A 72,089-nucleotide genomic window follows, 5' to 3' on the forward strand; every position below is an offset into this window, starting at 1 on the left:
AGGAATGAGTCAAAGACTCCCAAATAACGCCAACAGAAGAACCAATGAGTCAAAGACTTCCTAGTAATACAACAAAAGAACGAATGAGTCAAAGACTCTCTAAAAGAAATGGAAACATGAGTCAAAGACTCCAATAACACCAACTAAAGGATAGATGAGTCAAAGACTCTCTAAAAGAAAAGGAAACACGAATTTGCACATTTGGCAGAGGTAAAACACCAAGCCGGGCCGGACAGCTACCTAGCCCTAGGGTGCAACAAATGTGCAACCCAATACCCATAAGGGTAGGGGTATGAAGCCAAGCCGAGTAGGGTGTTCTCCCAAAACCAAACGGCGCACAAAGAGGACTAACGAGAGAATGAGACCTGGCGGGTCTCCCAAACACACACAAAGATGGGCTCCAAGTAACCTTATCATTGCCCTTGCAAGGGGGAAGCAAGGCTAAGACAACTAATTGACCAAATTGGTCTCTAATTAACAGAGGCACAAATTGAGGTGCAACCTCAGAGAGGATTCTACAAATGAGGCAAAGCAGACCTTCTTAAGGAATTAAGATGTGACAGAATTTAAGGTCCTTTAAAGATTTTAAGATGATTTTCAATTAATTTCGGATTTTAAATGAATTTTATCAATTTTAATCATATGAGTGATTTTACAAGTGACGTTGTTGCAAACGAACTCGAAATGAGTTGAAACTTCTCCAGAAACAAGATATGATGAGATGTAACTTACTGGAATATTTTTACAGATTATTACATTAAACTCATATTTAATTTGGATTTAAAAATTAATTGACCAGATTGCAAAAATAACACAGAAACTACTAGATATAGAAATCTAAATTCCATGAAATTTCTACAGTAGTAAGATATAAGTGAAAATAGCATTCTGTGAGATTTCCATGAATTTAGAAAACTATTTACTATCATTTTTGGATTTTTCAAATTTCAAACCAGATTATGAATTAACACCACAGCTCATATGAAATAAGATCAAAATCACTTGAAAATTTTACAGTAGCAAGAAGTATAGAATCTAAGACTACTGTAAAAATTTGGAGAATTGTATCTGTGATTTGACATCAGTAACAATTCTCCCAAAATCTGATAATTTTCAAAGAATGCATAAACTAATATACCAAACAAAATCCAAAAATTCTCACAAATTCATGGTAGAATGTATCATTATCATATTATTTTCCCACGAAATTTCATTATTTTTGGAATCTGTTTAGTATATCTTTTAGTTTTCTTCGTTAAAAATCATGCAAAAATCCGAAAATATACCAAATAATTCTAAAAAATTCTGAAAACAGTGTACCTACCTGTGATGAGTTCCTCGCCGAATCCAAAAGCCGAAAAAAGACTCAAAAATCCCGCTATGTGCGATCGATTCCGCTTTCTTCCTTGTTTTTTTCTTTTTTTCTCTCTCTCTCTCTTATTTTCACTCCCTCTCTTATTTTCTTTCTCCCCTTCTCTTTTTTTTTTCTCCTTCTCTCCTCCTTATTTTCTTTCTCCCCTTCTCTCCTTTTTTTTTCCCTCTTTCTTTTTTTCTTCTCATCACCTCTCTTTATATAGTGAAAAACTTAGTGGAGAGGTGGAAATAAATAATGAGAATGGTGGGTGTGGTGGAGAATAATGGAATATATAATGGTAATGGTGGGAATGGTGGTGGGAATAATGGAATATATAATGGTAATGGTGGGAATGGTGGTGGGGATAATGGAATATATAATGGTAATGGTGGGAATGGTGGTGGGGATAATGGAATATATAATGGTAATGGTGGGAATGGTGGTGGGGATAATGGAATATATAATGGTAATGGTGGGAATGGTGGTGGGGATAATGGAATATATAATGGTAATGGTGGGAATGGTGGTGGGAATAATGGAATATATAATGCTAATGGAGATAATGGTGTTATTTTAAAGGGAAAAATGAAGTTAGTGGAAATGGTAGAGAAAGTTAAGTCATGCTAGTGGTGAGTCCCACTTTGTGGGTTCCGCACAAGCGGGTCCCACATCAGCGGGTCCCACACAAGCGGGTCCCACATCAGCGGGTCCCACACAAACGGGTCCCACACCAGCGGGTCCCATATCAGCGGGTCCCACACAAACGGGTCCCACACTAGCGGGTCCCACACCAGCGGGTCCCACATTCTCTTTTGCTCGGATTCTCATGAATAACCCTTCTCAATATTCAACAGAAAAATACGAAACATGGCGGAAACGACCAAAAATATTTAGAAATGTAACAAACGGACGCGGAAAGGAAAGACATTGGAAAACCGATGGAAAAACCCTAATTTCTTAAGGCAGAGCAAAAATGGGGTGTCTACACGTCCAAGCATAGCGAACTTGGGTCCGGTCAAAATGGGGTGTCTACACCGCTAAGCTGAAAACCCGAAAGGGCGGCTTAGGCAAAAATAAAGGTGCAGAGCCTGCTGGATGAAAAATCTGTAAGGGCAGACAGTCTAGGCAAAATATAATGCAAACGGTCCACCAAATCGAAAACCTAGAAAGGCGATTTGGTCATGACAGTGACTTCATGACGAGATGACAGAACTTCAAAGAGCCAGCTAAACTTTCGTTTTTTCTTTGGCATCACTCCAATGTTTGAGTAAGCTCCATCAAGGCCTCCTTTGGTACTCTTTGAATTAGGGAGGTTGAGGCTAAGCAATCCAAAGGGATAATAACTATGACTGAAATACCGAAAAAGGAATGAAACACCTTTAAACACGGTATTCAAAAGAATCTAAGAGTGGTAGACTTTTACCATCTTAAAATATTTTATCAGGTTAAGAAACAGATTTAGTCTCTCTTAGTGTTCATGTCATGTGTTTTGTCAATGTCCTCGTTCGTCGCTTGTCAAAGTCTTTCTTTTGTTGAGTCAAGGTCAAGTTTTCGAGGTCTTGTTTAGTCAATGTCCTCTCAAAGCCGGGTGATAAGTAAAAAAAAAGGGGAGAAAGAAGAGAATATATGCCTCCTGTGGGCAGTGCAATACAGAGCAAAGTTCAGAATGTGGCAGGCACTTAAACCCATCTGAAGCATCAGTGGTTGGCAGAGATGAAGAGAGGTTCTGAGAAAAACCAGTTTTCTGTACATGAGAAAATTTTGTAAACCCAAGTGTTCATGAGAAAAGTTTTGTAACCCCAAGAGTTCATTAATGAAAGCTTTCTGCTTATCCTTTTGATCCATTTTGTGTTGCTTTCCAATGAATTTTGTCATAGAAGTAATCATACTAGGGGCATCGTTTATGACTTGCGTCATAAAAGATGTAAGCCCAACAGTTCCCACCTTAGCATTCCCATCTTCTTTTGATGATTCCTATACACAAGTGATTTTATATCACTAATGTGTTTGATTGTCTAAGTTGTAGATCATGAGTGTGTAAAGACAAGATTGCTTGGATTGAAGTCAAGAAGCTCTCTTTGGACCGCATTCGGAAGGCCAAAGACATCGGAGATCCAAGACGCATGAAGACTTGAAGCATCACAATTGAAGATCAAAGTCGTTTTAGAATGTAAAGATCCAATCCTAGTTTAGGTGTTTAGAGGCATAAATAAAGTAATCTCACACACCCTAAATGTTTAAAGAGATTGTCCTTGTGGTGTTCCAACACTTTGGAACCCTCATAACAATCCCAACTTGGTGTAGAGTTGGAAGCCCAAAAATAGAATTGAAAATCTGCTGGAAATAGGCTTCTCGGAACTTCGAGAGATTCCTCGGAGCTCCGAGAAATGGTCCAGTAACATTTTTCTAACTTCTATTTCAATTCCCGGAACTCAAACGGTCATATTTGGTTTTTCTATATATATGGGTATTCTAATCTTCCAAACCATCAATCCTAACACTCTAAAAACCTATTGGAATATCCTAAAAGTGTATCAAGCTTGTTTATGCCTCTCATCCTCTAGAATTAGGATTTGGATCATTAGGCTCAAATTTGTACATCTTCTACAAATCTTGTAAACCCTTGTGAGGAATGTTTTGTGCTTTCTTTCTTGTTCAAAAGATTGTATTCAGGCGAGTGTTCGGAGAAGCGGAGCCCACTCTCCATGGTGAGGATTGCCACCAAGGTTAAAGGCAATTGGAATTGTAATCGGCACCGATCTTCGCCGAAGTTAAGAAGATCAAATAGTGAAGCCATCAACGGGTTTGGTTGGTGGAGTGGAGTAGGCCTCGCGTTTTGAGGACCGAACCACTTTAAATCTCGGGTGCACTCTCTCTTATCTCTTGCTTTATATTTGCATTGTACTTAGGATTTAACTTGTTGTGCTTAATTGCCTTTTTGATCTCTTAAAACTTTAAAATTGGGTTAGAGTTTTGAAAAGCTTAAAACTTGTTAGGAACCTAATTTTACTTCCTCATAAGTTGCCATTAGAATAAGTACTCGGGCCTACCCTTGGAATTTAACTTGGTATCAAAGCTTTATGCTTATCCTTTTGATCCCTTTTGTGTTGCTCTCCAATGAATTTTGTCATGGACGTAATCATACTGGGGGCATCGTTTATGACTTGCGTCATAAAAGATGTCAATCAAACAATGATATTTGAGATGGCTATTCTCATCAAATAGACATAAGAGAAACTTGAACACACTCTTTTGGTTCAAGCTCCTCAACCAAATTGTTTTCTTTCAGAGTCATGTTTTCAGAAAATCTTTTCCCCATCGGAGTCTAGAATTCACTCTTGCAAGTTTCAAGCATCAGTAGAATGCTTTTCAATCATTTTAAAAGGACAATACCTGAAAACTTCTTCCAGATTGCTTGAAGCTTGTCTTCCTGAAAGATCATGTTTTTCCAGTTATTCTCGACAAGAGATAACTTATCCACATTTTTTAAATCTATCAAAGTCGGTAGATTTTTCAACCATTCAGCATGTTTTCTTTAATAAGGTAGGAAATTGCCAATCGGTCCGTGATTTAGAGTTTGGCATTTTCTTTTATCATTTTATAAATTTCTGTCAGTGGCTCCGTATTTTAGAGTTTGGTATTTTCTTTCATCATTTTGTAAATATTTTCGCCAATGGCTCCGTGATTTGGAGATTGGTCTTTTCTTTCACCATTTGAAAGGTTTAAAAATATTTTCGCCAATGGCTCCGTGATTTGGAGTTTGGTCATTTTCTCTCACCATTTGAGAGGGTTTCAAAAGGAAATCGTTAATGGCTCTGTGATTTAGAGTTTGGCAGTTTCTCTCATCATTTGAAAAGTTTTAAGAAGAAATTGTTAGTCGCTCCGTGTGTTTGGATTCTGATTATTTCTTCATCCATTTGAAAGATTTTAAAAGAGGTTTTAAGAGGAGATTGTTAGTCGCTCCGTGTGTTTGGGGTCTAATTATTTCTTCATCCATTTGAAAGATTTTAAAAGAGGTTTTAAGTGGAGATTTGTAGTCGCTCCGTGTGTTTGGGGTCCGATTATTTCTTCATCCATTTGAAAGATTTTAAAATAGGTTTTAAGAGGAAATTGTCAGTCGCTCCATGTGTTTGGAGTCTAGTTATTTCTTCATTCATTTGAAAGGTTTTTAAAATAAGGGAATTTCCGGTGAAACAGCTCTTTAAATTTGGAGTCCGGGCATTTATCAACTCATTTGAAAAGGATTTCTTCTTAAAGAAATTTTCGGTGAAACAGCTCCGCATGTTTGGAGTCTGGGCTTTTCTTTAATCATGAAGAGTTTTTAGAAGTAAGAAACTACCAGTGAAGAAGCTCCGAGTTTTGGAGTCTGGTCTTTTCTTCTTCACTCGTGACAATTAACAGTGAAATGCCAAGTAGTGGCCTGTTTAATCATCACTCCATAATATACCGCTACCTAATGAGTTAGGAGTCAGGTATATCTGTGTGGATTTATATGGAACCATTTCCACAGGACCATACAAATCTAAGGTGATTCGCTACCTTGAAAGAGAGGAGTCAGAGTTACCCGAATGACTAAACAGATGGATTTTCAGCAATGGTCTGTATAGTTATCGCCCCTTTTATTTTGATGCATGTTTTGACAATTAACCAAGTGATTTTTGGTCTGATTGTCGAGACTTACTCATCCATATAAATGAAATCTGTTTTCACAATTGACCAAGCAATTTTGGTTTGACTGTCAGCAAAAACTCTTATTAATCGATACAGATAAATGTTTGAAGTATGATTTTATTTTTTTGAGTGTTTTGTCCTGTGTTTTACTTTGATAAAGTTTTGGTTTACCAGTAAAAGAAAATGTGTGTTTTTTGTTCGTTAGTTTTCATTAAGGTCCTTGTTGACTAATATGGTTTGTCGAGTTCAGGTATTAGGGAGAGGCTACCTCATTTTAGATGTTGAGAGTCGGTGAGAGGCCATCCCCCAACATTTGTGATGTTTGAGTTCTGTTACAAAATCCTTTGTTGTTTTATCTTTGTGAATACCATTTCAGAACCCAAAGACCCAAAAATCTGTTTTACTCTATTTTCGGGTCGGCCAAAATGTGTTGTCTGTTTAGCTTTGGCATTCGCGCGATGAACACGCTCTGCCAAAGAGGGGCATCCGTAGACACCCCATTTTGACCGAACCCTAAATGGCTTGATTTGATTAAAAACCCTCGAAATTAATGATCTAGTGTCCCAAATTTCATCCTAGGGTAGGTTAGGGTCCCAATTAGGTCCCAAAAAACTTTCGTGGAAATTCGTCACGGTTTGCCTTGCAAAGGAGCATAGTTCATGAGATAGTGTATACATAGTGTAGCAGAAAGGGAGTGGTTTATCCGGTCGGAGCGGTGATCCGGTCGGCGTATTTTACAGTAGATAGGTGTTCATGGGTAACTAAAGGGGCGTGAATTTATCTTTTAATTTCCCTAAAGTTTTTTTATGGACCTCCCTATTTGAAACCAAATCAAGTCAAACATATACATAAGGGTCGTCTGGGTAACTTAAGGGGATAATTAATTAATCCAAATCACTATAAATAAGAGATCCAAGCCTCATTTTTGCTAGATCTAGGTTTCTTCTAACCCTAGCAGAGAAAAAGCATTTTTCTTTTCAAATTTTTTTCCTTTTCTTCTTCCAGCGAAACCCAAACCCAAGCTTGTTATTCATCTTCTCTGGTCAAATACAGGTTAATTTTCCGGCCGGATCTTAAGCTCCGATCGGTCCTTGGCTAAGATCTTTCTCTAATCTTTGTTGCCATTACTCCATTCTTTTACACTTTCAAACCCTAGCAGAGAACATTTGGAAAAAAAAAACTTATATCCTTTTTCTTTTCTCAACGAAACCCTAACTCAAGCTTTACATTTTCTGATTAAACATCATCTTCTCCGGCCATTCTCCTGCCCAAACTCCGGCGAACCTTTATCCTTCTGTGATTGAGCCTGTTTCATACAGATCCAACTTTGTGGGCTATGGATCCAAACTAGAACTCTAAAACCTGAACCAAAAATTAAAGCCTTAAATCCTAAATTTAGGCTTCTAGCTTTTAGATCTAAGTGGAAAAAACTTTAGATCTGTTCTCTCTTTTGAAGATCTTGAATAGTGTTTTTTCTATTTGATTCGGAAAGGAAATCAGAAGTTTAGAATCTGTTTGTTAGGGTTGCAATATTAACACTTTCGAAGGAAAAGCATCAAGTAATTTGGTTTATTGAGGCTGAAGTCAGAGGTTGATCATACAACAAGATCAGCGCAAGTCAAGAAAAATTCAGCTTAATTTTAATCCGATGGAATTATTTCAGATCCGGTAGACTTTCATCAAATCCAGTAAGTTCTTTTGAATTGGATGTAGATTTGGCAATTTTTGAAGGTATCTGTTTATAAGTTTTGCTGATTTTTCTCATGTTGTTGGTTTAATCGGTTTAAATTTAAAACCTTTGATTTTAAGCTAATAACCCTAAGAATTTTTGATCTGCCATTTCTAAAACTTAGACTAGGTTTAAAAGCTCGAGGATTGCTTTCTTTTGCTAAGATTCAGAGTTATCATCTTAGATCCTTGAATTATTTCATCTTAGATCAAGTTTCTTGAGGAAATTCACTGTTCTTATCTATTCTGAAGAATTAACATATATTTCTTTATTTTATTGAGTCTTTAGTCATTTGTCTTCTTCATTCTGAATATTATATATCTAAACATGTATATAAAAGATTTGAGTAGCGTAATGATCCTCATGTTATGTTATATTTCATTTTTCTTTTGTTTGAATGTTGAGCTGTAGTTTGATATTTGTATGAGATGATTGTTTTAAGATCGAGTGTTTACATTAGAAGATAAAGACTAGTAATTTTTTTTTTTAATTTTCGTTTTGATATGAATATCTGTGTTGAAACCTGTTCCCATTTTTTTTAGCCTTGATATGTGTTGTGACATAAGGCCTACATTATGTATTTAGATGTGTTTTAAATGAACCTGTTGGAATCATCAAGACCTGATTATGATTATATATATATATATATATATATATATATATATATATATATATATATATATATATATATATATCGAAGAGGTTACACTGTCATTATCTATGTAGGTTTTATTTGGATAGTTTACCTTCATGTAACTTAGTTAATCTTTGACAGTCCTTGAATGCATTTTTTTTTAGTTTGCTTGGGTTTTAAGATGAATAGTAAATAGACATGAAAGAAGGAAATAGCCAAAGGAATTGGCGTGTTATCTTTGAATGATTGTTTTGAAATACAATTGGAAAATTCTAATTTTGATTGACTGATTACAACCCTTGGATCATTTTCATGTATTTCCTTCACTATTAATGTCAGCACATTCATTTTTTTTAACCATCACCTTGATAAGGACAACCCTTTCATGGCTTCGTTGTTGTAGTCATCTCTTTGATAATGATAGCCTTTTTATGATCTTGTTTTGGCAGACATCATACCATTTGAATATGTGCAGTCCTCTCCTCACTCCCCTTTAGTATTTGGAGCACTCTTTCACTTTGAATATGTACATTCCACATTTTACTTTGGCATTTGGAGCACTCTTTCACCTTGAATATGATGATAGATAATTGAACTTTCATTATATAGCAACTCTACTCTCACTTTTTTAATCACCCGAACCCTCATCATTATTAGTTCAAGTAATGTTTTATCCCTTTTCTGGTGTCTTATATGGGTGTTAATATGCTTTGAAAATGATATGAAATTGGATGTTGCATTTCAAATATATATATATATATATATATATATATATATATATATATATATATATATATATAAAGTAATGTTCGGCAAGTAGTGTTTGGAATGGTTAGGGAGAAAAGGTCTCAAAAGACTCTTTTGTTCATATGATAATTTTTGAATGTCTGTACACATAGTGTTTGTTGGATGAACCCAATTTTGGATGTGTCTTCGAGTACAATAAGGGAATGAACTGATTTTATCTTTCTATTTGTTAAAGGCTATCATGATTTCAAGCAGGTTGCCGAAAATCAATAGTTTTTTTTAATATTTGTTTGCATTATACTCTGCATGTTTAGTTTTTTTTCCGATGGGAATGTTTTGGGGACTTAATATTTAGCCTGGAGTTAAAGGAATATATTTGGAAGGTAAAGAGTTACAATTTACATACTTGTTTCGGTTTTGCCCCAATCAGGAGTTTGGTCAATAATACGCTTCTTCTAGTTCTTCAACATATGCATAGCCTTGTCAACTAGTAGGAAGTCACTTTAAGTACTTATATTTTAACGAATGCATAAGGTAGTAGATTGATGACCTGATCTTTTGATGTCTATTTCACATAAAAGAAAAAATAATAATTTGTGTTTTGTTTCTTGAATGAAATCAGAACTAATGTTTTGGTGGGGGGTAATGATTAAAATGATAGAGATGAATCTTTGTTTCCAATTTTTCTTGTCAATGGGCTGCATTTTCTTGAGATTTGTACTACATGACTATATTCTCCATCTGTCATCTACACTTTTTAAGGTTTCAACAGAGATAGTATCTATCATATGACTAAATTTCCACGTAGTCATTTGATGACATCTTGTTATATTTCAATCCCTGGGACTAATTTTGATTTTTGACATATCAGCTCGTTTCTGTATTTAGTCTAGTGTTTCAATGGGGAATGTGATATGGTACTGAAATATAAATTTTGGTCTAATCTCCACGATGTGGGAAGTTTAAGTCCAGTTACATAGTATTGCCATTGCTGGTTTAAGTTAGATGTTGTTCTTCTATGTAGATGAATGTTCCCAAACCATTGAAGAGGCAAATTTGCCTCCCTGATTTTTATTTCTTCTTCAGTGTTGATTTCCTCCTCGTCATTACAATTTGAGATTGAATTTAGAACTTTGTATAGGCTTCCCTCTTGTCTCATATTTGTGTACATATGAAATGGCAATATACATGTTTTGGTTCACATGAATTTGAAGCCATGCACATCTCTCTTAGTAATATGTTTATGTGCATGCAAACTTTTGGTATAGAACTATTGATTTTCTAAGTAGTTGCTACTTGAGAAAAACAATTTTAATACTTCAATTGCTCATTTGGACCTAGTTCATCATCATGGTGTTATCTAATGATATGGATCGAGATAGGTTTGTAGTAATTATTGAGGTAGGGTAGTGAATACAACAATACACTGATATACCAACATTAGCAAACTATCATTGCAAGGGCGATGAAGGCGTTAGCCCAAGCCCATCATTTAGGGGACTTGCTAAGTCCAAATAGCATTTTCCCCTTTATTTAGGTGATTGTCTTAATCTTTTAGATATATGTTTACCTTAGATAGTAGTTACTTCCATCGCAAGGGCAATGAAGGCGTTAGCCCAAGCCCATCTTTGGGTGACTTGCTTGGTCATAGTAGCACTCCCCTCTGTTATTTAGTAGGCTAGCCCAGCTTTTTAGATACTTTTAGACATTAGTTTTTCCGTCATTGCAAGGGCGATGAATGAGTCATCCCAAGCTCATCCATAGGGGATTACCCAAGTCTTACATGTAGTTGCACCCCCTCTTTGGTGTTACTTGTTAGGAATTTGTCTTTTAGTTAGAGAGTTTATCTATTCATTTAGTTGTTTTCTCTTTTTCTTTAGAGACTAACTCAGTCTTGTTAGAGCCTGCCTATTTGGGATCTAGCTTTCATAGTGGAGAGACTAGTTTACTTGTTTGTGTGCCCTTGCCATTTTTGAGACACATGTTTGCTTTTTTTTTAGGTTTTTCCTTTTAGCCCTAAGGATTTTACCTTACGGTGTTTGCACTCTTCAGTGATTTGGATTGCAGAGTGTGTTTTCTTATTTGTTTCCTTTGGCTAAAATGGTGTACCATTTAAAATTCAAAACATCAGAAATTTGAAATCCAAAAAAATTTGAAACATCAAAACATTTGAAAAAGTTTAAAAGATTTTAAGAGCGTACTAGGAAGTTTGTTTCCGAACTACGTTGGCTTGATCTTCTTTTACGAGGTGCGTAGTGCAGCTAGGGATCTTTGTCCCAAGTCCAACCAAACTTTTAAAAATAACATTTTAAATCTTTTTGAATAAATAACTTTAAAACCTTATTTTTGAAAAGCTCTTCCTCTAGAGTTAGGAGTTTGTCCTAGATAAAGAGTTCTAGAGTTAGGGGTTTCTCCTTGATTTGTTGTGTATTTGTGTTAGAGTTAGGAGTTTGTCCTAACTAGGAACTCCTCCGTCCGGTCAGATGGCGATTCACATCGCAGACTGATGACTAGGTCTAGGATGCGTTAATGATCCCATTGTTTTCCTTAGGACACATAGCCTAGTTACACATAGGCTGTAGGAACTACCTGCATTAGCTTAGGGCTAACCTGCATTTAGTTAGGGCATATAGGGTGTCCTAAAATCCACAATCCACTAGAATTTGAATAATCGCACAAGAAGCTTTTATAACTAGTCCAATCTTTTAGGTCGTGTCTAGGACATAGGTCTAAATGTCTTAGGCATCATAGTTTAGAACAGGTGCGAAGAACTACGTTGCTTTGATTCTCGTGGAGGCGATGATACGTAGGCAGCTTTGGATTAATACCCGACCATGCAAAGAATCAGGCGAAATCGTTTAGAGTTTAGGATTTGTGGTTTTGTGTCATGTGTGGTATCAAGTTATATTGCATGTTTTGTTGTGTTTTCTTACTTTCATGTACAGACCTTATACTTTTAGTTCTAGCATGCATTTGTTTGCCCACCGGAACTTAGACACCCATTAGGCATGTCACTCATAACCTAGCTATAATTAGGTGACACTTCTTCCATTATTTTGTACATGCTGATTATTTCATCCTCGAGTCATGCATGATTAGGTAGACATCTTCTTGGGGATATTTCATTCTCATTTCGCATGATTTTGCCCAAAATTCTTTGGAGTTATTGAAAATGGCATAAGAGATCAAGTGCTTGCACTCGGACGAATTGGGGGTGCTATTCGGACCTTCTCCATTCGTAATCAGGCCCGAGCCCATATATATTTCTGTTTTCCATGGTATACAGATCATATTTATTTTTTGGGTTCCAGGGCGACTCTGAGTTTGTTTTATATACGTTTTGGTTTGGGGATTTATCATTGGATCAAGAGGTATCTCTATCTCATTTATCGCCACTCGTGTTATGCTATGAGGGTGGCATCTGTTTCGAGAGTTCCTTGGTAGAGCTCTCCTTCATACGTGGATGATCCAGAGGCTGGTTGGGGCTCGTCCCCCACTTCTCTCTCGAATCGGGGTCCACAGTTACCACTGTTGTTTTCTTCTATTACAACCATAAAACCTTGTTTTCTACCTCATTCCTCTACAAACCTTAGATCTAGATTAGATCAACCATCTTCTTCTTTGAGAAGCCCAAGTTCAAACTCTTAAACTGTAGATCCAGGCCATCTATTATCTCTAACTCAGATTTAAACCACAATCTTCTCTATAATTACCTTGTATTGTTTCTTCATCAACATTTCATCTGTTCTACAATTTCTCCTTAATGCTGATTGCTAATCATCAGTCAAATCCTCATTTCCTTTTGACAATATTTTAGATCTGAGATTAAGTGGAGATAATTAGAGAAGATCAATAGAGAGCTTAGATTTGAAGTTGAGATCTTTAATTTCCAGTGATCTAGTTAAAATTAGCAAAGAGAGGGCTCCGAGCTTGAATTTTAAGCTCATTGACTACAAAGTTGTTGGATCGCATTGCTTAAGTGGTTGAATTTTCCAGGTTTGACAAAGATAAAGTGATCAAAGGTAACATTTCTCTTTTTATGGTTATTTTTAATAAGAAATACTTGTATCTTGGTTTGGTTGCATTAATTAGTTTGATTAATGATGAGATTCCTTTATTGATTTGAAATGAATTAGATCTATTATATGTTGTCTTGCATTCGTGTGATTACTTATAAGATTAAAGATATAATGATGAAATTTAAGGTTGTTTATTGAACAAAATTTTAGTTGAATAGCACAACTGTAAGTTCAATTGCATCTTTAAAACGAGTAATTCCGAATTTTAAATTCTCTATCCACTAATATGAATGTTGTTAATGTTTATTCATTTCTTTTATGTACGTTTTCAACTTTGCATAATGTAAGGAGGCTACTGTTTTGATTGATTCACGAGTAACTTTGTGTAGGTAAAATGATCTAATTGGAAATTAAGGATCTGAATTTTTGTGAAAGGTTTTCTTTAGAATTCTTAGTAAATAACTACACATTCAAATTCAATTTGTTTTGGAAGATTTTGAATGAAATATGTTTAAAGCTACTGATGATGTGATCTTTCTTTATTTGTGTCTAGTGTAAGTGAGATTTGTGGAAAATAAATTTTGTGTTTTCAATGTATCTGATGAAAATTTCAGAATTATTTCCTTGAGTAACCTGCTTGATTGATGATGCTAAATTTTTTAACCTTGTAAAGTCTTTACAAAAAGTTTATGGTTAAAGGTAGTTTGTAGAGACATTCTGTCATATGTCAGGTACCTCACATGGACTATTTCGCATGTTATATAGTGTCATTTTCATGGCTCTCTTGCTCACATGATGGTCTAGTGATATTAAAAGAAACAGAGTATGAGAGTTTGAATGGACTCTAAAATAAAGCACTTCTATAGACACCCCATTTTGACCGGGCCCTAAAGTCCCCAAGGTTGGGTTGAAGTTTCGAAGTTGAGTGAAATTCTCGAAGAAGTGGTCTCCAAGTGAGGAGAGAGCCCAAATGTTTACTAGCTTTTTGTGTACATAAATATAGGCGCAAATTCTCTGAGAAGTTGTTAATGTTTCTAAGAGTACCCCTGCAAAATCTCGCGGGAATCGGATAAGAAATGGCAACTGATACTAGTTAAGTTTGAGTGATAATCAAAACTGGGTTGTGTTAGTATCATTCGTCCAAATGAAAGAGTAAAGGGGGCATGAATTATACAAATTTGGATGTGCAGATATCCCCCTCCTTTTACTATAAAAGACAGTGCTCAATGAGAAAGTATTCCCTTTTTTACAAGGGTAATTTTGTAATTTTGGTATGGCAATTGGTGTAAGCAATTTTTAATGACCATTAGATCAAATCAGAGGGTTAGGAATCATGTCTTACAACTTTAATAAATCCTTGTATAAACTTGTTGATCCATTTTGGGTCAAGATCTTTCTCCAATCCTCACTTATGCATTTATCTTGAGTAAACCCTTTTGAGATTGGATTAAGCTTTACTTGTAATCTTCTTTTAGAGAATTTTTGTGTGAACAACAACTTATAATAAAGCCTACAAAGAGGCTAAATCTTCCTCCTCTGGTAATAGAAGGAAATGAAGGGGGCTTTTGATGTGGGTTTGGACTGGAATTTGAAGAAGATGGGTTTGCAAAGAGCAGCGACAGAGTTGGGTTTTGAATTCAAAGGAAGAGGTTCAGGGATGTGTAAACGAGGTGGGGGTGGCGATTGAGGCCATGGAATGACAGGAGATTATGGCTGAAAATGAAGAAGCCCTCCAAAATCTAAAAATGAAGAAGCCCCCCAAAATCTGATTTTCTAAAAATGAAGAAGCCCCCCAAAATCTGATTTTCTGAAAATGAAGAAGCACCCCAAAATCTGATATGAAAAAAGAGATGATGACTATAGGTTTGGGTGACTGAATTTTGGATCGGAGGGAGTTGAGATGAATCTTGGGGTTTGAGTAGTGGAGGTAGTAAAGGGTATGGCTGAAATAGGGTTTGATAGTAGAAATGAAGATGGTGGATGTGAGGGTGAAAAGATAATAGTGGAAGAGATGACGGTAGTTAGGTTTTAAGGAAATGGTGGTGGTAGTTTGGGGAAGAAGAGAGGGTTCTAATGGAGGGAGGTGAAAGTTCTATAAGGGAAATTATAAATTCAGCCCCTTTCCTATTTACTTAGACAACCCCTCTTAGTGTATTTGACTACCCTTTTTACATTAACAGGGGGTGGCTTAGGGTAGAGAATAGGGCAGAAATTCACTCCTCTCATCTCTACGCTTCCCCCATTAGCCATCGCCACCCCATCTTCTATCCCCATCTCTTTTGCCTTTCTACCATCTAGATCCGGCACCACCAATCTCAGCTATGCAGTCAAAAGTGCAAGATCTGAAAGCTATTGGAGCGGAACTTGGTCATTTTCTTCATCGATCTTATCAGTACGAAGATCGGCTCTCCAGTCATCTTCTCCTTAGTAATTTCGCTACTCAGGTAACATCTCTAACCTCTCTTATATTGCTGAAAATTTGCATAGTTATTTACCTTGTTTACTGGCATTAGGGTATTAATTTATGAATTTGATGTTAACTTGGCTCTTGAATGTAATCTGGTGTTAATTTTTGTTGAGGATGGATTATGAAGGTGTGTTTTCTCAATTGATGAAGGAAATCAGATGATTATTCTGCTCCATGTCGAGGGTATGAGTATCATCTGATTTCACAGGTGGATTGTGAAGTTATGTATGCTTAATTGATGTAGGAAATCAGATGATTACTCTGCTCCATGTCGTGGCTATGAGTATCATCTGATTTCACAAGAGGCCCCATATCGAGGGTTCAAGTGTGTGAATCATCGGATGGCATAATCTCTTCTGTTTGGGATGGTTTGGTTATCTAAATGAATTGTCGTGGTTGATGCTCCTTGAATTTTACTTGTAGTCTTTGATTCTTGGTGAGAAAATGGAGCAAACTGCTAGATTTGGGGCTTCAAATGTTAAGTATTTTCTGAATTTCTTTCTGATTATAATATGAATAATATGATGGATTTTCTTCTTCTAGGTCTAATGGGATTTCAAATTCCAATAATTTTATGACCACCATAAGCGATGGAAATTTGATTTTCTCTATGCATTTTCTTTGGCTGAAACTATCTTTCTAATGAATCAAGAAATTGTTATAAGGTTAGTAAGAATCTTTTATGAGACACTGTAGACACCCCATTTTGCTCTGCTTTAATCAACAAAGAAGTTAGTGTTCTTGTTATCAGTCTTTTTCAGTGTTTTCCATTCCCGTGTCCGCTCCTCTTGTTTTCTCAATCTTTCCGATCATTTCCGTAATGTTCTGCATCCTTCCTTTCGCCAAGTGTTGAGAAGGGTTATTCAGAAAAATCCAAACAAGGGAGAACTTGGACCCGTCGGTAGGCCCGCATTGAACATTTGTTTAGATTTGGATCAAATAGGGGGCCCGCATATAGTCTTAATGAAAAATGAGTTTCAAGCCTACTTTGATCCAGTACATGAAAGTGCCCATCAGGGGAATAATCAGGATTTCAGGGAGGTTATTTTAACAACCAAATTCTGTTGCGATCATCAAGTTGAAATTGTTCGGATAGCTCTCGGAAATAACTTTGAGGCATAACTTTATAAATTAATGGCTCGGATTATCCCATGAAAACTAATTTGTGGGCCCAACCCATGTGTATTGCGGCCCGTTAATTGGGTGGATTGGCCCATCCAATGGATGATTTGTGGGGTATGACCATCTATGTTGTGACCTATTAATTAGGTAGTTCGGATCATCTTATGGAGATAATTTCGAGGGTGCAACTCATGTATGTTGCGGCCAAATTAAATGGATGGTTTGGATCATCTAATGAAGAAGATCTGGAGGGCATGGTTAATCAACTGGATGGCTTGGATCAGCCCATAGGATTAACTAGGGGAGCACGATTAATTCGCATTTGAGGCCCACAATTTGGATGATGTGGATCAGCCCAATGAATTGGATGGTTTGGATCATCTTCCATGAGTTGCTCGTTCCCACATATGGACCTTGCATGTTGGAATTTCTTAAAAATTTTGGATGAGGGAATGTCATGTGAGTATAGCGCAATTACTAATTTAATAACCTGCTTTTCTCACCTAAAGAAAAACTTATTCATTGCTAAAATACATGGGAATTCGTATGAGGTGTCCTTTGAATATTTAGAAGGCAGCTGGTATGGGGCGTTTTTCTACCTCTGTAATTATGGGAAGAAGCAGATGTTTCTAAGAACACTTGCTAGGCTAATTAGAAAGGAAGGAATATAGATAGAAGGAGGAATCGATATAGGGTAAGGGGCGGCAGACAGATAAAAGGGTTTTCCTCTCTGATGAAGAAAAAAAGAAAGAAAAGCGAGAACAGAAAGGAAGAGAGAGATATAGCAAGAGAAAGCCTCGGTTTTTTGGAGGCAGACAAAAGATGATTCCCTCCATCTTCGCTCTCTCAGGCAGACTCTGTTTTTCGGCAACTCGGTGAAAAAAAGGAGGAGAAGCGATACAAAAACTCACCCTCTGTTTTTCGTGGGAGGAGAGAACAGCAGCTCTCTCGATCACTCTCTCCCTCTCCACCCTTTGTTTTCCCTCACTCCCTCCATCTCCCCTACTCCTCCATAACCTCTCTCTATCTCTCCCTCTAACTTAACCCTCAACAGCCCAAAGAAAAAAAGAAGAAAAAAACGAACATGAAAAGAAAAGAAAAAAACAGAGTATTCATATACTCTGTTTTTTTTTTCTCTCTATCCCTCTCTCTCTCTCTCTCTCTCTCTCTCTCTCTCTCTCCCCCTCATTCTTTCCTCTCCCTCTACTTCTTCCTCCGTTTGTTCTTTTTTAGTTTTTTAGTTTTTTTTGTTTTTCCTCTCTCATGACTCTGTTTCTCGGTTACTCTCTCAACCTTTCAATCCCTCCCTCTATCAACAGCCAACTCATTCCTCTCCATCTCTCTCAAGCTTCTACCTCTTGTCTCTCATCCCTCTAACGAGAAAATTCTACCTATTATCTCTCTCTCTGTTTCCATCTCCCCTCTCTTTGTTTTCTTATTCTCATTCGAACCATCTGTTTTTCACTCACTATCACTCCTTACCTCTCTATCCCTCTATACTTCTCACTCTCTATCCCTCCCTCTCTTACTCCCACCCTCTCTCTCTCTCTCTCCCTCTCTCTCTCTCTCATTCACTGTGAGAAAACAAAAAAAAAGAAGAAAGAGAAAGAAAGGAAGACGGATCGCAGCGTCGGCGGGATTTTCAGATTTTTCGACTTTGGGATTCGGCGTGGAACTCTATCACAGGTAGGTGCACTGTTCTCGGATTTTTTCAGAATTATTTGGTATTTTTTTATATTTTTGCATGATTTTTAAGCAATTAAATGAATTTAATTGAATATTATATGTGTGTGCTCAAAATCATGATCTGCATGGGTGTTTCAATTCCGTTTCATCTCGAAATTTAATATAATGATCTACTTAAATAGACTAAAATAACTATCGGATCGGATCGAACATTGGATCAAAGGTTTTTTAGAATTTGAGTGAAGAGTGGAATTTTATTTAAAATAATGGCTGAGAAATTACGAAATTCGAAAAAATAGCCGTCTCAGGATGATCTATTTTTTGGAATTTTAAGTTTTTCTTGAGTTCATCATATCAGAACAAGATTAAAGGACGTTTTTCGGAGTCATAATTTTTTCAAAAATCATGTTTTAAAAATAGAAAACTCTTCAAAAACATCTTTTTGACGAAGAAAAATAAAATATATACTAAACAGATTCTAAAATTAATGAAATTTTGTGGGAAAATAATATGGTACTAATACATTCTACCATGAATTTTTGACAATTTTTGGATTTTTTTTGGTATATTATTTTATGCTTTCTTTGAAATATATCAGATTTTGTGAGACTTTTTACAGAAATTAGATCTCAATTAAAATTCACAAAATTTTTACAATAGTCTTATATTTGATAGTTCTTGCTGCTGTAAAAATTTTAATTCATTTGGATCTTGTTTCATATGGGATGTAGTGTAAATTTATAATCTAGTCTGAAAATTGGAAAATCCGAAATTGGTAGTAAATAGTCTTTAAAATTCATGAAAATCTCGCAGCATGCTTGTTTACTCTTATCATACTACTGTAGAAATTTCAATGAATTTAGATTTCTATTTCTAGTAGTTTCTGTGTTATTTTTGCAATCTGATCTTATCATTGTTAAATCAAAATTAACTATGAGCTTGATGTAAAAATCTGCAAAACTCTTCCAATAAGTTACATCCTATCATATCTTGTTGCTGTAGAAGTTTCAACTCATTTCGAATTCGTTTGCAACAATTTCACGTGTAAAATCCCTCATGCAGTTTAAAATTGATAAAATCCACTCGAAAAATTGAAATTAATTGAAAATCATTATCAAACTTTCTAAAGAACCTTAAATTTCTATCACATGTTCACCCCTTAATCCATTAAAATAGAAATCTTAGGATCTTTAGATTTTCCTGGAAAAATGGTCAGTGCATCCATAATCGTATCACAATTGCAACTGATCTTTGACAATTTGAATATTTAAGCTATAGCATGTTGTTGGCTCCGAGGTTACTGTCCACGAAAATCCTGAGATACGCTAGGCAATAAGGTGCTATAACCTAAGTATTAAATTGCACAAGGAAAGAGCGCACGATTCCCTTCCTTGGATGCCATTCGAGGCTGAAATTGGTGAACCCTAGAACCATTGGTATTCCTTAAATGTCCAGAAACCGAAAATCCTTGAAATCTGAAATTAATTAACTTCAAGAACTGAAATCGATTCATCTCGTGTCTTTCGGAACCGTTGGATTACGGTTTCTGTCATAAGAACCCTTAGAGCCCAATTTAGGAACACTGGTGTCGTGTCTTGTCCTAAGTTTTAGGGAGTCGTAGGTTTTAGGAGTCCTAGAGTTAGGAGTCCAGCCTCATCAGCTATGGATAGCAACCGTGTCATAGGTCTAGCTACACTAGTCACCTCACTTTTCCCTAGGACAAGCCTAGTAAACTAGGATGTAGGCTAACCTGCATTAGTCTAAGGAACAACTTGCATTTAGGTAAGAATCATATAGCATCTTAGATGAAATCCTAGGATAATAAAATCTTCAACTTGAATTAAATAACTTCTCTTAAAACTGTTGAAACAGTCAATCCAGTCTAGATCGGTGTCTTAGTTGAGTTAGGCATAAGTAGCTTAGCTTAGGTGCACCGAACTACGTCGACTCTGATCCCAGTGAGGCTTGGGTACGTAGGCAGCTTGGATGTCTGATGGCATACCAACCGTGAGTCGGCTCCACAACAAATTGTGGGGTTTTGTATATTAATTTTCTTGCAAATGCTTAATTAAATCACTTAGGATTTTCCATGAAATTAGAATTTTAGGAGAACTTTCACTTAGATACAAATAAAGAAATCAAGATACACATTTAGGATTCACACTGAAATTAGATCATAGGATGCATGTCACGTAGTTCGCACACTAACAAAGAGTTGAATGAGCCATTTAAAATAAATTTAAAAGAGTTAACTTTTGGAATTGACCACCGATTATCGGGCAGGAATGATGCATGTGGTGGATAACTCCCCATACCTTCCATTCTTGTAACCAGGCAGCGAGTCTAGATTTCTGGTTAATTATGGGTCCTAGATCCCACATCTAGGTAGCAACTCTGTCATTCTCTTTTGTGTGGAATTCGGATTGCCTTAGTGATCCCAAGTTCACTTAAAAGATGAATTAAAATCAATAATAAAAATGCACACACCAATCGCGTGGGTACGAGAGACCAAGAGAGAGCGTGGCGGCTCGCGCCCCACCCCTCTCGCGGGATCGGGTCCCACAGACACTTATCTGAGTGATTGGGTCACAGGTATGTATGCTATTATGCTTGTCTCATGGGCAAGAGTAGATTTATCCTCCAAATTTTATGTTCACATGGACTGTAGAATTGAGACCTTCATTTGAAATATCATGGTTTTAAGATTTCTCGTATTATACACTAATTAGTGAATGTTGATACGCTTGTGGGTTCAAATGTTTAACTCAGTAGATATTTGGAAGTTCAACTGACATGCTTATGGGTTCAAATGAATGTTGATATGCCTATGGGTTCATATGCTTATGGGTTCAGATGTTTAGTTTAGTATAGTCTTGAAGGGTCAAAGGTTTAACTCAGTATATGCTTGTATATGATTAATTGGCCGAACACTTATCAAATATTTGATTCATATACAGGCATAGGTTGAGCTAATTTTTCTGTTGCTTTGGGTGAAATGTCTTGTTAATTGTAATGCTATCTTTCACGTGCCCCTTGAATGTTATTGTGAAATTTATTTTGAAAAATTGCATGTTATGAAGAATTGGTTCATTTTGTGGGATGTAGGTTTAGGAGAATTGCAGGATACACAGAATCAATATATTCTATAGAATCGCATGCTCCATAGGATCACCATGTTCTGTATACTTGTATCATCAGGATTTAAAAGAAATTATCTATCTATAAGTTTACGAAAGGTGTTATTTATTCAGGACTGTTTGCCTTGCGACATGTAATGTGTACGTACAGATGGATTTTCATTAGATCAGCTTGCTAGTTTATAAATTTTTGAAAGATAAAATGTTATTGGTGGTGTTAATCCCCCCTCTTTTGTTTAGTTTATCTAACTTTGAAGTTTGTATGATCCCAATTTGTCTTCTTGTTAGTAGGTCTAAATAATTTTTTTAATGATTGCATACATTTCCCCTATCCATGCTTTGATGGTTGATAGTGATTAGTTTTGCTTAACAATTTAATGACCAGACATATTGATGAGATGAGAAATTGGGTGAATCCATGGTTATTTCTTAGTTCAATACTACTACGAATTTGCTCAGTATACTTTGAATAATGTATTACCCTGTTCATTTGAGGTCTGTGTGTGATCTTTCTTTTCTTTGGAGGCCATTGGTATTTGCATCATCATATTCTAATGAGGAAATAGGTTCATTCTTTCCTAATGATCATGTTAATTGCTGAAGGATTACCATGAAGTGAAAGGTGGTTCAAATTCCAAGGATTAACATGTAAGTATTCAAGGCTATCTTTTACTGTTTCAAATTCCTAATGATCAGCATGATCATGTTAGGAGTTATACCATTATTTAAGAATAGTTAACTAAGCTAGTGTTCATTTTGGTTAAGATCCCATTCAAATATCTGAATTCATAATTTTCATTTTGTAGACACCCCATTTTGACCGGGCCCTAAACCTCCTTGTGCAATAGAAAACCCTACAAAATCAATGAATTAAGGCCCCAAATTCCACCCTATGATAGGTTAAGGTCTCAGCCAGGTTCCAAGGGTAGGCCCGAGTACTTACTCTAATGGCAACTATGAGGAGGTAAAATTTAGGTTAGTAACAAGTTTTAATCTTTTGAAAAACTCTAACCCAAAATTGAAGATTTAAGAGATCAAAATGAAAACTAAGCACACAAGTTAAATCCTAAGTGAAATGCAAAATATAGAGCAAGAGATAAGAGAGAATGCACCCGAGATTTAAAGTGGTTCGGTCCTCCAACGCGAGGCCTACTCCACTCCACCAACCAAACCCGTTGATGGCTTCACTATTTGATCTTCTTAACTTCGGCGAAGATCGGTGCCGATTACAATTCCAATTGCCTTTAACCTTGATGGCAATCTTCACCACGAAGAGAGTGGGCTCCGCTTCTCCGAACACTCGCCCAAATACAATCTTTAGAATAAAGAAAGAAAGAACAAAAAATCCCTCACAAGGGTTTACAAACTTTGTAGAAGATGTACAAATTTGAGCCTAATGATCCAAATCCTAATCTTAGAGGATGAGAGGCATAAACAAGCTTTAATCACTCTTAAGATGTTCAAATAGAGTTTTTGAGTGTTAGGATTGATAATTGTGAAGTTTAGAATGCCCATATATATATATAGAAGAAGCAAAATATGACCGTTTGGTGGCGTAGTGGTAATTCTGGCAAAAACACCAACGCCTCTTTTTTCTTCACGAAGTAGTGGTCTCGGAGTTCCGAGAATTTCTCTCGGAGTTCTGGGAATACAAACAGAAGTTGGAAAAAAGCTACTGGACCAAATCTCGGAGCTCCGAGGATTTCAGTTCCGAGAAGCCTATGTGCAACAGATTTTCAATTCATGTTTCTAGGCTTCCAACTCTACACCAAGTTGGGATTGCTATGAGGGTTCCAAAGTGTTGGAACACCACAAGGACAATCACTTAAACATTTAGGGTGTGTGAGATTAATTTATTTATGCTTCTAAAAATCTAAGCTAGGATTGGATCAATTACAAACTAAAAAAGACTTAAAATGGTCTTAACTTAGAATGCTTCAAGTCTTCTAGAGTCTTGGATTTTCGACGACTTTGGCCTTCCGAATGTGGTCCAATGAGAGCTTCTGGGCCTCAATCCAAGCAATCTTGTCTTTACACACTCAAGATCTACAACTTAGACAATCAAACACATTAGTGATGTAAAATCACTTGTGTATTGGAGTCATCAAAAGAAGATGGGAATGCCAAGGTAGGAACCATTGGGCTTACAATCTCTCCCTTTTTGAAGATGACAAGCACAAGAGATTTTCCAATAAAAGCACATATATATTTCCTTACACTAGATTCTTCTCCCCCTTTGGCATCTATCAAAAAGATGGGGTAAAAGAAAATCAAAGAGCTGTAATTTACAATTTTAAGCTCCCCATTTTTCAAGAAAAAAGACAAACATAAAACTCCCCCTATTTAGAGTTTTTATTCAACATAAGAGGAGATAATTAAATAATCATAAAAAGATATTCAATTTCAAGTGCAAGCCCCGAATCTAATACACATATGAAGATAATCATATGGGGGCTTTGGGAACCCAAGATTTCTTGGTTCCACTACTATCCCTAATCTTATATGCACATTGGAATTGGTAATGACCATTGATTCCACAATAATGGCATCTAACATGAGGGTTAGATAGACTAGTCCTATCTTATAATACGTGATTAGGTCTATGACTAGCTTTCTTCAAGATTATGTCAATAATTTTATTACCATTTAGGAATCCATGGAGACATAATCTTAACCTTTCATTTTCATTATGAAGATGGGTTATTTGATTTAGAAAATCATTAGTGTCATCTTAATAAGATTTGGAAGAGCTTGCCACATTTTGGAGTTTAGCAATTTGGCAAGTTTTCTCATCCAAACAACCCTTAATGGTTTTAATCTCAAGTTTAAAATTTTCAATTTGTGCTTGAGATTTAGATATGGAAGAAGATGACTCATTTTTCAAAATATCAAGTTCATTTTCTAATTTTGAAATAGATTTTTTAAGATCTTTATTTTTTAAAATTTGAGAATGCAAGGTTATGCACAATTCATCATAAGATATGTTTCCACTATCACTTCTTGATTACAAGATGGGTTAGAATTTACCTCATCTTCATGGGTGAGTGCCATGAAGTAAAGATCATCTTTTTTATCTTCCCCTTCGCTTGAACTTTTGCCCGACGTGCTTGAAGCATCCCAAGCGGCGACGAGACCCTTATTCTTCTTCCAATCCTTCTTTCCCTTGTACTTCGAGGAAGATGACTTGAGAAGTGGACACTCCGGTCTTTTATGTCCCGTCTTCTTACAATTGTAACACCTTAATCCTCTTTCTACTTCACTTTCTTCTTTCTTCTTCGTTTTATTCTTTTTATGCTTCTTTCTCCATAAGCTTTTATATTTTCGTAACGCTTCTTCCTCATCACTATCCGCTTCATTTGAGGATGATGAGTCCGTCTTGGAGGCCTTTAGAGCTAGAGATCGACTTTCTTTTTCTTTCTCTTTCAGCTTCTTCTCTTCTTAATAGCTAGTGAGGAGCATCTCATGAGTGATAAGAGATCCTACAAGCTCCTCCATAGTTAGCGTCTTGAGATCCTTTGATTCTTGTATGGCGGTGACATTTGGATCCTAATGTGGAGGAAGTGACCTAAGAAACTTACTCACAAGCTCATCAGTAGGATAAGATTTACCAAGATTAGCGAATTCATTTAAAATTTTAGAAAATCGGGTATACATTTCGGAAATACTTTATTTTGACCCATTCTAAACATTTCATATTTGCTCTTTAACAAGTTTATTTTGGAATCCTTAACTTGTGATGTTCCCTCATGGGTAACGACAAGAGTATCCAAAATAACCTTGGCGGAATAAAAAAGAGCTACTCTATTAAACTTCTCCGTAGATAAGGCGCAAAACAAAGAGTTTATGGCTTTGTAATTTAAATTTGCATGCCTTTTCTCTACAACATTCCATTCTTCAAATGGTTTGGAAGGCAACGTGTATCCATTTTCAACAATCTGTCAAAGCTCCACATCTATCGAAAGAAGAAAGATGCGCATCCTTGTCTTCCAATGTCCATAGTTGAACCCATCAAAGAAGGGATGTCTAGTTGTGGAATGGCCTTCCGGAAGTCCGGTTCCATTTATATTTGCCATTTCACAAATAGAAAGTTGCCAACGATCTTATGATCTTTCCCTTGTTAAAATTTTAAAAAAATTTACCAAAGATTTTAAGAAAAGAAAATCTTTTAAGAGCCTAAGGTCTGATACCAAGTGAAATTCTAAGGGTAGGCCCGAGTACTTACTCTAATGGCAACTATGAGGAGGTAAAATTTAGGTTACTAACAAGTTTTAATCTTTTGAAAAACTCTAACCCAAAATTGAAGATTTAAGAGATCAAAATAAAAATTAAGCACACAAGTTAAATCCTAAGTGAAATGCAAAATATAGAGCAAGAGATAAGAGAGAATGCACCCGAGATTTAAAGTGGTTCGGTCCTCCAACGCGAGGCCTACTCCACTCCACCAACCAAACCCGTTGACGGCTTCACTATTTGATCTTCTTAACTTCGGCGAAGATCGATGCCGATTACAATTCCAATTGCTTTTAACCTTGGTGGCAATCTTCACCACGGAGAGTGGGCTCCGCTTCTCTGAACACTCGCCCGAATACAATCTTTAGAATAAAGAAAGAAAGAATAAAAAATCCCTCACAACGGTTTACAAACTTTGTAGAAGATGTACAAATTTGAGCCTAATGATCCAAATCCAAATCTTAGAGGATGAGAGGCATAAACAAGCTTAAATCACTCTTAGGATGTTCAAATAGAGTTTTTGAGTGTTAGGAATGATAATTGTGAAGTTTAGAATGCCCACATATATAGAAGAACCAAAATATGACCGTTTGGTGGCATAGTGGTAATTCTGACAAAAACACCAACGGCTCTTTTTTCTTCACGAAGTAGTGGTCTCGGAGTTCCGAGAAATTCCTCGGAGTTCCGAGAATTTCTCTCGGAGTTCTGGGAATACAAACAAAAGTTGGAAAAAAGCTACTGGACCAAATCTCGAAGCTCCGAGGATTTCAGTTCCGAGAAGCCAATGTGCAGCAGATTTTCAATTCATGTTTCTGGGCTTCCAACTCTACACCAAGTTGGGATTGCTATGAGGGTTCCAAAGTGTTGGAACACCACAAGCACAATCACTTAAACATTTAGGGTGTGTGAGATTAATTTATTTATGCCTCTAAAAATCTAACCTAGGATTGGATCAATTACAAACTAAAAAAGACTTAAAATGGTCTTCACTTGCAATGCTTCAAGTCTTCTAGAGTCTTGGATTTCCGACGACTTTGGCCTTCCGAATGTGGTCCAATAAGAGCTTCTTGGCCTCAATCCAAGCAATCTTGTCTTTACACACTCAAGATCTACAACTTATACATTCAAACACATTAGTGATATAAAATCACTTGTGTATTGGAATCATCAAAAGAAGATGGGAATGCCAAGGTGGGAACCATTGGGCTTACAGTATGGCTGAGGTATAGTTCTTGAGGCAATATTATTATCATAGGACAATAGAACTGAAACAGCATGGCTAATATTTGGAAATAAAAAAGACTTCAGTGAGTTTCCAGAAGCTCAAGACCAGAAAAAGCTAGTGTTTGGGTAAGGAAATGTTGATAATTATAATGATCTCTAAGGCCACACACTTGTCACAACATCCAAAAAAAGGTAATACTGTTGATATTATGGTTGAACATTTATGGTACATCATGATATTAGTGTGCAATGAAATCTACCATATTCCACCTTATAAGCTTGTGGAAATCTAATTCTTTCTTCCCCGGGTCTAAATTTGGTTTGCCTAGGAATTCCAAAGTTTATACTTGATAGAAATGGCTAAAGTTGAAGCCGTCTGGATTTATTGAATGTTCCTATTCAAGGGAGGATGGAAGAGAGATGTGTTTTAATTTTAGTTTTGAATTCTGGTTTCAAGGTGTGTAGGTGAATAGTGCAAGGATAGTGTAGGTTTTTAGGATTGAACTTTATAGATGGTTGATCATGATTTTGATGTTCTAAAGGAACAAAAGGGGCAATGAAAAGGCCTATTATCGCTTCTTCATCCTCTAGAAGCCGAACCCAGTTTTTTAGTATTATAGCAAGGGCGATGATATGGACACATGAAGCCCACCCCTTTAGGAGACCATCTTAGTCTCGTTAGCAAGTCACACCTTTCGGAGACTTTGCTAAGTCTCACTAAAGTCACACTTACGAGACTAACTGAGTCCCAATAGTTATTATTCGCCTACTACGTTAAAGACCAATTTAGTCTTTTAGATATCCTATTCCTATTTATCACTGCGGGGGCGATGATATGGACACATGGAGCCACCCCTTTAGGAGACTATCTTAGTCTCGTTAGCAAGTCAAACCTAAGAGACTTGCCCAGCCTCATGTTAGAACATTTTCCTTACTAATTATGGACTAACTCTTTCATTTAACTATCCTATTTATCATTGCCAAGGCAATGATAAGGTTACTTGGAGCCTATCTCTATGTCTAGGAGACTTGCCCGGTCTCACTAGCATTATAATTATCTCATCTTCTTCTCGGAGACTTGCTTTAGTCTTATTAATAACTCCCCTTAGGGTCATAGCTTAGGAGTCTGTCCTTTAGCTTAGGAGTATGTCCTTTAGTCTAGGAGTTTGTCTTTAGTTAGGAGTCTGTCCTATAGCTTAGAAATTCCATCACTTAGAGATTAGCTCAGTTTATTCACCTTCTTGGGATCATCATATCATTCACTTTGGGACTCTAGTTCACTTGTTCAGGGATTTCCCTTTAGTCTTTAGGGATTCTGTCCTTAGCGTTGACATTCCACCAGGCTGTAGATCACGTGGTGTGGTCTTATAGGTTCCCTTTAGCTGAAAGGGTGAAAACACTTAAAATAATAAAGACATTGAAAAATCTAAAAGATACAAAAAAGGCTAAAAAAATACTAAAATTGTTTTTCGAATAGCTGTTTCAGAACTACGTTGGCTTGATCCCTTTTTACAGGGTACGTAGGCAGCTTGGGTCCTCCCAAGTCCAGTCAAACCTTTTAAACAAATCTTGTTAAACCTTTTAAAGCAAAATTCTTCAAATCATTTCTAATCTTCAAACAAAAATCTTTTTCACAACTTGTTTTCAAAGTTAATAAAACGGTTTTCAAAAACCTAAGAAAAAACAGTTTTCAACAAATAATAAGGAAGAAAATGATGTTGTTGCCGGCACTTTGAAGTCAACGCTCTTATGAGAGTTAATTTCGTTGGACACAGGCTGTAAGTAAGGATGATTGCTCTCTCGAGCCTATAAGCCTCTTTTCTTTCGCAAACCCCTTTAGTGATTCTTTTATTCTTTGACTTGTATTTTGACATGTTTAGCATAGCTTTGCTCTGATCGTGTGTTAATTTATGCTTTGTTATAGCATTATATGATCTTTCATTGCTTTGATCACATGCTTAGTTGTAGCATTATCGGTATGCTCTTATTGCTTTGATTACATGCTTAGCTGTAATATTATTTATCTCTTCCTTGCTTTGATTGCATACTTATTCACATGCTTAGCTGTAGCGGTTACTTGTTTATTCTGTCTTGATTACATGCTTAGCTGTAATTCTTTATCATTATTGCTATCTGCCTATTTGCTTTTATCATTATTTGTTGATATCTGCTCATTTATTTGCTTATCTACTTAGTTGTATTATGCATGTGATTGTTTACCGCTTACTTAGATGTGATGAGTTAGAATTAGTGGAGACAGGTATAACGGTTATCTGATATTGGATTGGCACTAGTCTTCTTCGCCTCCCCATGAGTGATGTGAGGATTTATTTGACATATTCTGTATGTATATGGCCTGTATATTGAGAAGGGGAGATGGCGGATTCTAGTATCCATTCTAATGTCAGGTGATACTAATATCAACCCTTCTTAGGTCATGGATGTTTTTTCCCTTTGTTTTGTGGATGTGATTGCCCATCCGCGGGCCGTGCATGCTGTAGATATGTCGTTCTTCTTGGGGATGTAGGTTTCCATTACCTGTTTTTGCCCAAAAATTTTCAAAACTAATAAAAGTGATTTAAGAGACCAAGTTCCTCGGGCAAGTGGGGTGCCTAACACCTTCTCCACTCGTAACCAGGCACGAACTCTTTCCTTTTCTGGTTATCCATTGCACAGAGTACTTTATAGGTTCCAGGCCTAATCCTGGATGGCAATTCTTCTTTTCAGCTTCCCATTAGATCCTTGGATCTGTGTGGGGACGTTACAGTCAGGTACGACTGGGTTCCGAGTTCTTACTCCGAATCAAGTGGTATTGAATGCCCTGGACTCATGCTGTGAGGGCATTATCTGAGAGAGCGACTGCGGAGCTATCCAACTCATGTGGAGATCGAGAGGCAGCGGGGTCCCATCCCGCCGTCCACCTCGAGATCGGATCCCACAATGTCACTTAATTGAGAGATCAAATAAGGTTTTTATGTGACTTGAGAGACATGCAAAGGTTTCATACAATCATATGAATTTTATAATTCAAGATTGTAAAATCATTGATTTTACAAACTAAAAGTTGGATTTTGTAACCAAAAATCTAGATTTTACAATCCTTAAAATATACAATCTAGGTTTAAATGTTTCAAATTTCGGTTTCAGAATGCGTTTCCGTTCCTCACCGAAACCAAAAATTCAGCCGAAATTTTGAAATTTCGAACCAAATCTAACGAAATCAAATAAAATAATATTTTATCTCGTAAAAATTTTGAACGAATTTCTACTGAAATTTCGGGAAAATATTAAATAAAGAATAAAATCCAGATTTTTTTGGAGATTTTCCTTAAGTTTCGGACCGAAATTTTGTAACGTTTCGAGTTTACCAAATTTTGGTTTTGGGGTTGACAAAAACCTGAAATTTAGGTCTGGAATTTTGGATTTCAGTCAAATTTAAAACCTTGGTTTTAGCTTATAAAATCCATGTATTAGCTTATAAAATCCAGGTTTTAGGTTGTAAAATCCCTGAATTTAGAATTCTGGATAATAAAATCCCTGTATCCAATCGGCTCATCAGTGTAAGAACTTATGGAGGATTTCGAATTTCTCCATATCTTCAAGAGGGAGAGTGGTCGTTGGAGAATCACATAAAATAGATATGAACAGATGTACCGTCATCGAGTTAGTCTATAGACCATAAGTATTGTATACGTTACTTAGAGAGATTTGTACAAGGCATCATTCAAAGGCATATTCTACATTCAGTGTAAGAACTTATGGAAGGGGGTTTCGAATTTCTCCATATCTTCAAGAGGGAGAGTGACCATAGCATTCACCCCCTCACTGCCCTTACTATCAGGGTAGAGGATGACAATGTCTGCATTAGGGTTCATTAAAGGGCAACTATATATGGGCCTACCCCACGGATAGTCCACGTCAGCTAACCCTAACCTCCACCAAGAGGACACAAGGATGTCCCCACGTGGGAAACCCTTGTACAATTGGCCCCAGTCCATCACCGACTTGGCATACTCATCACTCATCCGAGCCGTCCCTTCCTGGATGGCCTCTACTAGATGAGAAAAGGGGCCCACCTCTAGCTCCCTACATGTCGTGGCTCCGTAACCCATTAGGACAGCATTTCCCGTATATGAGTGTGGAAGTGGGGGCCGCATTCTCGGCCTTAGATTAACTGCAAAGAGGACACTTGTCACTTTATCTGGGCAATCACGATTTGTCGCTAGGACCTTACATCGCCATATATGAGCCGTGACCACATTGAAGCTTGTAATGGCAAGCCCACATTTGCTCCCAATCTTTGCTTTCCCTTTGAGATTGGAAATGTCACCCTGGCTTAATTGGAAAACTTTGAATATGAGATTTTCTTTTTGGGTTTCTAGCATGCTAACTTGTGGTTCACCCTTGGGTGGACTTTCAAGATTTACAAGCTCTTGGTGGGAGAATGTGACATGTGGAGGAGATCTAGCCGCTAGAAGCTGCAGGTTATTGTACGGAGAAACAGCCAAGGGTTTTCCAGCAGCGAAGGAAGCGAGGCTTTTTAGGAACATGCTGAAGCTGATGCCGTCAAATGTTGTGTGATTGTTTGATACACCGATAGCGAATCCGCCACATTTGAATGAAATTACCTGAAAATTAACTAAAAAGAATCAAAGTTTGTTGAAGTATAAATGTTTAAATAGCGCCAACTCTAACAGCTTAAGCTTTTGGAGTAATTGGTTGTTTCACATGATACCAGAGCTATTGCCTCGCGGCAAGTCCTAACTTCAAAACCCAACAGTATTGCCAAACCAAAAAAATGAGAGGCCGAGAGCTACCTCATGTGGGTGACGTGGGGGAACTATAAATGTTTAAATAACACAAACTCTTACAGCTTAAGCTTTTGGAGTAATTCGTTGTTTCAAAAACTTAGTTGTGAATAAAACAAGTGGGGGAGTGATAAATCAGAAGCATGAGCTGGTCCCACATAATATGTGCTTAATCTGAGATATTCATCTGGAGACACTTACAAGAGAAGACATAACTTGAAGATCACTCTGATTTAACGTTTCTAGCCACTCGATCAGACCACTTGAATGTGAACGGTTACTTCTTGTTTTTTCTCCCTTCAAACGTAGATTTTGGAGTCCGTAGGTCGAATGGTTGGGACTTAAGAATGTCCCATCAGAGGGGTTCTCAGGTCATGCCTTCACCATGATGGGCCCCTTTGAATGAAGAATCATATCATGCTAACATCATGTGGCCGGGTTGGGCCCACCTCATACTTATTACATGATCCAACATCCTGATTTTAGCTTGAAAATCGATGCTAAAGCAAAAATATCGGATGGTGAAAGTTCACTGATCAAACGGTTAGGATCACTAAATTAAGTTGGATCCGGCCGGGCCAAACACAGACAAAATTTGGACCGATGTGTGTTTTTTGTCAAAAATGAGCGGGCTGGGTGCAAGACCCCCAGCCCGCCCAATTAAAGGGAAAATTCTTGGTCTGATTAGCTTGACAGGGATAGCCCAATCGTAAAATCAAAGCAATAAAATGGAATTATTATAAGAAGTCATTTTCGCACTTTTTGACCCAAAAAGAAATTTGGGTTGGTGTATTTTCGGATTAATAATTTGGGCGGTGCTCATTAAGTTATACACTCTCATCTCATAAACTACAGACCTAAAAAATGGAATGGAATATTTAGGGTTTAATGCGATATTAGTCTTAAAAAGTAGAAAAAGTTTCGAATTAACAAAAAAGGATAGGAAAAATATGTTCAATGAATAGAACGTGTTTAATAATTTTTATTTAAAAAAATAGGTTTATGTGTATAGATGTGTGCTGTGTATCTCTCTAGATATATAACACCAAAATCCTAATAGTATTATTTACTTCAACATAAAAATTATAACCTATACAATCAATATATATTGTTTTGTAGATAAAGATATAGGGTCGGTGAAAATAGGAGGAATAGGGTTAACACTGTATTGAACTTTTGCTTTATTTTGCTAGTAATAAAATATAACGGTGCAAAGTTGAAAAGTTTATTGAGATTTTATTGTAATTTTCAAAATTTTAGGATAATGACGTTTTGTATATGGGAAATGATATCAGCACTCCAATGTTTTGACATCAACGGTCTCCTTGGTCTCCTTGCTGGTCTTTTAGGATTTAATGGGCTTGTAAGAGCTTTTTGGAAACTGTAATAACCTGTTAACAGCCTTTTAAATAGTAAAAGACAAGCTAGTAGAGCGTGATATCAAAACATTAGAGTATTGATATCATTTCCTAGGATTTGCTAGGGTCCACCCCAAAAGCCATTTCGTGGCTGGTCTGTCGCATGTCAGACGACTCAGACCATTCACAAGCCAATTTCCCTTTGTATATATATATTTTTAACTTTTGCCTCGGGCCAGCCCTAACTCAACCAAACACAATCTGGTAAATCAGTTTAGATGGGTTGGCTTAGGGTTGAGGAATTTAACAGGAGGCTGGGTTAGGATTGAACCTCCTTGATCATTGACCCTTGATCTTTGACCCTATGCTCGGGTTGGGTCGGGTCAGGGGGTGTGTAATTCTAACTCGGGTGGGTTGGGTTGAACCCAATCTGAGTTGCACCCCTCGATAGTACGGACTAATTGGTTTTGCTGTTGATAGCTCTTTAGAAAAGGTTGTCTGTTACAATTCGGAAAAAAACAAACCCACCAACTATATATGAAGAGAGTCAAAGAAAATAACAAACGGGGTTCGTTATCACATACTATATATATGGGCATTCTAAACTTCAAGACTATCAATCCTAACACTCAAAAAACTTACTTGAAGATCCTAAGAGTGATTCAAACTTGTTTATGCCTCTCATCCTCTAAGATTAGGATTTGGATCAATAGGCTCAATTTGTACATCTTCCACAAAGTTGTAAACCCTTGTGAGGGATTTTTTTGTTTCCTTCTTTCTTATTCAAGAACTTGTATTTGACGAGTGTTCGGAGAAGCATAGCCCACTCTCCGTGGTGAAGATCGCCACCAAGGTTAAAGGCGGTTGGAATTGTAATCGGCATTGATCTTTGCCGAAGTTAAGAAGATCACATAGTGAAGTCATCAACGGGTTTGGTTGGTGGAGTGGAGTAGGCCTCGCATTTTGAGGACCGAACCACTTTAAATCTCGGGTGCACTCTCTCTTAAACTCTTGCTCTTTATTTGCATTGCACCTTTAGATTTAACTTATGTGCTTGAATTTCATTGTTGATCTCTTAATCTTCTAAATTAGGTTTGAGTTTTCAAAAGGTTAAAACTTGCTAGCAACCTAATAATTTTCACTCCTCATTATTGCCATTTCGGGACCACCCTTGGATTTTCACTTGGTATCAAAGCCTTGGCTCTTAAAAGATTTTCTTTTCTTAAAATCTTTGGTAAATTTTTCTTTAAATTTCAACAAGGGAAAGATCATAAGATCTTTGGCAACTTTCTAATTGTGAAATGGCAGACAAAAATGGAACCGGACTTCCGGAGGGCCATTCCACAACTAGACCTCCCTTCTTTAATGGGTCCAACTATGGACATTGGAAGACAAGGATGCGCATCTATCTTCTTTCGATAGATGTGGAACTTTGGCATATTGTTGAAAATGGATACATTTTGCCTTCCACACCATTTGAAGAATGGAATACGGTAGAGAAAAGGCATGCAAATTTGAATTACAAAGCTATAAATTCTTTGTTTTGCGCCTTATCTACAGAGGAGTTTAATCGAGTTGCTCTTTTTGATTCCACTAAGATTATTTGGGATACACTTGCCGTTACCCATGAGGGAACATCTCAAGTCAAGGACTCCAAAATAAACTTGTTAAAGAGCAAATATGAAATGTTTAGAATGGATCAAAACGAAAGTATTTCCGATATGTATACCCGATTTTCTAAAATTTCTAATGAATTAGCAAATCTTGGTAAATCTTATCCTACTGATGAGCTTGTGAGTAAATTGCTTAGGTCACTTCCTCCTTATTGGGACCCAAAAGTCACAGCCATCCAAGAATCAAAGAATCTCAAGACGCTAACCATGGAGGAGCTTGTAGGATCTCTTATCACTCATGAGATGCTCCTCACTAGCCATCAAAAAGAGAAGAAGCTGAAAGAGAAAGAAAGAGAAAGTCGATCTCTAGCTCTAAAGGCCTCCAAGACGGACTCATCATCAAGTGATGCGGATAGCGATGAAGAAGAAGCTTTAAGGAAATTTAAAAGCTTATGGAGAAAGAAGCATAAAAAGGATAAAAAGAAGAAGAAAGAATAAAGTGAAGTTGAGGGAGCTATAAGATGTTACAATTGCAAGAAAATCGGACACAAAAGACCGGATTGCCCTCTTCTCAACTCATCCTCATCAAAGTACAAGGGTAAGAAGAAGGATTGGAAAAAGCATAAGGCTCTTGCCGCCGGATGGGATGGTACTAGCACATCGGGAAAGAGCTCAAGTGAAGGGGAAGAAAATAAAGATGACCTTTGCCTCATGGCACTCTCCCATGAAGTTGAGGTAAATTCTAACCCCTCTTGTTATTCATCAAGTAGTGATAGTGAAAAAATATCTTATGATGAATTGTGCTCAACCTTGCATTCTCAAATTTCAAAAAATAAAGTTCTTAAAAAATCTATTTCTAAATTAGAAAATGAACTTGATGTTTTGAAAAATGAATCATCTTTTTTCATATCAAAATCTCAAGTTCAAATTGAAAATTTTAAACTTGAGAATAAAACCCTTAAGGGTTGTTTGGATGAAAATTCTTGCCAACTTCAAAATGTGGCAAGCTCTTCCAAAACTTACGAAGATGAAACTAATAATTTTTTAAATCAATTAACCCATATTCATAATGAAAATGAAAGGTTAAGATTATGTCTCCATGGATTCCTAAATGGTGACAAAATTATTAACATAATCTTAAAGAAGGCTAGTCATAGACCTAATCATGCATTTTATGATAGGACTAGCTTATCCAACCCTCATGTTAGATGCCATTAATGTGGAATAAATGATCATTACCAATTCCAATGTGCATCTAAGATTAGGGATTGTGGTGGAACCAAGAAATCTTGGGTTCCCAAAGCCCCCATATGATCATCTTCATATGTGCTTAGATTAGGGGCTTTTGCTAAATTTTGAATATCTTTTTATGGTTAATTTAATACTCCCTCTTGTATTGAATTTGTTTTCCACATAGGGGGAGTTCTAGGTTTGTCTTTTTCTTTGAAAAAAGGGGAGTTTTTAATTGCATATTTCATCCCTTTGTTTCTCTTTTACCCCAATCTTTTTTATTGATGCCAAAGGGGGAGAGAATTCTAGTGTAAGAAAATAAATGTGCTTTTTATTGGAAAATCTCTTGTGCTTGTCATCATAAAAAAGGGGGAGATTGTAAGCCTAATGGTTTCCATCTTGGCATTCCCATCTTATTTTGATGATTCCAATACACAAGTGATTTATGATCACTAATGTGTTTGATTGTCTAAGTTGTAGATCACATTGGTGCTAAGACAAGATTGCTTAGATTGAGGCCCAAGAAGCTCGCATTGAACCGCTTATGAAGGCCAAAGACATCGGAGATCCAAGACAAATGAAGACTTGAAGAATCCATTGAAGATCAAAGTCATATTAGAATGTATAAGACCCAATCTTAGTTTTAGATCTTAAGAGGCATAAATTAGTAAATCTCACACACCCCTAAAAATGTATGTGTGATTGTCCTTGTGGTGGTCCAACACTTTGGAACCCTCATAACAATCCCAAGTTGGTGAAATATTGGAAGCCCAGAAACAAGAGTTGAAAATCTGCTGCTAGTAGGCTTCTCGGAACTCCGAGAAATGGTCCAGTAGAAATTTTCTAACTTCTGTTTGTATTCCCGGAACTCCGAGATTTTTTCTCAGAACTCCGAGAAATATTCTTGGAACTTCGAGAACACTATAACGGTCTGATTTATAGCCATTGGGAATTTTCGCAGGAATTACCACTATGCCCTTGAACGGTCATATTTTGGTTTTCCTATATATATGGGCATTCTAAGCTTCAAGACTATCAATCCTAACACTCAAAAAACTTACTTGAAGATCCTAAGAGTGATTCAAACTTGTTTATGCCTCTTATCCTCTAAGATTAGGATTTGGAACAATAGGCTCAATTTGTACATCTTCCACAAAGTTGTAAACCCTTGTGAGGGATTTTTTTTGTTTCCTTCTTTCTTATTCAAGAACTTGTATTGGGCGAGTGTTTGGAGAAGCGTAGCCCACTCTCCGTGGTGAAGATCGCCACCAAGGTTAAAGGCGGTTGGAATTGTAATCGGCATTGATCTTCGCCGAAGTTAAGAAGATCACATAGTGAAGCCATCAACGGGTTTGGTTGGTGGAGTGGAGTAGGCCTCGCGTTTTGAGGACCGAACCACTTTAAATCTCAGGTGCACTCTCTCTTAAACTCTTGCTCTTTATTTGCATTGCACCTTTAGATTTAACTTGTGTGCTTGAATTTCATTGTTGATATCTTAATCTTCTAAATTAGGTTAGAGTTTTCAAAAGGTTAAAACTTGCTAGCAACCTATTAAATTTTCACTCCTCATTGTTGCCATTTCGGGACCACCCTTGGATTTTCAGTTCTTCCAGATTGCTTGAAGCTTGACTTCCTGAAAGATCATGTTTTTCCAGTTATTCTCGACAAGAGATAACTTATCCACTTTTTTGAAATCTATCAAAGTCGGTAGATTTTTCAACCATTCAGCATGTTTTCTTTAATAAGGTAGGAAATTGCCAATGGCTCCGTGATTTGGAGTTTGGCATTTTCTTTTATCATTTTATAAATTTCTGTCAGTGGCTCCGTATTTTAGAGTTTGGTATTTTCTTTCATCATTTTGTAAATATTTTCGCCAATGGCTCCGTGATTTGGAGATTGGTCTTTTCTTTCACCATTTGAAAGGTTTAAAAATATTTTCGCCAATGGCTCCGTGATTTGGAGTTTGGTCCTTTTCTCTCACCATTTGAGACGGTTTCAAAAGGAAATCGTTAATGGCTCTGTGATTTAGAGTTTGGCAGTTTCTCTCATCATTTGAAAAGTTTTAAGAAGAAATTGTTAGTCGCTCCGTGTGTTTGGATTCTGATTATTTCTTCATCCATTTGAAAGATTTTAAAAGAGGTTTTAAGAGGAGATTGTTAGTCGCTCCGTGTGTTTGGGGTCTAATTATTTCTTTATCCATTTGAAAGATTTTAAAAGAGGTTTTAAGTGGAGATTGGTAGTCGCTCCGTGTGTTTGGGGTCCAATTATTTCTTCATCGATTTGAAAGATTTTGATGAAAGATTTTAAAAGAGGTTTTAAGAGGAAATTGTCAGTCGCTCCATGTGTTTGGAGTCTGGTTATTTCTTCATTCATTTGAAAGGTTTTTAAAATAAGGGAATTTCCGATGAAACAGCTCCGCAAATTTGGAGTCCGGACATTTATCAACTCATTTGAAAAGGATTTCTTCTTAAAGAAATTTTCGGTGAAACAGCTCCGCATGTTTGGAGTCTGGGCTTTTCTTTAATCATGAAGAGTTTTTAGAAGTAAGAAACTACCAGTGAAGAAGCTCCGAGTTTTGGAGTCTGGTCTTTTCTTCTTCACTCGTGACAATTAACAGTGAAATGCCAAGTAGTGGCCTGTTTAATCGTCACTCCGTAATGTACCGCTACCTAATGAGTTAGGAGTCAGGAATATCTGTGCGGATTTATATGGAACCATTTTCACAGGACCATACGAATCTAGGGTGATTCGCTACCTTGAAAGAGAGGAGTCATTGTTACCTGGATGACTAAACAGATGAATTTTCAGCAATGGTCTGTATAGTTATCGCCCCTTTTATTTTGATGCATGTTTTGACAATTAACCAAGTGATTTTTGGTCTGATTGTTGAGACTTACTCATCCATATAAATGAAATCTGTTTTCACAATTGACCAAGCGATTTTGGTCTGACTGTCAGCAAAAACTCTTATTAATCGATACAAGTAAATGTTTGAAGTATGATTTTATTTTTTTGAGTGTTTTGTCTTGTGTTTTACTTTGATAAAGTTTTGGTTTACAGTAAAAGAAAATGTGTGTTTTTTGGTCGTTAGTTTTCATTAAGGTCCTTGTTGACTAATATGGTTTGTCGAGTTCAGGTATTAGGGAGAGGCTACCTCATTTTAGATGTTGAGAGTCGGTGAGAGGCCATCCCCCAACGTTTGTGATGTTTGAGTTCTGTTACAAAGTCCTTTGTTGTTTTACCTTTGTGAATACAGTTTTAGAACCCAAAGACCCAAAAATCTGTTTTACTTTATTTTCGGGTCGGCCAAAATGTGTTGTTTGTTTAGCTTTGGCATTCGCGCGATAAACACGCTCTGCCAAAGAGGGGCATCTGTAGACACCCCATTTTGACCGAACCCTAAATGACTTGATGTGATTAAAAACCGTCCAAATTAATGATCTATTGTCCCAAATTTTAACCTAGGGTAGGTTAGGGTCCCAATTAGGTCCCGAAAAACTTTCGTGGAAATTCGTCACGGTTTGCCTTGCAAAGGAGCATAGTTCATGAGATAGTGTATATATAGTGTAGCAGAAGGGAGTGGTTTATCCGGCCGGGGTGGTGATCCGGTCGGCGTATTTTACAGTAGATAGGTGTTCCTGGGTAACTAAAGGGGCGTGAATTTATCTTTTAATTTTCCTAAAGTTTTTTTATGGACCACCCTATTTGAAACCAAATCAAGTCAAATATATACATAAGGGTCGTCTGGGTAACTTAAGGGGATAATTAATTAATCCAAATCACTATAAATTAGAGATCCAAGCCTCATTTTTGCTAGATCTAGGTTTCTTCTAACCCTAGATGAGAAAAAGCATTTTTCTTCTCAAATTTTTTTCCTTTTCTTCTTCCAGCGAAACCCAAACCCAAGCTTGTTATTCATCTTCTCTGGTCAAATACAGGTTAATTTTCCGGCCAGATCTTAAGCTCTGATCGGTCCTTGGCTATGGTCTTTCTCTAATCTTTGTTGCCATTACTCCATTCTTTTACACTTTCAAACCCTAGCAGAGAACATTTGGAAAAAAAAAACTTATATCCTTTTTCTTTTCTCAACGAAACCCTAACTCAAGCTTTACATTTTCCGATTAAACATCATCTTCTCCTGCCATTCTCCTGCCCAAACTCCGGCGAACCTTTATCCTTCTGTGATTGACCCTGTTTCATACAGATCCAACTTTGTGGGCTATGGATCCAAACTAGAACTCTAAAACCTGAACCAGAAATTAAAGCCTTAAATCCTAAATTTAGGCTTCTAGCTTTTAGATCTAAGTGGAAAAAACTTTAGATCTGTTCTCTCTTTTGAAGATCTTGAATAGTGTTTTTTCTATTTGATTCGGAAAGGAAATCAGAAGTTTAGAATATGTTTGTTAGGGTTGCAATATTAACACTCTCGAAGGAAAAGCATCAAGTAATTTGGTTTATTGAGGCTGAAGTCAGAGGTTGATCTTACAACAAGATCAGTGCAAGTCAAGAAAAATTCAGCTTAATTTTAATCCGATGGAATTATTTCAGATCCAGTAGACTTTCATCAAATCCAGTAAGTTTCTTTTGAATTGGATGTAGATTTGGCAATTTTTGAAGGTATCTGTTTATAAGTTTTGCTGATTTTTCTCATGTTGTTGGTTTAAATTTAAAACCTTTGATTTTAAGCTAATAACCCTAAGAATTTTTGATCTGCCATTTCTTAAACTTAGACTAGGTTTAAAAGCTTGAGGATTGCTTTATTCTGCTAAGATTCAGAGTTATTATCTTAGATCCTTGAATTATTTCATCTTAGATCAAGTTTCTTGTGGAAATTCACTGTTCTTGTCTATTTTGAAGAATTAACATATATTTCTTTATTTTATTGAGTCTTTAGTCATTTGTCTTCTTCATTCTGATTATTATATATCTAAACATGTATATAGAAGATTTGAGTAGCGTAATGATCCTCATATTATGTTATATTTCATTTTTATTTTGTTTGAATGTTGAGCTGTAGTTTGATATATTTGTATGAGATGATTGTTTTAAGATCGAGTGTTTACATTAGAAGATAAAGACTAGTATTTTTTTTTTAATTTTCGTTTTGATATGAATATCGGTGTTGAAACCTGAGATTTATGCATAGTGTTCATTCCAGTTCCCATTTTTTTTAGCCTTGATATGTGTTGTGACATAAGGCCTGCATTATGTATTTAGATGTGTTTTAAATGAACCTGTTGGAATCATCAAGACCTGATTATGATTATATATATATATATCGAAGAGCTTACACTGTCATTATCTATGTAGGTTTTATTTGGATAGTTTAACTTCATGTCACTTAGTTAATCTTTGAGAGTCCTTGAATGCATTTTTTTTTGTAGTTTGCTTGGGTTTTAAGATGAATAGTAAATAGACATGAAAGAAGGAAATAGCCAAAGGAATTGGCGTGTTATCTTTGAATGATTGTTTTGAAATACAATTGGAAAATTCTAATTTTGATTGACTGATTACAACCCTTGGATCATTTTCATGTATTTCCTTCACTATTAATGTCAGCACATTCATTTTTTTTAACCATCACCTTGATAAAGACAGCCCTTTCATGACTTCGTTGTTGTAGTCATCTCTTTGATAATGATAGCCTTCTTATGATCTTGTTTTGGCAGACATCATACCCTTTGAATATGTGCAGTCCTCACTCTACTTTAGTATTTGGAGCACTCTCTCACTTTGAATATGTACAGTCCACATTTTACTTTGGCATTTGGAGCACTCTTTCACCTTGAATATGATGATAGATAATTGAACTTTCATTATATAGCAACTCTACTTTCACTTTTTTTATCACCCGAACCCTCATTATTATTAGTTCAGGTAATGTTTTATCCCTTTTCTGGTGTGTTATATGGGTGTTAATATGCTTTGAAAATGATATGAAATTGGATGTTGCATTTCAAATATATATATATAGAGAGAGAGAGAGAAAACGGTTCCTACACATATGTGTAGATAAGTTATCTACACACTAGCTTAAAATACAGTGGGGGCCACATTATTTGGGTGATCCAAACCATTCATTTTTAAGGCCCTCACATAGATAGGGTGTTCACAAAAAATCAGATCCATAGGATCATCCTAACCATTTGAACTGTGGAGGCAAAAAATGGTCTAATTTGTGAAGGTTTAAAGACATCCATTTTACCTCCACAAATCGTAGGATTGGGATGATCCTATGGATCTGATTTTTTGTAGACACCCTATCTATGTGAGGGCCTTCAAAATGGATGGCTTGGATCACCCAAACAATGTGGGCCCCCACTGTATTTTAAGCTAGTGTGTAGAGAACTCTCTACACATATGTGTAGGAACCGTTTTCTCATATATATATATATATATATATATATATATTAAGTAATGTCCGACTAGTAGTGTTTGGAATGGTTAGGTCGAAAAGGTCTCAGAAGACTCTTTTGTTCATATGATAATTTCTGAATGTCCCAATTTTGGATGTGTCTCCAAGTACAATAAGGGAATGAACTGATCTTATCTTTGTATTTGTTAAAGGCTATCATGATTTCAAGCAGGTTTCCGAAAATCAATAGTTTTTTTTTTTATTTGCGTGCATTATACTCTGCATGTTTAGTTTTTGAAATTCCAAGGGTGGTCCCGAGTACGGCAACTTATGAGGAGTGAGAAATGAGGTTGCTATCAAGTTTTAACTCTTTTGAAAACTCAAACCCAATTTTGGAAATTAAGAGATCAACAATAAATAAAGTTCAAGCACACAAGTTAAATCTAAAGTGCAAATGCAAAATAAAGAGCAAGAGTAAGAGAGATTGCACCCGAGATTTTAAAGTGGTTCGGTCCTCCAAACGTGAGGCCTACTCCACTCCACCAACCAAACCCGTTGATGGCTTCACTATGTGATCTTCTTAACTTCGGCGAAGATCAGTGCCGATTACAAATTCCGATTACCTTTAACCGTGGTGGCAATCTTCACCATGGAGAGTGGGCTATGCTTCTCCGAACACTCGCCCGATACAAGTTCTTAACTAAGAAAGAAAGAACAAAAAATCCCTCACAAGGGTTTACAAATTGTAGAAGATGTACAAATTGAGCCTATAGATCCAAATCCTAATCTTAGAGGATGAGAGGCATAATCAAGTTTGATTCACTCTTTGGATGTTCAAATGAAGTTTTAGAGTGTTAGGATTGATGGTCTTGAAGTTTAGAATGCCCATATATATAGGAAAACCAAAATATGACCGTTCAGTGGCATTGTGGTAATTCCTGCGAAAATTCCCAACGGCTATTTTTCCGACCGTTATAGTGTTCTCGGAGTTCCGAGAAAAAATCTTGGAGTTCCGGGAATACACACAGAAGTTGGAAAAAGTCTACTGGACCATTTCTTGGAGTTCCGAGAATTTCTCTCGGAGTTCCGAGAATTTCTCTCGGAGTTCCGAGAAGCCTATTTCATTCAGATTTTCATTTCTTATTTTTAGGCTTCCAACTTAACACCAAGTTGGGATTGCTATGAGGGTTCCAAGGTATTGGAACTCCACAAAGACAATCACTTATATATTTAGGGTGTGTTTTTATTTACTTAATTATGCCTTTCAAAATCCTAAACTAGGATTGGATCTTAATACAATCTAATATAACTTGATCTACAATGGATTCTTCAAGTCTTCATTTGTCTTGGACTTCGATGTCTTTGGCCTTCATGATGTGGTCCAATGAGATCTTCTTGGCCTCAATCCAAGCAATGTTGTCTTAGCACCAATGTGATCTACAACTTAGACAATCAAACACATTAGTGATCATAAATCACTTGTGTATTGGAATCATCAAAATAAGATGGGAATGCCAAGGTGGAAACCATTGGGCTTACAATCTCCCCCTTTTTGATGATGACAAGCACAAGAGATTTTCCAATTAAAAGCATACATATTTTCCTTACACTAGAATTCTCTCCCCCTTTGGCATCAATAAAAAAGATTGGGGTAAAAGAGCAACAAAGGGATGAAATATTCAATTTAAAGCTCCCCTTTTTAAAGGAAAAAGACAAACCTAGAACTCCCCCTATTTAGAATTTTTATTCAACATAAGAGGGGATATTTTAATTATCCATAGAAAGATATTCAATTTTAGAACAAGCCCCGAATCTAAGCACATATGATGAAAATCATATGGGGGCTTTGGGAACCCAAGATTTCTTGGTTCCAACACTATCCCTAATCTTAGATGCACATTGGAATTGGTAATGACCATTTATTCCACAATAATGGCATCTAACATGAGGGTTAGATACGCTAGTCCTATTATATGCATGTTTAGGTCTTTGACTAGTCTTCTTTAAGATTATGTCAATAATTTTGTCACCATTTAGGAATCTATGGAGACAGAATCTTAACCTTCATTTTCATTATGAAGATGGGTTATTTGATTTAGAAAATCATTAAATTCATCTTCATAAGATTTGGAAGAGCTTGCCACATCTTGGAGTTTTGCAATTTTGCAAGTTTTCTCATCCAAACAACCCTTAAGGGTTTCAATCTCAAGTTATGGAAGAGGAAGATTCATTTTTCAAAAAGTCAAGTTCATTTTCTAATTTTGAAATAGATTTTTTAAGAACTTTATTTTTTGAAATTTGACAATGCAAGGTATTGCACAATTCATCATAAGATATTTTTTCACTATCACTACTTGATGAATTATAAGAGGGGTTTGAATTTACCTCATCTTCATGGGTGAGTGCCATGAAGCAAAGATCATCCTTTTTATTTTCTTCCCCTTCGCTTGAGCTTTTGCCCGAGGTGCTCAAAGCATTCCAACCGGCGGCAAGAGCCTTGTGCTTCTTCCATTTCTTCTTTCCCTTGTATTTTGAGGAAGATGACTTCAGAAGTGGACAATCCGGTCTTTTGTGTCCAATCTTCTTGCAATTGAAGCATCTTAAGGCTCCCTCAACATCACTTTCTTCTTTCTTCTTCTTTTTATCCTTTTTATGCTTCTTTCTCCATAAGCTTTTAAATTTTCTTAAAGCTTCTTCTTCATCGCTATCCGCCTCCCTAGAGGATGATGAGTTCGCTTTGGAGGCTTTTAGAGCTAGAGATCGACTCTCTTTTTCTTTCTCTTTCGGCTTCTTCTCCTCTTGTCGGCTAGTGAGGAGCATCTCATGGGTGATGAGAGATCCTACAAGCTCCTCCATGGTTAGCGTCTTGAGATTCTTTGATTCTTGTATGACGGTTACCTTTGGATCCTAATATGGAGGAAGAGACCTAAGCAACTTACTCACAAGCTCATCAGTAGGATAAGATTTACCAAGATTTGCTAGTTTATTAGAAATTTTAGAAAAATGGGTATACATTTCGGAAATGCTTTCGTTTTGATCCATTCTAAACATTTCATATTTGCTCTTTAACAAGTTTATTTTGGAATCCTTAACTTGAGAAGTTCCCTCATGGGTAAGGGCAAGTGTATCCCAAATAACCTTGGCGGAATCAAAAAGAGCAACTCGATTAAACTCCTCTGTAGATAGGGCGCAAAACAAAGAATTTATGGCTTTGTAATTTAAATTTTCATGCCTTTTTTCTACAACATTCCATTCTTCAAATGGTTTGGAAGGCAACATGTATCTATTTTCAACAATGTGCCAAAGTTCCACCTCTATCGAAAGAAGATAGATGCGCATCCTTGTCTTCCAATGTCCATAGTTGGACCCATTAAAGAAAGGAGGTCTAGTTGTGGAATAGCCCTCCGGAAGTCCGGTTCCATTTCCATCCGCCATTTCACAATTAGAAAGTTGCCAAAGATCTTATGATCTTTCCCTTGTTTGAAATTTTTAAAGAAAAATTTACCAAAGATTTATAGAAAATAAAATCTTTTAAGAGCCTTTGCTCTGATAACAAGTGAAATTCCAAGGGTGGTCCCGAGTACAGCAACTTATGAGGAGTGAGAAATTAGGTTGCTAACAAGTTTTAACTCTTTTGAAAACTCAAATCCAATTTTGGAAATTAAGAGATCAACAATAAAGTTCAAGCACACAAGTTAAATCTAAAGTGCAAATGCAAACTAAAGAGCAAGAGTAAGAGAGATTGCACCCGAGATTTTAAAGTTGTTCGGTCCTCCAAACGTGAGGCCTACTCCACTCCACCAACCAAACCCGTTGATGGCTTCACTATGTGATCTTCTTAACTTCGGCGAAGATCGGTGCCGATTACAAATTCCGATTACCTTTAACCTTGGTGGCAATCTTCACCACGGAGAGTGGGCTACGCTTCTCCGAACACTCCCCCGATACAAGTTCTTGACTAAGAAAGAAAGAACAAAAAATCCCTCACAAGGGTTTACAAATTGTAGAAGATGTACAAATTGAGCCTATAGATCCAAATCCTAATCTTAGAGGATAAGAGGTATAATCAAGTTTGATTCACTCTTTGGATGTTCAAATGAAGTTTTAGAGTGTTAGGATTGATGGTCTTGAAGTTTAGAATGCCCATATATATAGGAAAACCAAAATATGACCGTTCAGTGGTATTGTGGTAATTCCTGCAAAAATTCCCAACGGCTATTTTTCCGACCGTTATAGTGTTCTCGGAGTTCCGAGAAAAAATCTCGGACTTTCGGGAATACACACAGAAGTTGGAAAAAGTCTACTGGACCATTTCTCGGAGTTCCGAGAATTTCTCTCGGAGTTCCGAAAAGCCTATTTCATTCAGATTTTCATTTCTTGTTTTTAGGCTTCCAACTTAACACCAAGTTGGGATTGCTATGAGGGTTCCAAGGTATTGGAACTCCACAAAGACAATCACTTATATATTTAGGGTGTGTGTTTATTTACTTAATTATGCCTTTCAAAATCCTAAACTAGGATTGGATCTTAATACAATCTAATATAACTTGATCTTCAATGGATTCTTCAAGTCTTCATTTGTCTTGGACTTCGATGTCTTTGGCCTTCATGATGTGGTCCAATGAGATCTTCTTGGCCTCAATCCAAGCAATGTTGTCTTAGTACCAATGTGATCTACAACTTAGACAATCAAACATATTAGTGATCATAAATCACTTGTGTATTGAAATCATCAAAATAAGATGAGAATGCCAAGGTGGAAACCATTGGGCTTACAATTTTTTTTTTCGATGGGAATGTTTTGGGGACTTAATATTTAGCCTGGAGTTAAAGGGATATATTTGGAAGGTAAAGAGTTACAATTTATATACTTGTTTCAGTTTTGCCTCAATCAGGAGTTTGGTCAATAATACTCTTCTTCTAGTTCTTCAACGTATGCATAGCCTTGTCAACTAGTAGGAAGTCACTTTAAGTACTTAAATTTTAACGAATGCATAAGGCAGTAGATTGATGTCCTGATCTTTTGATGTCTATTTCACTTAAAAGAAAAAATAATAATTTGTGTTTTGTTTCTTGAATGAAATCAGAACTAATGTTTTGGTGGGGGGTAATGATTAAAATGATAGAGATGAATCTTTGTTTCCAATTTTTCTTGTCAATGGGCTGCATTTTCTTGAGATTTGTACTACATGACTATATTCTCCATCTGTCATTTACACTTTTTAAGGTTTGAACAGAGATAGTATCTATCATATGACTAAATTTCCACATAGTCATTTGATGACATCTTGTTATATTTCAATCCCTGGGACTAATTTTGATTTTTGACATATCAGCTCGTTTCTGTATTTAGTCTAGTGTTTCAATGGGGAATGTGATATGGTACTGAAATATAAATTTTGGTCTAATCTCCACGATGTTGGAAGTTTAAGTCCAGTTACATAGTCTTGCCATTGCAGGTTTAAGTTAGATGTTCTTCTATGTAGATGAATGTTCTCAAACCATTGAAGAGGCAAATTTGCCTCCCTGATTTTTATTTCTTCTTCAGTGTTGATTTCCTCCTCGTCATTACAATTTGAGATTGAATTTAGAACTTTGTATAGGCTTCCCTCTTGTCTCATTTTTGTGTACATATGAAATGGCAATATACATGTTTTGGTTCACATGAATTTGAAGCCATACACATCTCTCTTAGTAATATGTTTATGTGCATGCAAACTTTTGGTATAGAACTATTGATTTTCTAAGTAGTTGCTACTTGAGAAAAACAATTTTAATACTTCAACTGCTCATTTGGACCTAGTTCATCATCATGGTGTTATCTAATGATATGGATCGAGATAGGTTTGTAGCAATTATTGACGTAGGGTAGTGAATACAACAATACACTGATATACTAACGTTAGCAACCTATCATTGCAAGGGCGATGAAAGCGTTAGCCCAAGCCCATCATTTAGGGGACTTGCTAAGTCCAAATAGCATTTTCCCCTTTATTTAGGTGATTGTCTTAATCTTTTAAATATATGTTTATGTTAGATAGTAGTTACTTCCATCGCAAGGGCAATGAAGGCGTTAGCCCAAGCCCATCTTTGGGTGACTTGCTCGGTCATAGTAGCACTCCCCTCTGTTATTTAGTAGGCTAGCCTAGCTTTTTATATACTTTTAGACATTAGTTTTTCCGTCATTGCAAGGGCGATGAATGAGTCATCCCAAGCTCATCCATAGGGGATTACCCAAGTCTTACATGTAGTTGCACCCCCTCTTTGGTGTTACTTGTTAGGAATTTGTCTTTTAGTTAGAGAGTTTATCTTTTCATTTAGTTGTTTTCACTTTTTCTTTAGAGACTAACTCAGTCTTGTTAGAGCCTGCCTATTTGGGATCTAGCTTTCATAGTGGAGAGACTAGTTTACTTGTTTGTGTGCCCTTGCCATTTTTGAGACACATGTTTGCTTTTTTTTTAGGATTTTCCTTTTAGCCCTAGGGATTTTACCTTATGGTGTTTGCACTCTTCAGTGATTTGGATTGCAGAGTGTGTTTTCTTATTTGTTTCCTTTGGCTAAAAGGGTGTATCATTTAAAATTCAAAACATCAGAAATTTGAAATCTAAAAATATTTGAAACATCAAAACTTCAAAACATTTGAAAAAGTTTAAAAGATTTTAAGAGCGTACTAGGAAGTTTGTTTCCGAACTACGGTGGCTTGATCTTCTTTTACGAGGTATGTAGTTCAGCTAGAGATCTTTGTCCCAAGTCCAACCAAGCTTTTAAAAATAACATTTTAAATCTTTTTGAATAAATAACTTTAAAACTTTATTTTTGAAAAGCTCTTCCTCTAGAGTTAAGAGTTTGTCCTAGATAAAGAGTTCTAGAGTTAGGGGTTTCTCCTTGATTTGTTGTGTATTTGTGTTAGAATTAGGAGTTTGTCCTAGCTAGGAACTCCTCCGTCCGGTCAGATGGCGATTCACATCGCAGAGTGATGACTAGGTCTAGGATGCGTTAGTGATCCCATTATTTTCCTTATGACACATAGCCTAATTACACATAGGTTGTAGGAACTACCTACATTAGCTTAGGGCTAACCTGCATTTAGTTAGGGCATATAGCGTGTCCTAAAATCCGCAATCCACTGGAATTTAAATAATCGCACAAGAAGCTTTAATAACTAGTCCGGTCTTTTAGGTCGTGTCTAGGATATAGGTCTAGATGTCTTAGGCATCATAGTTTAGAACAGGTGCGAAAAACTACGTTGCTTTGATTCTCGTGGAGGCGATGATACGTAGGCAGCTTTGGATGAATACCCGACCATGCAAAGAATCTGGCGAAATCGTTTAGAGTTTAGGATTTGTGGTTTTGTGTCATGTGTGGTATCAAGTTATATTGCATGTTTTGTTGTGTTTTCTTACTTTCCTGTACAGACCTTATACTTTTAGTTGTAGCATGCATGTGTTTGCCCACCAGAACTTAGACACACATTAGGCATGTCACTCATAACCTAGCTATAATTAGGTGACACTTCTTCCATTATTTTGTACATGCTGATTATTTCATCCTCGAGTCATGCATGATTAGGTAAACATCTTCTTGGGGATATTTCATTTCTCATTTCGCATGATTTTGCCCAAAATTCTTTGGAGTTATTGAAAATGGCATAAGAGATCAAGTGCTTGCACTCGGAAGAATTGGGGGTGCTCTTCGGACCTTCTCCATTCGTAATCAGGCACGAGCCCATATATATTTCTGTTTTCCATGGTATACATATCATATTTATTTTTTGGGTTCCAGGGCCTATCCATGGATGGCGACTCTGAGTTTGTTTTATGTACGTTTTGGTTTGGAGATTTATCATTGGATCAAGAGGTATCTCTATCTCATTTATCGCCACTCGTGTTAAGCTATGAGGGTGGCATCTGTTTCGAGAGTTCCTTGGTAGAGCTCTCCTTCATACGTGGATGAGCCAGAGGCCGCTTGGGGCTCGTCCCCCACTTCTCTCTCGAATCGGGGTCCACAGTTACCACTGTTGTTTTCTTCTATTACAGCCATAAAACCTTGTTTTCTACCTCATTCCTCTACAAACCTTAGATCTAGATTAGATCAACCTTCTTCTTCTTTGAGAAGCCCAAGTTCAAACTCTTAAACTGTAGATCCAGGCCATCTATTATCTCTAACTCAGATTTAAACCACAATCTTCTCTACGATTACCTTGTATTGTTTCTTCATCAACATTTCATCTGTTCTACAGTTTCTCCTTAATGCTGGTTGCTAATCATCAGTCAAATCCTCATTTCCTTTCCACAATATTTTAGATCTGAGATTAAGTGAAAATAATTAGAGAAGATCAATAGAGAGCTTAGATTTGAATTTGAGATCTTTAATTTCCAGTGATCTAGTTCAAATTAGCAAAGAGAGGGCTACGAGCTTGAATTTTAAGCTCATTGACTACAAAGTTGTTGGATCGCATTGCTTAAGTGGTTGAATTTTCCAGCTTTGACAAAGATAAAGTGATCAAAGGTAACATTTCTCTTTTTATGGTTATTTTTAATAAGAAATACTTGTGTCTTGGTTTGGTTGCATTAATCAATTTGATTAATGATGAGATTCCTTTATTGATTTGAAATGAATTAGATCTATTATATGTTGTCTTGCATTCGTGTGATTATTTATAGGATTAAACATATAATGATGAAATTTTGGGTTGTTTATTGAACAGAATTTTAGTTGAATAGCACAACTCTAAGTTCAATTGCATCTTTAAAACGAGTAATTCCGAATTTTAAATTCTCTATCCACTTATATGAATGTTGTTAATGCTTATTCATTTCTTTTATGTACGTTTTCAACTTTGCATAATGTAAGGAGGCTACTGTTTTGATTGATTAACGAGTAACTTTGTGTAGGTAAAATGATCTAATTGCAAATTAAGGATCTGAATTTTTGTGAAAGGTTTTCTTTAGAATTCTTAGTAAATAACTACACATTCAAATTCAATTTGTTTTGGAAGATTTTGAATGAAATATGTTTAAAGCTACTTATGATGTAATCTTTCTTTATTTGTGTCTAGTGTAAGTGAGATTTGTGGAAAATAAATTTTGTGTTTTCAATGTATCTGATGAAAATTTCAGAATTATTTCCTTGAGTAACCTAATTGATTGATGATGCTAAATTTTTTAACCTTGTAAAGTCTTTACAAAAAGTTTATGGTTAAAGGTAGTTTGTAGAGACATTCTGTCATATGTCAAGTACCTCACATGGACTATTTCGCATGTTATATAGTGTCATTTTCATGGCTCTCTTGCTCACATGATGGTCTAGTGATATTAAATGAAACAGAGTATGAGAGTTTGAATGGACTCTAAAATAAAGCACTTCTGTAGACACCCCATTTTGACCGGGCCCTAAAGTTCCCAAGGTTGGGTTGAAGTTCCGAAGTTGAGTGAAATTCTCGAAGAAGTGGTCTCCAAGCGAGGAGAGAGCCCAAATTTTTACTAGCTTTTTGTGTACATTTATAGGCGCAAATTCTCTGAGAAATTGTTAATGTTTCTAAGAGTACCCCTGCAAAATCTCGCAGGAATCGGATAAGAAATGGCAACTGATACTAGTTAAGTTTGAGTGATAATCAAAACTGGGTTGTGTTAGTATCATTCGTCGAAATGAAAGAGTAAAGGGGGCATGAATTATACAAATTTGGATGTGCAGATATCCCCCTCCTTTTACTAAAAAGATAGTGCTCAATGAGAAAGTATTCCCTTTTTTACAAGGGTAATTTTGTAATTTTGGTATGGCAATTGGTGTAAGCAATTTTTAATGGCCATTAGATCAAATTAGAGGGTTAGGAATCATGTCTTACAACTTTAATAAACCCTTGTATAAACTTGTTGATCCATTTTGGGTCAAGATCTTTCTCCAATCCTCACTTATGCATTTATCTTGAGTAAACCCTTTTGAGATTGGATTAAGCTTTACTTGTAATCTTCTTTTAGAGAATTTTTGTGTGAACTACAACTTGTAATAAAGCCTACAAAGAGGCTAAATCTTCCTCCTCTGGTAATAGAAGGAAATGAAGGGGGCCTTTGATGTGGGTTTGGACTGGAATTTGAAGAAGATGGGTTTGCAAAGAGCAGCGACTGAGTTGGGTTTTGAATTCAAAGGAAGAGGTTCAGGGATGTGTAAACGAGGTGAGGGTGGCGATTGAGGCCATGGAATGACAGGAGATTATGGCTGAAAATGAAGAAGCCCTCCAAAATATGAAAATGAAGAAGCCCCGCAAAATCTGATTTTCTAAAAATGAAGAAGCCCCCCAAAATCTGATTTTCTAAAAACGAAGAAGCTCCTTCTCTTCTTCTGATTTTCTGAAAATGAAGAAGCCCCCCAAAATCTGATATGAAAAAAGAGATGATGACTGTTGGTTTGGGTGACTGAATTTTGGATCGGAGGGAGTTGAGATGAATCTTGGGGTTTGAGTAGTGGAGGTAGTAAAGGGTATGGCTGAAATAGGGTTTGATAGTAGAAATGAAGATGGTGGATGTGAGGGTGAAAAGATAATAGTGGAAGAGATGATGGTAGTTAGGTTTTAAGGAAATGGTGGTGGTAGTTTGGGGAAGAAGAGAGGGTTCTAATGGAGGGAGGTGAAAGTGGTGGCAATAAGGGAGCTGGGAGGCAAAAATGGCGATGGCCTTCTTCTCCTCTCCCAAACCCTTCAAATCCTCTCTCTCTCTCTCTCTCTCTCTCTCTCTCTCTCCTCTTCTCTCTTTCTCGCCCCTCTCTCCCTATTGTTTTTTCTTTTACGAAAAAATGAGGCCCCTTAACCCTAATTTGATGGGTGTGCTATAAGGGAAATTTTAAATTCAGCCCCTTTCCTATTTACTTGGACAACCCCTCTTAGTGTATTTGACTACCCTTTTTACATTAACAGGGGGTGGCTTAGGGTATAGAATAGGGCAAAAATTCACTCCTCTCATCTCTATGCCTCCCCCATTAGCCATCGCCACCCCATCTTCTATCCCCATCTCTTTTGCCTCTCTACCATCTAGATCCGGCACCACCAATCTCAGCTATGCAGTCAAAAGTGCAAGATCTGAAAGCTATTGGAGCGGAACTTGATAATTTTCTTCATCGATCTTATCAGTACGAAGATCGGCTCTCCAGTCATCTTCTCCTTAGTAATTTCGCTACTCAGGTAACATCTCTAACCTCTCTTATATTACTGAAAATTTGCATAGTTATTTACCTTGTTTACTGGCATTAGGGTATTAATTCATGAATTTGATGTTAACTTGGCTCTTGAATGTAATCTGGTGTTAATTTTTGTTGAGGACGGATTATGAAGGTGTGTTTGCTCAATTGATGAAGGAAATCAGATGATTATTCTGCTCCATTTCGAGGGTATGAGTATCATTGTGGACCCCGATCCGAGAGAGGCGGCGGGGACGAGCCCCACACGCTAAGTCTCTAATGGATCATCCACGTGAATGGAGAGCTCTACCAAGGAACTCTCGAAAGAATGTGCCCCTCACAGCATGAGTGGCGATAAAAGGTGAGATACCTCTCGATTCGGGGACTAGCCCAGATTCGAGGCGTACCTTAAACAAAGAAGAGTCGTCATCCAAGGAAGTGGGCCAAGGATCCCATACTATGGTCTTTTGCAACGGATAACCAGAGATTATGAAAGAAAGGTTCGTGCCTGGTTACGAATTCGGAAGGTCTAAAGAGCACCTCATCCGCCCAAGTGCAAACACCTGGTCTCTTATGCCATTTACTTAATAATTTTGAAGAGTTTTGGGTGAAAGTCATATGAAATGAGAATGAATATCTCCGAGAAGACGTCTATCTAATCATGCATGTCTCGGAGATGAATAATAAGCACACACAAAAGAAATGAAATAAGTGTCACCTAGGGGTAGCTAGATTATGAGTGACAAGCCTAAAGAGCTAAGTTATGAGTGTCATACCTAATTGGTGTCTGAATTCTGGTGCGCAAACACATGCATGCTACAGCTAAAGGTATAGGATCTGTACATGAAAGTAAGAAAACACAGCAAAACACACAACATAATTCAATTCTATACATGACTGGACAAAATGAATCCTAAAACTCTAATGCATTGACTCGGACCAATATGGCCATCCATCCCAGCTGCTCTACGTATCCCGGCCTCGGGAAGAATCGGAGTCAACGTAGTTCGATGCCCTATTCTAAACTACTATGCCTAACCATCTAGAACCGCCATCCTAGACTCGATCCACTAGACTTGACTGATTTTTAAAGCTTTTTTGTACAATTGCTTAAGTTCATGTGAATTGTAATTTTTAGGACTTTCTATATGCCCTAACTAATGCAAGTTGATTAGCCTTAAGCTAATGCAGGTGGGCCCTATATCCTATGTGTAACTAGGCTTTGCAACCTAAGGAAAACCATGGGCTGACTATATGCTTCCTAGTCTAGCCATCGGTTCGACTGAATGTCTAACCGATCGACTTGAGGCCTCCTAACTCTAGGGACACTCACACGACAGGACACACCATATCAACAAATCAGGACAGACTCCTAACTCCAAAACACCCTAAATGTCTAGGACATAATCTTAACTCTAAAGGAAGATCTTTTTGAAAATGTTTTGAAGAGTTTTTTGTATTATTTTGAAAGTTTAAAATGTTTATTTTTAAAGGTTTGGCTGGACTTGGGATATGAATCCCAAGCTGCACTACATACCCCGTGAAAAGGGATCAAGCCAACGTAGTTCGGAACAGATTTCCTAACTACTCCTGATGACTCAAGATTTTTAAAATTTTTGATTTTTCAGATGTTTTTGAAATTTTTGACACAAGAGGACAAATTCCTATCATCATAAGGGTAGGAAAAACTCCTGAATATCCCACAAAGGTTGGACAGCATCCTATGCTTTGCGGGGGAAAATGATAGAATCACGACTCTGCAAGGGTTGGACAACATCCTATACCTTGCAGGAGCGGATAAAAATCACATGACTTGACAAGAGGTTGGATATAACCCTAACTCCTATGATGATAGGATTGACTCTCAAAAAAATGACTCTAAAAGAGGTGCTAATGAGACATGGCATGTCTCCTAGGGATGGACTCACTAATGAGACAAAGCTTGTCTCTAAAAGATAGAACATTCTCTGCATGAGACATAGCCTGTCTCCCTGAAGGTAAGATTTCTTACGAGACAAAGCATGTCTCTCTAAAAGGGTAAGCTCTGGATAACTCCTTCATTGCCCTTGCAATGAGAGGACAAATTATAAGGGTTTCTAAACACTGAGTACGTCTAAAATAAGAGGGGAGTGCAACTTGGACCGAGCAAGCCCCCTAAAGATGGGCTTGGGCTAGCGCCTTCATCGCCCTTTCATAATGAGAAAGAGCAAAGGTTCAAAGGGTGTCTAAAAAAAACTAAGAAACTTCTATCTAAAGAAGGAGAAAGAAAACAGGGGGTACTACCATGACAAGGTATGTCCCTCTACATATGGGCTTGGGCTAGCGCCTTCATCACCCCTACAGTGATAAGTAGGATCATGGCAACTAAGAGACCAAGTCGGTCTTTATCTGAGAGAAGATGTTCTATTTGAGACTTGGACAGTCTCCTATGGGCAGACTCACTAATGAGACAAGGCATGTCTCCGAAGGGTTTGACTTTTTCTACATGAGACATAGCCTGTCTCCCTAAATGGGTATGACTTTCTCTGCATGAGACATAGCCTGTCTCCCTAAAAGATATGACAAAAAAAGCAAAAGAGACAAAGCCTGTCTCCTCAAAAAGGGTGTGACTTTCTATGCGAGACATAGCTTGTCTCCTAAAAGGGTTTGATCTTTCTGTTGAGACATAGCTTGTCTTTCTAAAGGGTTGATAATCACTCAAACAAATGAGACACGGTCTGTCTCCTAAAATGGAGGGCTCTAGATAGGTCCTTCATTGCCCTTGCAATGATAGAAAGAAACCTAATGTCTAGGGGATACACATTTGAACATTTAGGGTGAGAATGACATAGCAGTTTTTTTACAAGCATACGAAGCAAGATGTATGATATAAGATAGTCTAAATTGTCCTTACAGTTCTCAAATGAATTTTACAGGACAAATAGAAGAAAAGGAACTACAAAATTTGATCATGTAGTTGGGACTACGAAATATAAACAGTTGGGACTCCATTCACAAACCAAATATTAAAGTGAAATGAATATCAAAAATCAAAGTGATGATGGGGCTGCCATTGATCATTTATTCTCAGAAATCAGAGAGTAGAGAAAGTTACACTTCCTTCATCTAATACTACATCATCTTCAAAAAATCCACATGTAAGACTAAGAGTCCACATATGAGAGGGAGTGTTAAATTATAAGAAATTAAATAGCACTAACTGAACAGCTCAAGCTCCATAATATTCTTAAAATGACAAAGATTCCTAGCCTAAACCTTTCAAACTTCACATCAATACAATCTGATTATGAAAAATTACTCATTTCAAGAGAATCCTATTTTTCGAAATCAATTTCATCACAGACATATCATCTCTTGAAATCACACTATAAATTTGAACATCATTCTAACAATTCCACTTGTACAAATCCCATAATCTCTTCAACTCACAATCACAGGCTATCAATTAGAGTTATATTTTAACTAACATTACACTACAGAATCAGATACTAAACCAATTCATAGAAACATAGAATCATAAAAAATTAGTTGAACTAACCTGTGCTAATTAGAACTGACCTTTTCCTTCATAGCTTTGTGGATCCTTGAAATTAGAAGCTTTGAGATAAAGATCACTTGACTTAAATGACAAATTGAAGGTTCTAGCTACTGATCAAGACAGAGTGTGGCCGAAGCATGGCCGGAGAAGATGATCGGCAAGTTAGGCAAAATGACTCCATAACAGATTCTAATGAAAATTTCAGATCGGAATTGTCGTCCTTCTCGCCGGAAGTCCGACGAATCTACGCAAAATCTCCGGATCTGAGATTCACCGATAATGATTTACAGAGGTAACTAATTCTGACACAACGATCGGAGAAGAATGCCAGAAATCCCTTCCTTTTCCTCTCTGTTCCTTCTTTACTCAAATTTTTTTTTTAACAAATGTTCTCTTGAAATTTCAAATCCAGAGGGAAAATGAGAGAAAGAAATCCTAGATTGAAGAACAAAAGTGACATTGACTAGTGAAGGATTCCCGGAATTAATGGTGCTGGCCGGAGTAGATGAGATTATGATTTCATGAAGAGAAAGCTATGAAGTTTAGGGTTTCAACAAAATTAGAGTTTTACAGAGAAGGATCTCTAGTCTAAATGAGAAATTAGGAATAAAATGAAGAGGACAAGTTGATCGGAGCCGGAGCTTTGCCGGAGGCTAGCCGGAGAAAATTAGAAGACAAGATTTAGGGTTTAGATCTAAGATTCTATGTAAAGAAAATAAGAAAAAAAAAGATATAGAAAGTGAAGCTTGAAGAAAGGAAATCTGACGGGTTTTTTATCGGAACTCCAATGAACTTGCCGATGAAGACGATCGGAAACAAGAAAAGGGGAAAATCTCTCGTCTCTCTCTCTCTCTCTCTCTCTCTCTCTCGAAATTCCTCTAATACCTCAGATCTGAGAGATCTTATAAAGATTTGCAAGAGATCTTAATGACAGGAACTCACCGGAGGATGCAGAGTCTTGCTGGAATTGGATCAGATCATCGTCTTTGGCCGGAATTCGGCATACGCTATCGGAGAAAAAGATCGGGGAAGAGAAGGTTTGATCGGAAATTACAAGGTTTGGGTTAGGGTTTTAGCTCTTCTCCATTTTCTCTCTGAGATTTTTCCCTTTTCTTTGCGAATTTCTCAGATCTGAAAAAAAATCCCTCCTCTGCAAACGAAATTTTTTTTTATATAAGGAAATAAGGGTGATGATATTGGCACTACCACCTGATGGGCGCGCGGTTTTGCGCGAAAAAGTGATGGGCGCACGCCCGAATCTTGTCTTATTCGACCATACACGTCCTTTCAAGGATAAATTCGCCCCCCTAACCGGATAAATTCAACCCCCTTTTGCGAACTTGCACTACGACTTTGCTCGACTCGTTCGCTAGGCAAACGAACTCGGATTTCAACGAAATTTTGCAGGGAGCTAGATGGGATCCTACCCTAGCTTAGGGTGAAATTTGGGACCCTAATTGATTCATTTGATGGGGGTTTGCTCAAACTTGGAGAGTTTAGGGCACGGTCAAAATGGGGTGTCTACAATCATCTGATTTCACAGGTGGATTGTGAAGTTATGTATGCTTAATTGATGTAGGAAATCAGATGATAACTCTGCTCCATGTCGTGGCTATGAGTATCATCTGATTTCACAGGAGGCCCCATATCGAGGGTTCAAGTGTGTGAATCATCGGATGGCATAATCTCTTCTGTTTGGGATGGTTTGGTTATCTAAATGAACTGTCGTGGTTGATGCTCCTTGAATTTTACTTATAGTCTTCGATTCTTGGTGAGAAAATGGAGCAAACTGCTAGATTTGGGGCTTCAAATGTTAAGTATTTTCTGAATTTCTTTCTGATTATAATATGAATAATATGATGGATTTTCTTCTTCTAGGTCCAATGGGATTTCAAATTCCAATAATTTTATGACCACCATAAGCGATGGAAATTTGATTTTCTCTATGCATTTTCTTTGGCTGAAACTATCTTTCTAATGAATCAAGAAATTGTTAGAAGGTTAGTAAGAATCTTTTATGAGACACTTATCTGAGTGATTGGGTCACAGGTATGTATGCTATTATGCTTGTCTCATGGGCAAGAGTAGATTTATCCTCCAAATTTTGTGTTCACATGGAGTGTAGAATTGAGACCTTCATTTGAAATATCATGGTTTTAAGATTTCTCGTATTATACACTAATTAGTGAATGTTGATACGCTTGTGGGTTCAAATGTTTAACTCAGTAGATACTTGGAAGTTCAACTGACATGCTTATGGGTTCAAATGAATGTTGATAGGCCTATGGGTTCATATGCTTATGGATTCAGATGTTTAGTTTAGTATAGGCTTGAAGGGTCAAAGGTTTAACTCAGTATATGATTGTATATGATTAATTGGCCGAACACTTATCAAATATTTGATTCATATACAGGCATAGGTTGAGCTAATTTGTTGCTTTGGGTGAAATGTCTTGTTAATTGTAATGCTATCTTTCATGTGCCCCTTGAATGTTAGTGTGAAATTTATTTTGAAAAATTGCATGTTATGAAGAATTGGTTCATTTTGTGGCATGCAGGTTTAGGAGAATTGCAGGATACAGAGAATCAATATATTCTATAGAATCGCATGCTCCATAGGATCACCATGTTCTGTATACTTGTATCATCAGGATTTAAAAGAAATTATCTATCTATACGTTTACAAAAGGTGTTATTTGTTCAGGACTGTTTGCCTTGCGACATGTAATGTGTACGTACAGATGGATTTTCATTAGATCAGCTTGCTAGTTTATAAATTTTTGAAAGATAAAATGTTATTGGTGGTGTTAATCCCCCCTCTTTTGTTTGGTTTATCTAACTTTGAAGTTTGTATGATCCCAATTTGTCTTCTTGTTAGTAGGTCCAAATAATTTGTTTAATGATTGAATACATTTCCCCTATCCATGCTTTGATGGTTGATAGTGATTAGTTTTGCTTAACAATTTAATGAGCAGACATATTGATGAGATGAGAAATTGGGTGAATCCATGGTTATTTCTTAGTTCAATACTACTACGATTTTGCTCAGTATACTTTGAATAATGTATTACCCTGTTCATTTGAGGTCTGTGTGTGATCTTTCTTTTCTTTGGAGGCCATTGGTATTTGCATCATCATATTCTAATGAGGAAACAGGTTCATTCTTTCCTAATGATCATGTTAATTGCTGAAGGATTACCATGGTGATGTTTATATTTTGCTCAAGTCGTCGATGAATTATACTGAGCATATATTTCTGATTGAATAGCTCATTTTTGTGCTGCCCGTTTGATGACACATTTGTTTGTCGTTATATGTAGTTAGTCTTGAGCATACAATTGAAATGGAATGATCTAATTAACTCAATTTCTTGGAAATTGCTTTCTTGGTTATCTCAGGGAGTATTTGCACTAAATGTGTATTTAGGATAGGATGATCCTCTGAGTCACATGTTCTGATAATTGCTTCTATCTATTCATCTATGATTTACGTTAGGAATGCAATCAAGATTAAATAACCCTATTGATTCGTTGATTTGATGACTATCCTTACCATTCATATAATTTGTTTGTGATTGTTACATCAATAGAATTAGACCAAGGATGTTCTAGTTCTAGCTGTTGGATATGATGATATAAGCTATAGTCATGTTGGGATGTATCTTTAATCTAGGTTTCTGTGGATGCCTGAAGAATTATCCCCTTTATTTCAAAATATGCTTCTTGAACCACCTTTCACTTCATGCCTTAGAATTTTCGCAGGTTAAGGGATCTCTTCCTCTTTAGGGAGAGTTAGGAGTCTGTCCTACCCTCATAGAGTTAGGAGTCTGTCCTACCACCATAGAGTCATAGGAGTCTCTCCTACCTTCATAGAGTTTAGGATTTTGTCCATTAGTCTAAGAGTCTGTCCTCTTGAGTCAAAAACTCCTTTTTAAGCAAAAACACCAAAAACATTCTTCGAGAAAGCTGTTTCGAACTACGTTGACTTGATCCCCTTCCACGGGGTACGTAGGCAGCTTGAGGTCGTCACCTCAGTTCCAGTCACCATTTTCTAAATAATTCTCACCATTTTATAAATAAATAAACCAAATTTTTTAAAAAATCATTGATAAATTTAAAACCCTAAAAAAGTGAAAAACTCTTAAAAATCAAATATTTTCGAAAAGCTCTTCCCCTTAGAATCTAGGATGGTGTGAGAGGGGGTTTAGATTGTCTAGAGTCTTAGTTGTTCTTTTTTGCTGTGTCTTGTCGTGTGAGTGTCCCTAGAGTTAGGAGGCCACGAGTCGTGGTCGGTTAGACCCTTAGTCGAGCCGATGACAAGATTAGGATGCACTTAGTTAGCCCACTTTCTAAGGTCTCAGCTTAGTTACACATAGGATGTAGGGCCCACCTGCATTAAACTAAGTTGATTTGCATTAGTTTATTACCTTATAGGCGTGTCTAAAATGCTTAAACGAGTTAAATATGAGTCGAGTCATGTCGTGTTGAGTCTAGTGTGGTCTAGGCACATTTAGGCATCGTAGCTTAGAATCGGCCACCGAACTACGTTGACTCTGATTCTTCCCGAGGCTGGGATACGTAGAGCAGCCGGGATGGCCATCCTGGTCCAAGTCAAATTTCACATTAGAGTCTAGGGTTTGTCGTGTTGTGTTTTGTGTGGTGTCAGGTCGTGCTGTGTGTTTGGTTGTGTTTTCTTACTTTACCGTACAGACCTTATACCTTTAGCTGTAGCATGCATGTGTTTGTCCACCAGAACTTAGACACCAAATAGGCATGACACTCATGACCTAGCTACACTTAGGTGACACTTCTTTCATTTATTTTGTGTGTGTTTATTATTTCTATCGTCAGGAAATGCATGCTTAGATAGATGTCTTCCCGGGGATATCTGTTCCTATTTCACATGATTTTCGCCCAAAATTCTTCGAAGTTAATAAAAATGGCATAAGAGACTGAGTGCTTGTACTTGGGCGGGTGGAGGTGCTCTTCGGGCCTTCCTCATTCGTCATTAGGTACGGACCTTTGTTTCTCTGGTTATCCGTTGCGACAGAGTATCTTTTGGGTTCCAGGGCTGACTCCCCTGGATGGCGAGTCTTTCATATTTTAGGTACGTCTTAGTTACAGGCTAGTCCCCGAATCCCGAGGTATCTCATTTATATCGTCACTCATGCTGTGAGGGGCACTCTTTCGAGAGTTCGTTGGTAGAGCTCTCCTTCACATGTGGAGATCTTAGAGGCTGTTGGGGACTCGTTTCCTCATCAATCTCGGGATCGGGGTCCACAACTTCATTTATTTTTTTATAGTAACCTGACCATATGTTGTTGATGCTGAGTTGTTTTCTTTACCTGGTTGTGAGGTTTGATATGAACTGAGGTTTGTTTTAGAAAGATTACACATAACATGTAAGTATTCAAGGCTATCTTTTACTGTTTCAAATTCTAATGATCAGCATGATCATCTTAGGAGTTATACCATTATTGAAGAATAGTTAACTAAGCTAGTGTTCATTTTGGTTAAGATCCCATTCAAATATCTGAATTCATAATTTTCATTTTGTAGACACCCCATTTTGACCGGGCCGTAAACCTCCTTGTGCAATAGAAAACCCTACCAAATCAATGAATTAGGGCCCTAAATTCCACCCTACGATAGGTTAGGGTCCCAGCCAGGTTCCAAGGGTAGGCCCGAGTAGTTACTCTAATGGCAACTATGAGGAGGTAAAATTTAGGTTACTAACAAGTTTTAATCTTTTGAAAAACTCTAACCCAAAATTGAAGATTTAAGAGATCAAAATGAAAATTAAACACACAAGTTAAATCCTAAGTGAAATGCAAAATATGGAGCAAGAGATAAGAGAGAATACACCTGAGATTTAAAGTGGTTCGGTCCTCCAACACGAGGCCTACTCCACTCCACCAACCAAACCCGTTGATGGCTTCACTATTTGATCTTCTTAACTTCGGCGAAGATCGGTGCCGATTACAATTCCAATTGCTTTTAACCTTGGTGGCAATCTTCACCACGGAGAGTGGGCTCCACTTCTCCGAACACTTGCCCGAATACAATCTTTAGAATAAAGAAAGAAAGAACAAAAAATCCCTCATAAGGGTTTACAAACTTTGTAGAAGATGTACAAATTTGAGCCTAATGATCCAAATCCTAATCTTAGAGGATGAGAGGCATAAACAAGCTTCAATCACTCTTAGGATGTTCAAATAGAGTTTTTGAGTGTTAGGATTGATAATTGTGAAGTTTAGAATGCCCATATATATAGAAGAACCAAAATATGACCGTTTGGTGGCATAGTGGTAATTCTGGCAAAAACACCAACGGCTCTTTTTTCTTCACGAAGTAGTGGTCTCGGAGTTCCGAGAAATTCCTCGGAGTTCCGAGAATTTCTCTCGGAGTTCCGAGAATTTCTCTCGGAGTTCCGGGAATACAAACAGAAGTTGGAAAAAAGCTACAGGACCAAATCTCGGAGCTCCGAAGATTTCAGTTCCGAGAAGCCTATGTGCAGCAGATTTTCAATTAATGTTTCTGGGCTTCCAACTCTACACCAAGTTGGGATTGCTATGAGGGTTCTTAAGTGTTCGAACACCACAAGGACAATCACTTAAACATTTAGGGTGTGTGAGATTAATTTATTTATGCCTCTAAAAATCTAAGCTAGGATTGGATCAATTACAAACTAAAAAAGACTTAAAATGGTCTTAACTTGCAATGCTTCAAGTCTTCTAGAGTCTTGGATTTCCGACGACTTTGGCCTTCCGAATGTGGTCCAATGAGAGCTTCTTGGCCTCAATCCAAGCAATCTTGTCTTTACACACTCAAGATCTACAACTTAGACAATCAAACACATTAGTGATGTAAAATCACTTGTGTATTGGACTCATCAAAAGAAGATGGGAATGCCAAGGTGGGAACCATTGGGCTTACAATCTCCCCCTTTTTGAAGATGACAAGCACAAGAGATTTTCCAATAAAAGCACATATATATTTCCTTACACTAGATTCTTCTCCCCCTTTGGCATCTATCAAAAAGATGGGGTAAAAGAAAATCAAAGGGATGTAATTTACAATTTTAAGCTCCCCCTTTTTCAAGGAAAAAGACAAACATAAAACTCCCCCTATTTAGAGTTTTTATTCAACACAAGAGGGGATAATTAAATAACCATAAAAAGATATTCAATTTCAAGTGCAAGCCCCTAATCTAATACACATATGAAGATAATCATATGGGGGCTTTGGGAACCCAAGATTTCTTGGTTCCACTACTATCCCTAATCTTATATGCACATTGGAATTGGTAATGACTATTGATTCGACAATAATGGCATCTAACATGAGGGTTAGATAGACTAGTCCTATCATATAATACATGATTAGGTCTATGACTAGCCTTCTTCAAGATTATGTCAATAATTTTATCACCATTTAGGAATCCATGGAGACATAATCTTAACCTTTCATTTTCATTATGAAGATGGGTTAGTTGATTTAGAAAATCATTAGTGTCATCTTAATAAGATTTGGAAGAGCTTGCCACATTTTGGAGTTTAGCAATTTGGTAAGTTTTCTCATCCAAACAACCCTTAAGGGTTTTAATCTCAAGTTTAAAATTTTCAATTTGTGCTTGAGATTTAGATATGGAAGAAGATGACTCATTTTTCAAAATATCAAATTCATTTTCTAATTTTGAAATAGATTTTTTAAGAACTTTATTTTTAAAAATTTGAGAATGCAAGGTTATGCATAATTCGTCATAAGATATGTTTCCGCTATCACTGCTTGACGAATTGCAAGATGGGTTAGAATTTACCTCATCTTCATGGGTGAGTGCCATGAAGCAAAGATCATCTTTTTTATCTTCCCCTTCGCTTGAACTTTTGCCCGACGTGCTTGAAGCATCCCAAGCGGCGACGAGACCCTTATTCTTCTTCCAATCCTTCTTTCCCTTATACTTCGAGGAAGATGACTTGAGAAGTGGACACTCCGGTCTTTTGTGTCACGTCTTCTTACAATTGTAACACCTTAATCCTCCTTCTACTTCACTTTCTTCTTTCTTCTTCGTTTTATTCTTTTTATGCTTCTTTCTTCATAAGCTTTTAAATTTTCGTAACGCTTCTTCCTCATCACTATCCGCTTCATTTGAGGATGATGAGTCCGTCTTGGAGGCCTTTAGAGCTAGAGATCGACTTTCTTTTTCTTTCTCTTTCAGCTTCTTCTCTTCTTGATGGCTAGTGAGGAGCATCTCATGAGTGATAAGAGATCCTACAAGCTCCTCCATAGTTAGCGTTTGAGATCCTTTGATTCTTGTATGGCGGTGACATTTGGATCCCAATGTGGAGGAAGTGACCTAAGCAACTTACTCACAAGCTCATCAGTAGGATAAGATTTACCAAGATTAGCTAATTCATTTGAAATTTTAGAAAATCGGGTATACATTTCGGAAATACTTTCATTTTGACCCATTCTAAACATTTCATATTTGCTCTTTAACAAGTTTATTTTGGAATCCTTGACTTGTGATGTTTCCTCATGGGTAACGGCAAGAGTATCCCAAATAACCTTGGCGGAATCAAAAAGAGCTACTCTATTAAACTCCTCCGTAGATAAGGCGCAAAACAAAGAGTTTATGGCTTTGTAATTTAAATTTGCATGCCTTTTCTCTACAACATTCCATTATTCAAATTGTTTGGAAGGCAACGTTTATCCATTTTCAACAATGTGCCAAAGCTCCACATCTATCGAAAGAAGATAGATGCGCATCATTGTCTTCCAATGTCCATAGTTGGACCCACCAAAGAAGGGAGGTGTAGTTGTGGAATGGCCTTCTAGAAGTCCGGTTCCATTTATATTTGTCATTTCACAAATAGAAAGTTGCCAACGATTTTATGATCTTTCCCTTGTTAAAATTTTAAAAAAATTTACCAAAGATTTTAAGAAAAGAAAATCTTTTAAGAGGCTAGGCTCTGATACCAAGTGAAATTCCAAGGGTAGGCCCGAGTACTTACTCTAATGGGAACTATGAGGAGGTAAAATTTTGGTTACTAACAAGTTTTAATCTTTTGAAAAACTCTAACCGAAAATTGAAGATTTAAGAGATCAAAATAAAAATTAAGCACACAAGTTAAATCCTAAGTGAAATGCAAAATATAGAGCAAGAGATAAGAGAGAATGCACCCGAGATTTAAAGTGGTTCGGTCCTCCAACGCAAGGCCTACTCCACTCCACCAACCAAACCCGTTGATGGCTTCACTATTTGATCTTCTTAACTTCGGCGAAGATCGGTGCCGATTACAATTCCAATTGCCTTTAACCTTGGTGGCAATCTTCACCACGGAGAGTGGGCTCCGCTTCTCCGAACACTCGCCCGAATACAATCTTTAGAATAAAGAAAGAAAGAACAAAAAATCCCTCACAAGGGTTTACAAACTTTGTAGAAGATGTACAAATTTGAGCCTAATGATCCAAATCTTAATCTTAGAGGATGAGGGGCATAAACAAGCTTTAATCACTCTTAGGATGTTCAAATATAGTTTTTGAGTGTTAGGATTGATAATTGTGAAGTTTAGAATGCCCATATATATAGAAGAACCAAAATATGACCGTTTGGTGGCATAGTGGTAATTCTGGCAAAAACACCAACGGCTCTTTTTTCTTCATGAAGTAGTGGTCTCGGAGTTCCAAGAAATTCCTCGGAGTTCCGAGAATTTCTCTCGGAGTTCTGGGAATACAAATAGAAGTTGGAAAAAAGCTACTGGACCAAATCTCGGAGCTCTGAGGATTTCAGTTCCGAGAAGCTTATGTGCAGCAGATTTTCAATTCATGTTTCTAGGCTTCCAACTCTACACCAAGTTGGGATTGCTATGAGGGTTCCAAACTGTTGGAACACCACAAGGACAATCACTTAAACATTTAGGGTGTGTGAGATTAATTTATTTATGCCTCTAAAAATCTAAGCTAGGATTGGATCAATTACAAACTAAAAAAGACTTAAAATGGTCTTCACTTGCAATGCTTCAAGTCTTCTAGAGTCTTGGATTTCCGATGACTTTGGCCTTCCGAATGTGGTCCAATGAGAGCTTCTTGGCCTCAATCCAAGCAATCTTATCTTTACACACTCAAGATCTACAACTTAGACAATCAAACACATTAGTGATATAAAATCAATTGTGTATTGGAATCATCAAAAGAAGATGGGAATGCCAAGGTGGGAACCATTGGGCTTACAGTATGGCTGAGGTATAGTTCTTGAGGCAATATTATTATCATAGGACAATAGAACTAAAACAGCATGGCTAATATTTGGAAATAAAAAAGACTTCAATGAGTTTCCAGAAGCTTAAGACCAGAAATAGTTAGTGTTTGGGTAAGGAAATGTTGATAATTATAATGATCTCTAAGGCCACACACTTGTCAAAACATCCAAAAAAAGGTAATACTGTTGATATTATGGTTGAACATTTATGGTACATCATGATATTAATGTGCAATGAAATCTACCATATTCCACCTTTTAAGCTTGTGGAAATCTAATTCTTTCTTCCCCGGGTCTAAATTTGGTTTGCCTAGGAATTCCAAAGTTTATACTTGATAGAAGTGGCTAAAGTTGAAGCCGTCTGGATTTATTGAATGTTCCTATTCAAGGGAAGATGGAAGAAAGATGTGTTTTAATTTTAGTTTTGCATTCTGGTTTCAAGGTGTGTAGGTGAATAGTGCAAGGATAGTGTAGGTTTTTAGGATTGAACTTTATAGATGCTTGATCATGATTTTGATGTTCTAAAGGAACTAAAGGGGCAATGAAAAGGCCTATTATCGCTTCTTCATCCTCTAGTAGACGAACCCAGTTTTTAAGTATTATAGCAAGGGCGATGATATGGACACATGAAGCCCACCCCTTTAGGAGACCATCTTAATCTCGTTAGCAAGTCACACCTTTCGGAGACTTTGCTAAGTCTCACTAAAGTCACACTTACGAGACTAACTGAGTCTCAATAGTTATTATTCGCCTACTAAGTTAAAGACCAATTTAGTCTTTTAGATATCCTATTCCTATTTATCATTGCGGGGGCGATGATATGGACACATGGAGCCACCCCTTTAGGAGACTATCTTAGTCTCGTTAGCAAGTCACACCTAGGAGACTTGCCCAGCCTCATGTTAGAACATTTTCCTTACTAATTATGGACTAACTCTGTCATTTAACTATCCTATTTATCATTCCCGGGGCAATGATAAGGTTACTTGGAGCCTATCTCTATGTCTAGGAACTTGCCAGGTCTCACTAGCATTATAGTTATCTCATCTTCTTCTAGGAGACTTGCTTTAGTCTTATTAATAACTCCCCTTAGGGTCATAGCATAGGAGTCTGTCCTTTAGCTTAGGAGTATGTCCTTTAGTCTATGAGTTTGTCTTTAGTTAGGAGTCTGTCCTATAGCTTAGAAATTCCATCACTTAGAGATTAGCTCAGTTTATTCACCTTCTTGGGATCATCATATCATTCAATTTTAGACTCTAGTTCACTTGTTCAGGAATTTTCCTTTAGTCTTTAGGGATTCTGTCCTTAGCGTTGACATTCCACCAGGTTGTAGATCACGGGGTGTGGTCTTATAGGTTCCCTTTAGTTGAAAAGGTCAAAACACTTAAAATAATAAAAACGTTGAAAAATCTAAAAGATACAGAAAAGGCTAAAAAAATACTAAAAACGTATTTCGAATAGTTGTTTCAGAACTACGTTGGCTTGATCCCTTTTTACAGGGTACGTAGGCAGCTTGGGTCCTCCCAAGTCCAGTCAAACCTTTTAAACAAATCTTGTTAAACCTTTTAAAGCAAAATTCTTCAAATCATTTCTAATCTTCAAACAAAAATCTTTTTCACAGCTTGTTTTCAAAGTTAATAAAACGGTTTTCAAAAACCTAAGCAAAAACAGTTTTCAACAAATAATAAGAAAGAAAATGATGTTGTCGACGGCACTTTGAAGTCAACGCTCTTATGAGAGTTAATTTCATTGGACACAGGCTGTAGGTAAAGATGATTGCTCTCTCGAGCCTATAAGCCTCTTTTCTTTCGCAAACCCCTTTAGTGATTCTTTTATTCTTTGACTTGTATTTTGACATGTTTAGCATAGCTTTGCTCTGATCGTGTGTTTATTTATGCTTTGTTATAGCATTATATGATCTTTCATTGCTTTGATCACATGCTTAGTTGTAGCATTATCGGTATGCTCTTATTGCTTTGATTACATGCTTAGCTGTAATATTATTTATCTCTTCCTTGCTTTGATTGCATACTTATTCACATGCTTAGCTATAGCGTTTACTTGTTTATTCTGTCTTGATTACATGCTTAGCTGTAGTTCTTTATCATTATTACTATCTGCCTATTTGCTTTTATCATTATTTGTTGATATCTGCTCATTTATTTGCTTATCTACTTAGTTGTATTATGCATATGATTGTTTACCGCTTACTTAGATGTGATGAGTTAGGATTAGTGGAGACAGGTATAACGGTTATCTGATATTGGATTGGCACTAGTCTTCTTCGCCTCCCCATGAGTGATGTGAGGATTTATTTGACATATTGTGTATGTATATGGCCTGTATATTGAGAAGGGGAGATGGCGGATTCTAGTATTCATTCTAATGTCAGGTGATACTGATATCAACCCTTCTTAGGTCATGGATGTTTTTTTCCCTTTCTTTTGTGGATGTGATTGCCCATCCGCGAGCCGTGCATGCTGTAGATATGTCGTTCTTCTTGGGGATGTAGGTTTCCATTACCTGTTTTTGCCCAAAATTTTTCAAAACTAATAAAAATGATATAAGAGACCAAGTTCCTCGGGCAAGTGGGATGCCTAACACCTTCCCCACTCGTAACCAGGCACGAACTCTTTCCTTTTCTGGTTATCCATTGCACAGAGTACTATATAGGTTCCAGGCCTAATCCTGGATGGCAATTCTTTTTTTTCAGCTTCCCATTAGATCCTTGGATCTGTGTGGGGACGTTACAGTCAGGTACGACTTGGTTCTGAGTTCTTACTCCGAATCAAGTGGTATCGAATGCCCTGGACTCATGCTGTGAGGGCATTATCTGAGAGAGCGACTGTGGAGCTCTCCAACTCATGTGGAGATCGAGAGGCCGCAGGGTCTCATCCCGCCGTCCACCTCGAGATCGGATCCCACAATGTCACTTAATTGAGAGATCAAATAAGGTTTTTATGTGACTTGAGAGACGTGCAAAGGTTTCATACAATCATATGAATTTTATAATTCGAGATTGTAAAATCATTGATTTTACAAACTAAAAGTTGGATTTTGTAAGCAAAAATCTAGATTTTACAATCCTTAAAATATACAGTCTAGGTTTAAATGTTTCAAATTTCAGTTTCGGAATGTGTTTCCGTTCCTCACCGAAACCAAAAATTCAGCCGAAATTTTGAAATTTCGAACGAAATCTAACGAAATCAAATAAAATAATATTTTATCTCGTAAAAATTTTGAACGAATTTCTGCTGAAATTTCGGGAAAATATTAAATAAAGAATAAATCTAGATTTTTTTGGAGATTTTCCTTAAGTTTCGACCAAAATTTTGGTCGAAATTTTGTAACGTTTCGAGTTTACCAAATTTTGGTTTTGGGGTTGACAAAAACCTGAAATTTAGGTCTGGAATTTCGGATTTCAGTCAAATTTAAAACCTTGGTTTTAGCTTATAAAATCCATGTATTAGCTTATAAAATCCAAGTTTTAGGTTTTAAAATCCCTGAATTTAGAATTCTCGATAATAAAATCCCTGTATCCAATCGGCTCATCAGTGTAAGAACTTATGGAGGATTTCGAATTTCTCCATATCATCAAGAGGGAGAGTGGTCGTTGGACAATCACATAAAATTGATATGAACAGATGTACCGTCATCGAGTTAGTCTATAGACCATAAGTATTGTATACGTTACTTAGAGAGATTTGTACAAGGCATCATTCAAACACATATTCTACATTCAGTGTAAGAACTTATGGAAGAGGGTTTCGAATTTCTCCATATCTTCAAGAGGGAGAGTGACCATAGCATTCACCCCCTCACTGCCCTTACTATCAGGGTAGAGGATGACAATGTCTGCATTAGGGTTCATTAAAGGGCAACTATATATGGGCCTACCCCACGGATAGTCCACGTCAGCTAACCCTAACCTCCACCAAGAGGACACAAGGACGTCCCCACGTGGGAAACCCTTGTACAATTGGCCCCAGTCCATCACCGACTTGGCATACTCATCACTCATCCGAGCCGTCCCTTCCTGGATGGCCTCTACTAGATGAGAAAAGGGGCCCACCTCTAGCTCCCTACACGTCGTGGCTCCGTAACCCATTAGGACAGCATTTCCCGTATATGAGTGTGGAAGTGGGGGCCGCATTCTCGGCCTTAGATTAACTGCAAAGAGGACACTTGTCACTTTATCTGGGCAATCACGATTTGTCGCTAGGACCTTACATCGCCATATATGAGCCGTGACCACATTGAAGCTTGTAATGGCAAGCCCACATTTGCTCCCAATCTTTGCTTTCCCTTTGAGATTGGAAATGTCACCCTGGCTTAATTGGAAAACTTTGAATATGAGATTTTCTTTTTGGGTTTCTAGCATGCTAACTTGTGGTTCACCCTTGGGTGGACTTTCAAGATTTACAAGCTCTTGGTGGGAGAATGTGACATGTGGAGGAGATCTAGCCGCTAGAAGCTGCCGGTTATTGTACGGAGAAACAGCCAAGGGTTTTCCAGCCGCGAAGGAAGCGAGGTTTTTTAGGAACATGCTGAAGCTGATACCGTCAAATGTTGTGTGATTGTTTGATACACCAATAGCGAATCCGCCACATTTGAATGAGGTTACCTGAAAATTAACTAAAAAGAATCAAAGTTTGTTGAAGTATAAATGTTTAAATAGCGCCAACTCTAACAGCTTAAGCTTTTGGAGTAACTGGTTGGAGTAACTGGTTGTTTCACA

At 37.0% G+C, this 72,089-nt stretch overlaps 2 protein-coding genes across 3 annotated transcripts in view; both read right to left on the bottom strand.

The window, feature by feature from the left end:
- Window positions 1-30,645: 30,645 nt before the first annotated feature.
- Window positions 30,646-58,214, bottom strand: LOC143861073 (acyltransferase GLAUCE-like). 2 transcript variants are annotated; one of them, XM_077371959.1, is made up of 2 exons: window positions 57,112-58,214; window positions 30,646-31,648 (listed from the first exon to the last, which is right to left on the bottom strand). In XM_077371959.1, exons 1-2 carry the CDS (start codon window positions 57,121-57,123, stop codon window positions 30,764-30,766), a joined length of 897 nt encoding a protein of 298 aa, XP_077228074.1. In that variant the 5' UTR covers window positions 57,124-58,214; the 3' UTR covers window positions 30,646-30,763. The 2 variants fall into 2 exon arrangements, with proteins under 2 accessions (XP_077228074.1, XP_077228075.1); XM_077371960.1 differs by having other exon boundaries at window positions 57,092-58,214.
- A 12,743-nt stretch (window positions 58,215-70,957) lies between these two features.
- Window positions 70,958-72,089, bottom strand: part of LOC143861697 (acyltransferase GLAUCE-like) — a 4,164-nt gene continuing 3,032 nt past the window's right edge. Inside the window, exon 2 of the mRNA XM_077372570.1 lies at window positions 70,958-71,975. Coding sequence (XP_077228685.1) covers window positions 71,091-71,975 — 885 coding nt within the window. The 3' untranslated portion in view covers window positions 70,958-71,090. The remainder of the gene's footprint in view (window positions 71,976-72,089) is intronic.

This window comes from Tasmannia lanceolata, unplaced genomic scaffold (assembly GCF_043159265.1).
Source record: "Tasmannia lanceolata isolate RefF3 unplaced genomic scaffold, GAP_Taslan_0.1 ptg000037l, whole genome shotgun sequence".
In the NCBI taxonomy this organism is placed as follows: domain Eukaryota; kingdom Viridiplantae; phylum Streptophyta; class Magnoliopsida; order Canellales; family Winteraceae; genus Tasmannia; species Tasmannia lanceolata.